This window comes from Triticum urartu, chromosome 2A (genome assembly GCF_056163025.1).
Source record: "Triticum urartu cultivar PI428250 chromosome 2A, HENAU_Tu73, whole genome shotgun sequence".
Taxonomy (NCBI): domain Eukaryota; kingdom Viridiplantae; phylum Streptophyta; class Magnoliopsida; order Poales; family Poaceae; genus Triticum; species Triticum urartu.
This window is the reverse complement of record NC_141874.1, coordinates 157821811-157893899: the sequence shown is the minus strand read 5'-3', so window position 1 is coordinate 157893899 and position 72089 is coordinate 157821811. Positions and strand designations below refer to the sequence as shown.

General features: G+C 46.2%; 2 protein-coding genes across 2 annotated transcripts; one reads left to right on the top strand and one right to left on the bottom strand.

Moving 5' to 3' along the window:
• Nucleotides 1-39368: 39368 nt before the first annotated feature.
• On the top strand, nt 39369-41124 carry LOC125536486 (uncharacterized). The gene has a single exon (XM_048699713.2). The coding sequence runs from the start codon at nt 39475-39477 to the stop codon at nt 40891-40893; it is 1419 nt and encodes a 472-aa protein (XP_048555670.2). The 5' UTR covers nt 39369-39474; the 3' UTR covers nt 40894-41124.
• A 234-nt stretch (nt 41125-41358) lies between these two features.
• FRO1 (NADH-ubiquinone oxidoreductase-like protein) lies at nt 41359-47716 on the bottom strand. Its single transcript, XM_048699715.2, has 5 exons — nt 47394-47716; nt 46552-46640; nt 44704-44833; nt 43637-43666; nt 41359-41631 (listed from the first exon to the last, which is right to left on the bottom strand). Exons 1-5 carry the CDS (start codon nt 47712-47714, stop codon nt 41569-41571), a joined length of 633 nt encoding a protein of 210 aa, XP_048555672.2. The 5' UTR covers nt 47715-47716; the 3' UTR covers nt 41359-41568.
• Between the last annotated feature and the right edge of the window lie 24373 nt (nt 47717-72089).

Genomic DNA, 72089 nt, shown 5'->3' with positions numbered 1-72089 from the left:
GGAATCTCAGATCAGGTAGCACTCTTCGGAGCCACAAAACTACATGCTATAGTACCTGAACGTGGCAAAGTAAAGCATGGCATGGAGCTACTCAAAGATCTTAACAAAAGTCCCTTAGTGACCTTGAGCCAAAAGGGATCAGAAAATACAATTGCAGGCATGTTTACGAGCTCGATGCACTCACTACGGAGCAAGTCATGATAAGCTCAGCATACATCCATCAAGAATACATAAAATTCAAGCTATACATGGCAAGAACAATAGCATGGCATGCACGGATCAACTACAACATCATCGGCAAAATTGCAAACAAGTTGACAATCTGCCCAGATTCACAAAGTAGCAAAAGTAGAGCTCGATTGACTCAAGCTAGGGTGCTCCATAAATGCAAACAAAGACATGGATGGATAGAGCACTACAAGATTAACAAAACATCCTTACTGATCATCCTCAAAAGAGGCACGGATCACTAGGAAACAACATGAACATATGGCAATATGAGATAAACAGCTCAAGGACTTAGTAGAATTGCTAATCCCTGAAATCAGAATTAACAAGTGCACCACTTTGCAAGCTTGTGTGAGTCACCAAAAAATACATGGGTTTCACCTCTGGAAAGATGACAAAACCCTTAACAAAACATATGTAGAGCACATGGGCATAGCATGCACACATTAATCATGGCAAAAATGACAAAAACCTAAATGGAGCAGCAGATCTGACAATTATCTCAAGTAGCCCTCTTCTAACAGCATTTCGGGCATCAAGATGAACTCAAATGAAAATTATGCAATGGAATGAAATAATGTACTCTCTGAGATGAACATTTTGATATGCTATATGCATGAATCGGAGCTACGGATGCAAAGATACGATGCTATGAACATGGGCACTTGGATCTGGGATTTCGGGACTTAAGAAAATTCGACCTAGGGTTTACTGTTCATGGCACGCGAACCGAGGTCGGATCCGAGCTCGCCGGAGATGCACTGTTCGCCGGAGTTCGAGGTCGCCCGCGATGGCGTCGTGGTGGACGGACTCGGCGGGATCTCGCCGGAGTCGAGGGAGAGGAGGAGGCCGGCGCCGGGAGGCGGCGGGCGGCGGACGGCGGCGGTCGGTGGCGGCGGCGCGGAAGCGGCGAGGAGGCCCGGTCGAGGCGGCGGTGGCCGGCGATGGGGCGCGGCGTCGCCGGCCGGCGAAGGGCGGCGCGCGGCGTCGCGGGCGTGGAAGAGGCGAAGGCGTGCGGCGGCGGAGGGAGTGGGCCGCGGGGGCCGGCCTTGGGCTCCCGGGCCGCGCGGTGGGAGGCGGCGGTGTGGACACTTGGCGGCGTCTGATTGGCGGCGGTGGGATCCCGACGTTGTCCAGCTCCGTCCGGACAAGTCCGGCGGCGGTGGAGACGGATTTTTTTAGGGTTTCGGGGAGGGGGATCCGAGATTTTCGAGGAGGATCTATTTATAGGCATAGAGGGAGCTAGGAGAGTCCAAATGAGGAGCGGTTTTCGGCCACGCGATCATGATCGAACACTCTAGATGATGGAGAGGGCTTAGGTGGGTTTTGGGCCAAAATGAAGGGGTGTTGGGCTGCAACACACACGAGGCCTTTTCGGTCCCTCGGTTAACCGTTGGAGTATCAAACGAAGTCCAAATGGTACGAAACTTGACAGCCGGTCTACAGGTAGTAAACCAAGGCCGCTTGGCAAGTCTCGGTCCAATCCCGAAATGTTTAATCCCCACACACGAAAGAAAGGTAGAAGTGACCACCGAAGGAGAACGAAGCGCCGGAATGCAAAACGGACAACGGGGAAAATGCTCGAATGCATGAGACAAACACATATGCAAATGCAATGCACATGATGACATGATATGAGATGCATGACAACGACAACAACACACGGAGACAAAAACCCGAACCCGAGAAAATAAAATAACTTAACGCCGGAAACGGCAAGTGTTGGAGTACAAATTGGGAAAGTTACATCCGGGGTGTTACATTGGGACAATTCTTCAGGGAACTCTGCAGTAGGAATATCAGGATAGATGCTTTGGAGCGTCTTAGAGACAAGATACCAACTATCCTATGCGACCTTGAGAAGATATATCCTCCAGCCTTCTTTGATGTGATGGTGCATTTGGCTGTTCATCTACCTGATGAGGCACTACTTAGAGGTCCAGTACAGTATGGCTGGATGTACCCTATTGAAAGGCGGCTAGGCACTTTCAAGGGCTATGTTAGGAACAGAGCTAGACCCGAGGGTTCCATTGCAGAGGCCTACATTGCTACAGAACCGTTGACATTCTGCTCAAAATACATTGAAATAGCTGATCAGCTTAGCAAAGAGGTGGGTGAATACAATCCCGGGCTCAATGTTTTCGATTATTCTGTTCGAGTTACAGGGAAGAGTCAACAAGAGGACAAACCTAAAGATTTGGACAAAATGGTTTGGTATGTGTTGAATAACTGTCCTGAGATACTACCTTATATCAAGTAAGTGCAGTACTGCAGCTTATACATCGTAATCTACTAAACTTGCAGCACATTCTTATATATTTAGATGTTTGACGCGATCACTATGTTGTGCAGCATCTACAAAGAGGAGTTACTGCCGCAAAATCCAAGAAACATTGACAAACTGGTTATGGCAGGATTTGCGAAATGGTTCAAGAACCATGTAAGCTTTTGAAGTGCACTGTCAGTTTTTGTAATATATTGAGTACATAAGATGATCAGCTTGTCTATTTTCTAACCATAGGTTAAGAAGATGCGAGAGGATGGGCAGGCGGTTGATGATGCCCTTTACTCACTAGCAATGGGTCCTGATACTCGGGTAAGACATTATGAATCTTGCGTTGTTGGAGATGTGCGCTACAACACCCTTGCACGATACGAAGGCAGGAAAACACAAAACAGTGCCATCATGAGCACGATACGTATGAAAAAGAGACAACTGAAATGTATGCTAACATAACAGACATTATTCATTTGCAGTATATCTCCAGTTTCGAGGATCATCGGTGTGTGGTTCTGTTGTGCTGTCGTTGGTATAACCTGTTTTCCAGGATCGCAAAACCCAGAGCTGATGATTATTTCAAATCCATCAATGTCAAGGCGGCGTGCCAGACCAATGAGCCTTTTATTTTGGCAAATCAAGCAACACAGATATTTTTCTTGGAAGACACATTTGCACATAGCGATGACTGGAGAGTATTGCAAAGGTTTGAGCAAAGGAATTCGTTTAATAAAGTTGCACAACAAGATGATGCTTACACTGCTCCTGATGTACAAGATAACACAGATGTTTCTAATATCTTTGAGAACCATCACGTCAATGACGCCGGCGAAAAGATTGCCTGTCCTACTGTGGACATACAAGAGTTGATCAAGAAGAAGCCAACGTTCGAGGACGTTGAGGACGAAGAAGAAGATGACACCGTGGGGAATTACGATTCAGACTGATACACATGGCGAAAATGTTGATGCTGCTGCTGCGGATGATGATTACATTGCTTTTGTCATATTTTCCTGTCAGAAGACGTTTTTTTATCTACAATGTGAAATTGTGTTTGCTATGACAACTGAAACCTGATGAACATGTTGTTTAGTATTTTTCTGTGAGAACATCACTTGTTATGTATGTTGATTTGTGTTTGGTGATTGTATGACAACTAAAACATGATGACATTGTTGTTTAGTTGTACTCATATTTGGCTGTGAAACTTGAATTTGATGACATAGTTTGTTGTTGGACTGCAATTTGCTCGACGTCTTCGAATGAGAACAAAGCTGACCCGACAAGGCCTCTGCTATTTATTTATTTATATGAGCAAAAGGGGATACCCCCTGATTTCCGTTAATATAAATCATTAGATGTTCACAACACTACACCCAGCCTGCTACATAGGTTTCATTCATTACTAGTTTCAGCAAAGTGCTCATGTCGTAGCCACTGAATACATCATGAGTGCTACATACACTGCAAATAAAGATACAATCATCCTATAGAGCACATCGATTTTGCCCATTATCTTCACAAGCTCTTTCATCTCCTCATTGTTGTCAAGGTCATTCAGCAGCTGTTGCTTGGCCATGATCAGAGGAACTGCATCTTTAAGCTTCTACTCTGCATCTTCCTCTTCTGTCATTCCTTCAGTTACTTGTCCAACACCCCAACCTGCTGGTATTGGGATTTCTCGACTAACCAAATAATCAGCGTAGTTGCATTCCCCCACATCTCAGAAATACAAATCACACGAATCTTCCCTTTTCTGCACGAATCAAATTGGTAGATCATCAACCAAACTATTAAAAAAATCGGCAACTGAAAGCAGCAGAACAACACTTAAACATATTATTACCCCATGATTCGGGCATTTGTAGAAGACTCAGCCAGGGTTGCGGATTGTGGTTGAGACGCGACGGATGACTCTGTGTGATTTGCAGCAGTGGCACCACACCAACGGTAGCAGGTTGCGATGAGCAATCGGCTGCGGTGCGCGTGCCGGCGAGGGTGTGATGAGACCCACAGGCGATGGTACAGGTTGCGACTTGGCGCATATCTGGTTGTTGCCTGCTGAAGAGCAAGTGGACGAGCAGCCAGCGGACATGGTTGCTGCGGCCAGAGCTTCTGATGCTAGGGAGAGTAAGTAGAGAAGAGGAGAAGCGAACGTTGGATATGTCAGTTTCATTACTTGCAGAGTAGCATAGCACCATATATAGTCATAGTCTAGGTTTGGATTCGAACCATCTACAGGAGCACGTCTTTCTTTTTTCTAAAACTCGGCAATGTCTCATTACTAGTACACTAGCTTGTTCTTTACGCCTTCCCAAGTCTTTGATTTTCTTTCCCTTTTTGCGAGGAAGGAAGGAGGACAAAATTGAGAGTTCCTAGGACTCGAACCCAAGACCTCTCGGTTGAAAACAAAGGGTGCTAGTCACTTATGTGGCAAACGTTCCCTGTGAGGAGGACGGCAGACGAACGCATTTTCCTCGCAGTTTTCTTCCTATATATAAAAAAGTATGCTACTTGGTGTCCGCTTAGTCAACAAAACGATTGTGCCAACCTTGACCGTTGGATTGACATTCAACGTCTGTCGCGTTTCTTCAGTCTCTTCTTCCTCGAACCGCCAAAGCCAAACCAGCGCCGGCGGGACCGCCTGCTCCCGCCTCCCACGGCTGGCTGTGTTCTGCCCCGGCTCCTGTTTGTTCCCATCCGAGGCCTCACCATCGTCCTCCGCCTTGGTTCGCTCGCCGCGGCGCCGCCCTCCGGTGTTGTCAATATGGTCAACAACCGAGAGGAATAAGGAGATGATTGTACATGCTGAGGATGACAATAGGGACCCAGCAGCGCGCGCAGTAATTTAGTTTTTTCGGGACGGAGAAGGGTATCAACTAGGTTGTGCAGGACCCATGGCCCGTCTAGCCTAGGCTTTTATTTCATATGTTTAGCACATGGCCAGCCCAGTTTGTTTTTTTCCTTTCTGAAAATTGCTAGCCAGCTATTTTGTTTTTTGTAGAATAACCAACGTAGGCCTACTTGTTTTTCTACGCCCTGCTGGGCCAGAAATCTTTCAAGACGAGAAGGGATGCATTTTGCCTAGAAAATGGGCTATAAGTAATAATAAATGGGCTGTAAAATGAAAAAATACACCATACAGACAATTAGTTCCAAAATACTATTTTCTTTCGGATTTTGATATTTTAAATTTCATCGTTTTTGTGCGGGTAAAATTTCATTGAATTTAAATTAAGGTATATTTAGATTTAAAATTAATTTGAATCTGGCTAGAAATTTCGGGTTGTATGCTGTTTGGGACAAATTTGGAGGCTGACTTGTGGGTCTACTAGGTTGACGTGTACTTTGGCTTTGTCAACTTAGTCCACAAATGATTCTAGCAGCAGTGACCATTGGATGTTAATCCAACGGCCGTGCTGCTTCTTCAATATCCGATCTTCTTGCTCCATCCGCCCAAACCAGCTCCGGTGGGACTGCCTGCTCCCGCCTCCCGTGGCCGGCTGTGCTGCCGCACAGGCCGCACCGCCCCACCCTACTTCATTGCTGGCCAGGCCATTCCTCTACTCACCCACACCTCCTGTTATTTTCCGGCGATGGCAGCCGGACCAGTAAACCCTCGTACTCCCCACCGCGTGGGCAACCATTGTCGGGTCTTCCCCGGCTCCGTGTCGTTCCCTTCCTAGGCCTCGCTGTCGTCCACCGCCATGGTGCTCTCGGCGTGTCCTGGTCAACTTGGTCAACGAACGACATCCATCGGCCATGGACTGTACGCGCAAAATAATGATTCCTCCACCTGATAGCTGGGACCCACCGGAAGGGCCTCTGTATTTCGTGAAAAAAATGTTCCCCCGCTAACATGTCGGACCCACCAGCTATATCTTCGCATGCAAGGAAGTGCCTCCTTATTACGCACAAAAAAATGAATACCCACCTGCTAGCTGGGGCCCACCATAGTGGGAGGATGACTTGTGGGCCAACAAAGTTGACGGGGACGGAGGGCTTTGTCAACTTAGTCAATATGAACGATTGTAGCTCTAGTGACCGTACGATGTCCATCCAACGGCCGTAGTGCTTCTTCAACCTCTGGTCTTCTTGCTCCAGCCGCCCAAAGCAGCGCCGGTCGTGCCACATGCTCCTGCCTCCCGTGGCCGGCTGTGCTGCCGTGGAGGCCTCACCGCCCCCTACTATTCCCACCGCTGGCCAGGCCCTGCGGCGACGGCAGCCTCACACCGCAGCCGAACCAGTGAACCCTCGAACTCCTATCCGCGCGGGCTTCCACTGTCGCGTCTTCCCCGGCTCCGCGTCGTCCCCTTCCTAGGCCTCACCGTCATCCACCGCCATGGTGCTCTCCGCGCGGCGTGGTCAACATGGTCAAGGAACGACTTCCATCGGAAGAGTACTGTACGTGGAGAGGCTGACAGCTAGGTCCACGGCCACATCCCAGTTTTTTTATGATTTGCCAAGTAAGTCGCTTTGTCAGGCCTGTTGGGCTGCAAATCTTTCAAGACGAGGAGAGACTTCATTCGGCTGGCCGAGAAAATGGCCCATCAGTAATGAGAAATGGGTTGTACATTTTTAAAACACATCAAACCGGCAATTAGCTTCAAATATCTTTTTTTCATTTCAAGATTTTAAATTACATTAATTTTTATGCGTGGAGAATTTGTTGGATTTTATATTGATATACATTTATTTTTAAAATCAGTTTGAATGTGAGTCGAAATTTCGGGATTAAAAACAGTTCGGACCGCACCGAAATATGCAAAATTTCGTATTGGCCATAATTTGGGCTGTAATGCTAACAAAAAGAATATGGGCTCCAAAAAACCTTAAGAATTAGCAAATGGGCTGAAAATTATTAGAAATAATGGCAGATGGGATGTATGCTGTTTTCCACAGATTTGAGGCTTTCCTAAAAAAAGGTTGACGCACAAGCAGTGACTGTTGGATGTCCATCCAACGGCCGTCGTGCTTCTTCAATCTCTGCTCTTCCTACTCCAGCCGCTCAAACAAGCGTCGGCGGGACTGCCTGCTCCCTCCTCCCTGCGGCCGGCTGTGCTGCTGCGTAGGCCTCACCGCCCCACCGTACTCCCATCGCTGGCCTAGCCATCCCTCTACTCACCCACACCTGATGTTATTCTCCGGCGACGGCAGACGAACCAGTAAACCCTCATACAGTCGTACTCCCCTCCGCGTGGGAAACAACTGCCGAGTCTTCCCTGCCTCCGTGCCGTTCCCTTCCTAGGCCTCGCCGTCGTCCACCGCCCTGGTGCTCTCGGCGCGGCCTGGTCAACATGGTCAACGACTGACATGCATCTGAAGTGGACTGTACATGGAGAGGCCGACAGCTGGGTCCACGGCCGCACGCAAGGAAATGCCTCCTTATTACGCGCAAAATAATGATTCCTCCACCTGACATCAGGGACCCACCGAAAGGGCCTCTGTATTTCGTGAAAAAAACGTTACCGCCGCTGACAGCTCGGACCCACCAGCTATATCTTCGCACGCAAGGAAGTGCCTCCTTATTACGCACAAAAAATTGAATACTCCCCTATTAGCTGGGACCCAGTATAGTGGCAGGCTGACTTGTGGGCCTACTAAGTTGACGGGGATGGAGGGCTTTGTCAACTTAGTCAATATGCACAATTCTAGCTCCAGTGACCGTACGATGTCCATCCAACGGCCATAGTGCTTCTTCAACCTCTGGTCTTCTTGCTCCAGCTGCCCAAACCAGCGCTGGTCGTGCCTCGTGCTCCTGCCTCTCGTGGCCGGCTGTGATGCGGCGGAGGCCTCACCGCACCCTACTACTCCCACCGCTGGCCAGGCCATCCCTCTACTCACCCACACCCCCTGTTACTCTGCGGCGATGGCAACCTCACACCGCAGTGAACCAGTGCCCTCGTACTCCTCTACGCGTGGGCATCCACTGTCGCGTCTTCCCCGGCTCCTCGTCATCCCCTTCCTAGGCCTCGCCGTCGTCCACCGCCCTGGTGCTCTCGGCATGGCGTGGTCAATGTGGTCATGGAACGGCTTCCATCGGACGTGGATTGTACGTGGAGAGGCTGACAGCTGGGTCCACGGCCGCAGCAAGGAAGTGCCTCCTTATTACGTGCAAAATAATTATTCCTCCACCTGACAGCGGGGACCCACCGGACGGGCCACCGTATTTCGCCCCCCTGACTGCTGGGAGCCACCAGCTACATCTTCGCACGCAAGGAAGTGCCTGACAATCGGGACCCACCTGGTCGAAGCGTACGTAGCGTTGTCGTTCTGGTCGCGAACGTGTACGTACATATATACTGGTGGATGTAGAGGCGCGCACATGTCGTAGTAGACGCGGCCAGGGTGCAAGAAAGAAAATACGGCCACGTATGTGTACATACGGGCGGGGTCTCGAACGCCTACTCGCGCATACGTACGGCGAGGGCTCATTGACATGGCTGGGTCGGAACGGAGAAACAGCGTCATCGTCGTGTTCATGTGGAGGCAACGAAATGCGTCGTGTTCATGGGGAGGCAACGGAATGCGTCGTGTTCATCGGGAGGCAACAGAACGCGTGGGAGCCAACCGGCTGGGTCAGAACGGAATGTGTGGTCGTGTTCATCGGGAGGGCTTGGACGGAACAGGCGATGGAAACGAGGCCTGGCATACCGCACAACGGAGGAAACGGACCTCCTACGTTCGGAACGGGGTCCTGTTGATCGGGAGGGGTCTGGCGTACCGCAAAACGGAGGAAACGGACCTCCTACGGTCGAAACGGGGGTCCTGTTCATCGGGAGGGGTGTGGCATACCGCAAAATGAAGGAAACGGACTTGTGTTGGAGCGCTACGGTCAAAACGGGGGTCCTGTTCATCGGGAGGGGTGTGGCATACCGCAAACCGGGACTCCACGGGATACTGTTCATCTCCACCGTTGACCCCCTCCAGCCTCCACAAGCTACTGTTCATCCATCGTCGACCTCCTCCAGCCTCCACCTGTGACTGTTCATCCACGGGCTCCTGTTCATCCAGCCTCCACCGCACGCTACTCCACCGGCTACTGTTCAACCAGCCCTCTCCACGGGCTCCTGTTCAACCACCCCTCCACGGGCTATTGTTCATCCTGCCCTCCACCGTCTACTGTTCATCCTGCCCTCCACGGGGTGGTCCTGTTCATCCAGCCCTCCACGGGGTCCTGTTCATCCAGCCCCAACCGGCTCGATCGATCAGGGTCCTGTTCATCCAGAGGCAACACCACGGGGTCCTCTTCATCCACCCCCACCGAGAACTGTTCATCCAACCCCCCCCCCCCTGCAACGCTCACTGTTCATCCAGAGGCAGCATCGATCGGCTTCAGTTAGCAGCAGTAGCGAAGGAATTGCTCGATCGGGTTCAGTTAACAGCCATCGATCGATCGATCGGGTTCAGTAACGCGTAGCCTACAGTGCAATCACGCGGGTTCAGTTAGAGCCAACGCCTCGCACACACGCGCGTACGTGTACGAGAGAAACGCGCATTGCTCGGCCCCCGACCTCCCACCGTAACCGGGAACTCCCCCAAATTTTCCTCCCCCTCGGTTCTACCATGGTTTTTCCGTCATGGACGGCCCAAAGAATGTCATGCAGCTGCGTCTCTGGCCCGCCCAGGATGAAAAGCCCATTTTCTATCATGATTTTCTGTCATAGAAGTAGGAGCCCACCACATCTATGATGATACCGGGTTTTGTCACAATTATCGTCATAGAAGTGTCATATGTATGACAGAAAAAAATTCGTTCGGCCCAAAATGTCACGGATGTGTCTTTTTTTGTAGTGCAAGTACCACTATCGCCGAGTACGACTACTTCCACGATGATACGAGAACAACTACCGTCGACCCTCGAAGCCTCCATGGACGTCAAGTCCCTCGCCGTGATCCCGAACATCTACGGAAAATTGTGCAACTAAGAACGTGAACGACTACCGCCGCCAAGATCACGAGTACCTCTACCGTCGTCATGTACCCCTACTTCCACTACCGAATGTCCCGAGAACGTCTACTTCCCCTACACCGCATCGAACTTGAACCCCTCCGATAACGCACGCTTTGAAGGTATAACCATCGAGACGACGCCCATGGATGAATGCTTGCGATGTATGAGTTGCACCCTATGTTTGCACCGTGTCCGAGTTGTCACTTGCTCGGTCCTCCTCGTTGCCATGCCGTCCATCCATGGGAACCCAGAATCCGGGATCACCCCACCATCTTTTGCATGCTCCCGTCACTTTTCCTTTTGCACCGGTATTTCCATGATCTACCGGAATCATTATCGTTGCCGTGGCACTCCCTTTCTTTCCACCATGGTGACAAATGCTTCTTAATGCTCTTGTCAACTTTTAATAAAAATTGCATAAACTTGAACATGTCATCCACATCATGTTAACAACTTTAACATGTTTAAAATTGTCGTTTGCTTTAAATTGCTAATGCACATGAGGATTTACCGGAATTGTTGTTTGATGTTTCCGGCCTCATTTAAAATGCCTAACTGTGTATTTTACTCACGTTTCACCTTTTGCCATGTTTAACAACATTTAATATTGTTGGGTACATAAACGAGAGAGAACTAAATAATTGATGTGGTGTTCCGTCAATATGCAACTCATTGCATATTGATCTCCACTTAATTTGCAGTGTTGTTTGTTGCACTTTGCCATGCCATGCTTCATTAAACCGGACATGCATCATACTTGGTTGTGCATCATGCCATGTTTATGTGATGGTTGTTTACTATGTTGTGTGCTTCTTTCCGGTGTTGCTTCTTCGGGTTGATTCCGATAACGTCGCGTTTATGAGGATTCGTTCGACTTCGTCCGTTTGTCTTCTTCATGGACACGTTCTTCTTCCATGCGGGATCTCAGGCAAGATGACCATACCCTCGAAATCACTTCTATCTTTGTTTGCTAGTTGCTCGCTCTTTTGCTATGCTGCGATACCTACCACTTGCTATATCATGCCCCCCATATTGCCATGTCAAGCCTCTAACCCACCTTTCCTAGCAAACCATTGTTTGGCTACGTTACTGCTTTGCTCAGCCCCTGTTATAGCGTTGCTAGTTGCAGGTGAAGATTGGGGTTTGTTCCTTTTTGGAACATGATTATTGTTGGGATATCACAATATCTCTTATTTAATTAATGCATCTATATACTTGGTAAAGGGTGGAAGGCTCGGCCTTATGCCTGGTGTTTTGTTCCACTCTTGCCGCCCTAGTTTCCGTCATACCAGTGTTATGTTCCTTGTTTTGCGTTCCTTACGCGGTTGGGTTATAATGGGAACCCCTTGACAGTTCGCCTTGAACAAAACTCCTCCAGCAAGGCCCAACCTTGGTTTTATGGGTTCTGCAGACTCAAGGGTCATCTTTATTTAAACCCCCGGGCCAGTGCTCCTCTGAGTGTTGGTCCAAACTAGAGCACTGTGCAGGGCCATCCCTTGGCAACTTGGGTTACGTCGGCTCATGTACGCTTAGCTTATCCGGTGTGCCCTAAGAACAAGATATGTGCAGCTCCTATCGGGATTTGTCGGCACAGCGGGTGGTCTTGCTGGTCTTGTTTTACCATTGTCGAAATGTCTTGTAACCGGGATTCCGAGTCTGATCGGGTCTTCCTGGGAGAAGGAATATCCTTTGTTGACCGTGAGAGCTTGTGATGGGCTAAGTTGGGACACCCCTGCAGGGTTTTGAACTTTCGAAAGCCGTGTCCGCGGTTATGGGCAGATGGGAATTTGTTAATGTCCGGTTGTAGAAAACCTGAAACTTAACTTAATTAAAATGCATCAACCGCGTGTGTAGCCGTGATGGTCTCTTCTTGGCAGTGTCCGGGAAGTGAACACGGTGTTGGAGTTATGATTGAACGTAAGTAGTTTCAGGATCACTTCTTGATCACTTCTAGTTTCACGAACGTGCTTTGCCTTCTCTTCTCGCTCTCTTTTGCGTAAGTTAGCCACCATATATGCTAGTGCTTGCTGCAGCTCCACCTCATACCTTTTACCTACCCATAAGCTTAAATAGTCTTGATCGCGAGGGTGTGAGATTGCTGAGTCCCCGTGACTCACAGATTACTTCCAAAACCAGTTTGCAGGTGTCGGTGAAACCGTGCACGTGACGCAACCGAGCTCAAGGAGGAGCTCGATGAAGATCGTGTTCGTTGTGTTGTTCCGTTTCCAGTTGATCAGTAGTGGAGCCCAGTCGGGGCGATCGGGGATCTTTTGCATTAGGGGTGGTCTTCTTTTATTTTGGTTCCGTAGTCGTACCTTGATTGTATCTGGTTGATGTAATGCTATTTTGATGTATTGTGTGAAGTGGCGATTGTAAGCCAACTCTGTACCTCTTTCTTATTCAGTACATGGGATGTGTAAAGATTACCCCTCTTGCGACATGCCTACAATGCGGTTATGCCTCTAAGTCGTGCTCCGACACGTGGGAGATATAGTTGCATCGTGGGTGTTATAAGTTGGTATCAGAGCCTTCGCCGACTTAGGAGCCCCCTGCTTGATCGAATCACTGGCGTTGTCGAGTCTAGAAAAATGTTTTGAGTCTTATAGGATTATATATATCGGAGAGTAGGATTCTTTTTACTCCTCAGTCCCTTCGTCGCTCTGGTGAGGCCTCCTGACGTAGAGTTTTGACTCTTCTCTTGTCAAATTTCACTAAAAAAAATTTAGGATCACGCGGGTATCTTGGAATCGTTCCGATGGTTTTGTGACGAGAACATTGTTCTTGGTGCCTTCTGACATTTAGGGGTTGTGGCAGTGTCCCGGGGAGTTGAGCTCCGAGGTGTTGTCGTCACAATTTTATCGTTGCAGTTCTGGAATACCTGAGTTTCGCCGACATCAAAAATCTCTTTTATGCAGTTGTTGGTGAGATAACCTCGATGCCACCCAGTACTGGGGCGGGAGTTCGGGAGTATTGCCATAACTCGTATAACAGATGCTTTTCGAAGGTTGAGGTAAATGATTTCCGAAGGTTTATTGGTTATGTGATGAAGGATGGATACAGCTGGATGTAGGAATTGTTAGTTTTGGGTGAGTTATTATGCTTCCCTGTATCCCCAACACCTGATTGCATAACCGGAAAGTTTCGGGAGTTTATAAGTGGGAATTCAAGTAGCTCCTAGGATATGTTTCCGACAGATGTATGATATGAGATTGGGGTTCGACGTCTAGTGGTCCGCCCATCCACGGTTGGTTTTACAGTGGTCTCGTTGTGTCTTAAAGAGTCCTTGGCTATGCTGACTCGGGGATGCTTTGTATGTCATGTGCACTTCCTTGTACATGATGGTGCTGTACGATCGAGCCCGTGTGGGCCCCACCACAAAAACTTCGGACGAAATCTCTATCATATGTTTGTTCCGGCTTATTCTGCAAGCCAATCCTTGTTTTGTTTTGTTTGTGGTATTCGAGTTGCTTCGAAGTCAACTGTTGATTCCATACCTTTCCTAAGCGGTGTTCTCATGTTCCTATGTGAATACTAATCCTTCTCGATCATCAAGTTTGTCATTTAAATTTCTTTTCAACCGGTGTGCTTCTCCTCTAGTGGATCCGATCTTTTTCAACATCCGCAAGATCAACTTAGTTTTCGTCAACGATGTTTGTTTCATCCGTCCCCAAGTTGCCTTTGTTTTTCCCACCCTCCCACCCTTTTCTTCAAGGACTCGAATTTCTTTATCAAGTAGCCATCTTACGGATGTGAAGCCTCTTTACTCCTCTCTTTCAATATTCTTATCCGGTGATTCTCAGGAAGATACTAACGGAGCTTAAGTTCATCATTTTTCGTTCTCTTTCTTCTCCGGTGGATTCAATTCAAGCTTTTGGTGTTGATCATGTCCCTTTCCCTCTTCTCAAATGCTTTCTCGTGTTGGAGGTTTTATCCAACCATCTCTGGATCATTAGCATTGCGAGTCAATTTTTCCGGAGTGTTGAAGATATCTCAGAAGATTCGTGTTTCCACTCTGCTTTCGTTCAAGCTCTTTCGAGGATGTTATCACATTCAAGCCATTTATTCAACCGGCGCAATCTATCTTTTAAATCGTTCAATGGTGTTTCTTTTGAGTGGGCCCTAACCCACAGGTCTTTTTCCCAGGATCTTACCTGACTCTTCTAATTTTCCCGGAGCTTCTCAAATTCTTTTCCAAGTTTGACATAAGAATGAGTTATCATCAGTCAAATGCCTTCTCCAAGATCTGTCACATTCTTTTCATCATTAGTTCAACCTTTCTAATTTTTATTCCGGAGTATCTCAACAATTCATGGTGGTGTTTCTCGTCGTCATTCTCGGATTTTGAAGACCGAAGAAGATTTTCCTCTCAATCTTGCTCCATTCTCTTCAAGATTCATGGTTCTAGCCTAATGCCATCCTCTCATAATTGTTTTCAATTGTGAGAATTCATTTCACCTATCCGGAGAAATTCAAGATTCTTTTCGATTTGATTCTCCGAAGGCCACCATTTCGGGTATTCATCCTCAGCTTTCAGCTATTGTTCTCCAAATCATACCGGTGCATCGATCAAATATTCTCTAATCAGCTCGTGATCTCTTCGTTTCAGTTGTATCTAAATTCCCTCAAGTATCTTCATTTGTTCTCTAATTCTTCCCGGTGTTTCGTTATCTTTTCTTCGTTCGTATTCAATTCTTACGGTGGTTCATTCAAGATTCCTTTTCTCTTGGTATCATATCAATTTATTCGTTCTTTCCAATCTTACCGGTGGTTCGTTGAAGTCTTTTCTCTTGTTTTGCGCTATATCTATCTTAATCCTTTTCAACGAGAATAAGTAGTATGTTGAATCCATTGCTTGTCATCAATCTAAATTGGTGAAAGATGCGCATAACGCAATTCTTATTATTGTTTTCATCCAAGTGATCTAATTTCCTGCTTTCCGGAGTGGTTCATCATATCACATTCTCGGTTCGAGATGCTTCATCTTTTCTTTTTAGAAGTTGTTCATGATGAATAAACTCTTGTTTTCGGTTGTTCTTCTTTCTTTTCTCGGAGTTCCAATCTCTCGCAATTATATCACCACGGAGATCCATCTAAATCATTGCAAGGATTCACCTTGTGTTTTCAACTTCTCTTGCTTTTCGTTTGATCTTTCTTTTACCGGAGTTCTTCATGGAGGCTCTACATTATGGTTCATCAAGGATTCAATTTCTTCTTGAAGTGTTCATTGAGATTCTTTTTAGAGGATTTCAAGCACTCTTCATCTTGCAATCTGGAGTGTAGTTCTTCCTATCTAATCTTTTGAGGTGGTGTTATGTCATTCTTGTCAATTTGATTTCGTGTTTCATGATTCACATCTTGTCAAGAATGTGATATTTTAAATCCATCAATCTCTTCATTGGAATTATCTTGGGTTATATTTCACCAAAGCCTTCCCTAAGGATTGTTGCTATTTATGGTGCTTATAAATGACCCAAGTTCTTCAATTATCCTCCCGGCGAAATAAGTTTCTCGTCTCCTTGTTCATATCAATCCAATCTATTGTTTCCGTTAGTGGCAGAATTGCATCTCATAGTTTTGAGAAGTTTGTTTTCATAAGCCCACTATAATCTTATTCGTTTCGTTGTTGGTTTTCCCACAATTCCGTTATAACCTTCTTGGAAGGGTGCTCTCCAAGCTCATTGGCGGCAGAAGTTGGTATTTTCTTCTACATTCTTTTATTCCAATGAGTTATCTTCTATTCTTTCTTCTTCCGGAGGAATTGTGATGTTTCTCTCTTCTCTCATCATCTCAAGTTGTGAAGATCATGTTCTTTCCTTTTGCTAATCCATTTAACTAGAGTGTTGTGTCCTCTGCTCAAGTCCTTTTCATCCTATCAAGTCTTGCATCTCTTTTCAACCGGTGTGCTACCCGAATTTGTTCTTCCTTGTTCCTCTTTTCTAACGGAGTGTTTTCAACTTTGTTCATCTCAGTTGTATTTCCTTTCACGAAATTGGTTAACCTCACAAGGTTCATGGTTTCACTCGTTTGTCAAAGAAGCAACTTAGTTTCTACCTCTTCTCTTTCTCTTCTGTTTTCCCTCCGGTGCCATCCTAGATCTCGGTACGAGATCCTCTCGTAGTGATGGAGTGTTGTGACGCCCCAAGACCAGAGCTTCAGATGCCTTCCAGGGTTTCCGGGTTTCATCGTGTGTTTTGTTTGGTTCATTGCATTCATCATTGCATCATGTCATCATGCCTTTATTATTGCAACCATTTCAAAACTCTTTTAAATAAATCGTATGGATCTCCGGTCCATTTAAATCGAGGGAAGGGTGACTTCTCTTTATAACATATCCTCCCGATAGTAGGGAGCTATATTCAATATTTCTTTAATTTCTAATTCACCATAACACACTTGCAAAAATCCCAATGCTTTAGTTATCACAACTCTTGGCCTCTAACTTTGCCATATGTCCTTTCATCATTTTCCGGAGCTCTTCCTAATTTTCCCAACATTTTTGGACACCTCTAATTCCTAGTCCTTGTTCAAACCATTTGAATTATATTCAAATGACTTTGAATTAAATTCTTGCAATCATGCCTCTCCTATTTTTCGTGGACTGTGCACATTTTTACGAGTCCGTGAAAATTATCTACATGTCCAACTTTTTCCCCTAACCTCTCTTCCTTTTTCTTTCATATCTCTATTTTGTTTTTCTTTTGTTCTTTAGAGTGAGAGAGAGAGAGCCAGCCCAGCCGGCCTATAGGCCATTCACAGCCAGGCCCTTTAGGCCCAGCCGACCCCCTAGGCCTTCCTTCCCCTACAGGCCAGCCCGCACCTAAACCTAACCCTCTCTGATGGGCCGGCCTCCCTGGCCCAAGGAGTCCCGCAGCCCCACTGCTAACCCTAGCCGATCGCTACCTCTCCCTCTTGATCCCTCCTCCTCGTTCCCTCGCACCGCCAAAGACCCTTCGTCCTGATCCCCTCGCTCTCTCCCTCGATGGCCCCTCCAGCGCCGCCAGGAGCCCCGATCCCCATCTCCCTTCGCCCGATCTCCACCTCTCCTCTTGCTTCTCCTCGCGGAGCCCCCATCGCCAGCTCCTCCCTCGAACGCCGACGAGCCTGCTCCGCCGCCTCCTCACCTCCCATGTCGTTGTTGTGCCGTCCAGCGACCGCCACTGCCGGAGCTGCTCCTTCTGCCGCGCGCCACCCCGAGCCGTCGAGCCTCGTCCTCGACCAGCCAGTGCCTCCACCGTCGCTGCCCCGCGCCGACGTGCGCCACCGGAGCATCAGGACCACTTCCCCGCGAGCACCACCAACCTCCGCCGCCGCTCAAGTCCGAGGGCTCCGTGTCCGCGCGTCTCCTTCCTCACGCCCGACCAGCGAGGCCCCGCATCCGCACCGACCACCTTTCCTCTGCTTCGTTTGCGGCTCCAGCCGCCCTTTCACGCACCCCTGTGCTATAGCCGACGCCTCTGCTCGTGGAGCCACTATACCATGGCAAAGTCCCGTGGCCGTCGCCCCTGCATCGCGCCAAGTCCCTGCGACGTGCCCCTGTTGTTGTTGACGCCAAGTCCAACGGTTCCCGAACAGGGAATATGCCGAGTACCAGGTCAATGAAATCGCCAAGTTCATCTTTCGATGTCTCCGAAATCGCCAAGTACCACGATGTCAAGTACCTCTACGCACGGATAACGCTAAGTACATGGATACGCCGAGCTTCTCTCCGAATGTGTGTACGACTACCGTAGCGCCGAAGACCTTGGATGCTCGAATGAGTACCAAACGAAACGCCAAGTACCACTATCGCGGAGTACGACTACTTCCATAATGATACGAGAACAACTACCGTCGACCCTCAAAGCCTCCGTTGACGTCAAGTCCCTCGCCGTGATCCCGAACATCTACGGAAAATTGTGCAACTAAGAACGTGAACGACTACCGCCGCCCAGATCACGAGTACCTCTACCGTCGTCATGTACCCCTACTTCCACTACCTAACGTCCCGAGAACGTCTACTTCCCCTACACCGCATCGAACATGAACCCCTCCGATAACGCATGCTTCGAAGGTATAACCATCAAGACGACGCCCATGGATGAATGCTTGCAGTGCATGAGTTGCACCCTATGTTTGCATCGTGTCCGAGTTGTCACTTGCTCGGTCCTCCTCGTTGCCATGTCGTCCATCCGTGGGAACCCGGAATCCGGGATCACCCCACCATCTTTTGCATGCTCCCGTCACTTTTCCTTTTGCACTGGTATTTCCATGAGCTACCGGAACCGTTATCGTTGCCGTGGCACTCCCTTTCTTTCCACCACGGTGACCAATGTTTCTTAATGCTCTTGTCAAATTTTAATAAAAATTGCATAAACTTGAACATGTCATCCGCATCATGTTAACAACTTTAAGATGTTTAAAATTGTTGTTTGCTTTAAATTGCTAATGCACATGAGGATTTGCCGGAATTGTTGTTTGATGTTTCCGGCCTCATTTAAAATGCCTAACTATGTATTTTAATCATGTTTCACCTTTTGCCATGTTTAACAACATTTAATATTGTTGGGTACATAAACGAGAGAGAACTAAATAATTGATGTGGTGTTCCGTCAATATGCAACTCGTTGCATATTGATCTCCACTTAATTTGTAGTGTTGTTTGTTGCACTTTGCCATGGCATGCTTCATTAAATCGGACATGCATCATACTTGGTTGTGCATCATGCCATGTTTATGGGATGGTTGTTTACTATGTTGTGTGCTTCTTTCCGGTGTTGCTTCTTCGGGTTGATTCCGATAACGTCGCATTTATGAAGATTCTTCGACTTCGTTCGTTTGTCTTCTTCATGGACTCGTTCTTCTTCCATGCGGGATCTCAGGCAAGATGACCATACCCTCGAAATCACTTCTATCTTTGTTTGCTAGTTGCTTGCTCTTTTGCTATGCTGCGATACCTACCACTTGCTATATCATGCCCCCCATATTGACATGTCAAGCCTCTAACCCACCTTTCCTAGCAAACCGTTGTTTGGCTATGTTACCGCTTTGCTCAGCCCCTCTTATAGCATTGCTAGTTGCAGGTGAAGATTGGGGTTTGTTCCTTGTTGGAACATGATTATTGTTGGGATATCACAATATCTCTTATTTAATTAATGCATCTATATACTTGGTAAAGGGTGGAAGGCTCGGCCTTATGCCTGGTGTTTTGTTCCACTCTTGCCGCCCTAGTTTCCGTCATACCGGTGTTATGTTCCTTGATTTTGTGTTCCTTACGCAGTTGGGTTATAATGGGAACCCCTTGACAATTCGCCTTGAATAAAACTCCTCCAGCAAGTCCCAACCTTGGTTTTACCATTTGTCACCTAAGCCTTTTTCCCTTGGGTTCTGCAGACTCAAGGGTCATCTTTATTTAAACCCCCGGGCCAGTGCTCCTCTGAGTGTTGGTCCAAACTAGAGCACCGTGCAGGGCCATCCCTTGGCACCTTGGGTTACGTCGGCTCCTGTACGCTTAGCTTATCCGGTGTGCCCTAAGAACAAGATATGTGCAGCTCCTATCGGGATTTGTCGGCACAGCGGGTGGTCTTGCTGGTCTTGTTTTACCATTGTCGAAATGTCTTGTAACCGAGATTTCGAGTCTGATCGGGTCTTCCTGGGAGAAGGAATATCCTTTGTTGACCGTGAGAGCTTGTGATGGGCTAAGTTGGGACACCCTTGCAGGGTTTTGAACTTTCGAAAGCCATGCCCGCGGTTATGGGCAGATGGGAATTTGTTAATGTCCGGTTGTAGAAAACCTGAAACTTAACTTAATTAAAATGCATCAACCGCGTGTGTAGCCGTGATGGTCTCTTCTCGGCGGGGTCCGGGAAGTGAACACGGTGTTGGAGTTATGATTGAACGTAAGTAGTTTCAGGATCACTTCTTGATCACTTCTAGTTTCAGGAATGTGCTTTGCCTTCTCTTCTCGCTCTCTTTTGCGTAAGTTAGCCACCACATATGCTAGTGCTTGCTGCAGCTCCACCTCATACCTTTTACCTACCCATAAGCTTAAATAGTCTTGATTGCGAGGGTGTGAGATTGTTGAGTCCCCATGACTCACAGATTACTTCCAAAACCAGTTTGCAGGTGTCGATGAAACTGTGCAGGTGACGCAACCGAGCTCAAGGAGGAGCTCGATGAAGATCGTGTTCGTTGTGTTGTTCCGTTTCTAGTTGATCAGTAGTGGAGCCCAGTCGGGGCGATCGGGGATCTTTTGCACTAGGGGTGGTCTTCTTTTATTTTGGTTCCGTAGTCGGACCTTGACTGTATCTAGTTGATGTAATGCTATTTTGATGTATTGTGTGAAGTGGCGATTGTAAGCCAACTCTGTACCTCTTTCTTATTCAGTACATGGGATGTGTAAAGATTACCCCTCTTGCGACATGCCTACAATGGGGTTATGCCTCTAAGTCGTGCTCCGACACGTGGGAGATATAGCTGCATCGTGGGTGTTATACTTCCTATTTAGGGCCTTTCGGAAAGGAGGCTACCAGACAACCTGTGTTCCATCTAACCAAACACCACACACTCAGCATATGCCTAGACAAGCCCGCAACCAAGTAGTGTGATTTGCATTTCTTCGCGGCTAGGCCGAGGAGGATGCAGGCTAATACACAATGTGCACAACATGATTGTTAGTCTGCATCTACTCAGAAAGGCCCAACTGAGTCACAGACACAAGGAGGCAAGATGTAGGTAACTAACCATGCTCCTAGTGTTTTGGCTCTCCTCTTGGGTGGGTTCCCCTGTATTTTTCTTTTGTGCCTCGATGCGCTTAACTTGTATTTGTATTGACTGGCAAGTCATGTTTGAGTTGGAGTACAACAAATGGTGGGGTTCTTCGCCTCACCCACACCCCTTAGTGTCAAAATAAATGTTCATGCAAAATATTTCCACACCTCGACCAGAGAGATCCCTGGGAACTAGTACTTCCTTCGATTCTTTTTACTCCGCATGTAAGATTTGCCTGTAAAATTTGACAACTATTGTCCAACTTCATATAAATATGGTAAATTTTGATAAAGTTTGACTTCAAACAAATCTTACTATGGGAAGTATAAAATGGACGGAGGAAGTATTATTTAGTCGCATAAAGTCGCTAGAGCAAAGATTGAATTAAAAAATGGACTGGGGGAGTATTATTCAGCCTTGATTGATGATTTTTGCAACGAAACATTAGATATAGCTAGACTTAACTATAGTACCATCACACTTGTTCCTAAAAACTGTTGATGTCAAACAAATTCAGAAGTTCAGGGCCATATGTCTTCTGAATGTCAGCTTTAAAATAATTACTAAGGTGCTAATGAACAAATTGAGTAAATGTGTGTCTCAAGTGATATGTACTACCCAAACAACATTTGTTAGAGGAAGGTTCATTATGGAAGGAGTGGTTGTCCTTCATGAGGCACTCAATTCCATCCATGCTAAAAAAACAAAATGTTTTGGTTTTTAAAGTGAACTTTGAGAAAGCATATGACAAAATAAAATGGCATTTTGTTATTCAGATGCTAAAACTCAAAGGGTTTCCTGATAAATGGTGTGATTGGAATTTTTTTAACAAAGGGGGTAGCATATCTTAAGAAAAAACTAGAGGACGGGGGTAACACCAGGTCTTGGGAGGATATTTGGGTAGATGATAGAGCACTTAAGGATGAATATCCTAGACTTTATGCCTTTTGTTTTGATCATAACATAAATGTGGCTGGAACTATTTAGAGAGGGGTGGAGGGGCTTCAAATTTAGAAGAACCCTTCATGGGGAATCCCTGGACTTGTGGAATAATTTAAAGGGTAGATGTGATGAGGTGGAAATGGGAAATGGCAAAGATAGGGTTGAATGGACCCTGAGTGCTGGCAAGAAGTTCTATGTGAAATCTTTATATAGGAAAGTGAAAACTGAGGATTGCAAATTTCCACACACACAAAATGTGGAAGGTAAGAGTTCCTGCTAAAAGCAAAGTTTTGTTGTGGTTGGTGAAAAAAAAAGAACTTTAACTAGGGACTCTCACCTTAAAAGAGGATGGAAAGGTAGTAAAACTTGTGAGTTTTGTGGTAAAGATGAAACTACTAATCATCTAATGTTTTCTTGTTCTGCTGCTTCCCTGATATGGAGTTTACTTAAATACACTTTCGGGCTGAGATCCACTCCCTCTTTAATTGAAGAATGTTTTGGGAGCTGGATTAAAACCTTTCGAAAAGATGATAAAAATTAGTCCTGATTGGGATCTCTTCCCTCTTCTGGATCATTTGGAAATGCAGAAATGATGTAATTTTTTAGAATAAGAACTATAATGATGCCATGACTTTGGTCAAAGTAATATGCCACTGGATTGTGGGATGGTCTATCTTGCACGCGAAGGAACAAAACAAAGAGGTGCTGAAGCTGGGAACAAAACTGCTAGAACGTGTAGCAAATGATGTCTACAAAGCTTCGCAAGGGTGGAGATACAATATGCTACGCCTAGAGGGATGAAGATTGCTGGTGGACATTTGAGGCTGCTCGAGGCTGCTCGTTTTGGGAGTGGCTTGGTCCTCTTCTTCGGTAGTTCTTTCTAGATGTTTTCGTTTTAAGCTTTTGTGGATGTAAGAAGTGTTGATCGTCTGAGACTATGGTTGTGTTTGTGTCTGTGGTTTTTCCTCATCAAACTTGACGCCTGTACTGGTTGGTTGAGATGGTCTGTTGGTTGCTCTTGTTTAGATCGTGACGCTGGTGACATTCTTAGAGATGTCCAAGAATGCGCTTTGATCGCTTCCTTTTGTGTTATCTTCCTTAGTAATAGTGCGTGTGTGATTAGTTGTAGGTCGTGGGGTTGTGCTCACTGGTAGAAAAAGGGCATGTTGTCCCGGTTCATAAGGGCCTTTTGTCCCGGTTCTGGAACCGGGACTAAAGGGTCGGTACTAATGCCCAGTCCCTTTAGTCCCGGTTCAATCCAGAACTGGGACAGATGGGCCTCCACGTGGCCTGTGCGCGGAGCCCAGGCAGGAAACCCTTTGGTCCCGGTTGGTGGCACCAACCAGGACCAATAGGCATCCACGCGTCAGCATTTCTGTGGTTGGGGTTTTTGTTTTTTTTGAAAGGGGGGTGTTTGGGGGTTTTGGGGGGTTAATTTAGGTGTTTCATATAGTGTGTTAGCTAGCTATAATTAATAGAGAGAAGTGTCCTCTCTTATGTCCGTGCTTGGTCGATGCTACGTACTATACATATGTATAGAGAGGACTAGACACGCTAGCTAGCTAGTAAGCAAACGAAGGAAATAGAAGATCGTCATGAACATATATGCATACAGAGAGAAGTGATATCGACCACCTCTCCTTCTCTGAGAGATTGGTCGAACAACAAGTTCTCGTATATCTATCCGACACTACCGGCTACATATATACAATAATTATCTCTTACAAATATAATCATACGGACTCAGGGTCCACATAGAATTCTCCGTCTTCAGGGATCACGTGGTCAAGAAAGAATGCCGCCAATTCCTCTTGAATTGCTCGCATGCGAGCTGGTGCTAGGAGTTCATCCCGCTTCCGAAACATCTAATTTAAAGAAGGGGGTCAATACATATATATATATATATGAATGAATGAAACTCAACACAAATGATGGTAATAAAATAAAATTGTGAATGTTGTTATTTACGTACTTCATATTGTTCGTCAGTGTAGCCCCGCTCACAGGTCGTGTGGCGGATGGACTCGCAAACATAGTATCCACAGAAATCATTCCCTTGTTCCTGCCACAACCACTTTACAAGAAATAGAGGTAAATCAAACTGATAAGCAAGAATGCCAAATGGTATTGATGAAACTAGCGCTTGAATGACTAGTAGATGCGCGGAACATGCTACTATAGTACTTACTTTCGGGTGTCTAAATTGCAGCTCCTTCGGCAGTCCCGGAGCTTTTCTGGTGAATTTTCTCCAAACCCTGTCAGACAAAGAAAACAATTACTTGATATATCAGGAAATGAACAAAGTTGTTGATATGGTGGATAATGATCGATTTAACTTACTTCTCGAGTATTTGAGTCATGTCTGCATAGTCCTGGGGATCTTTTCGTCTTGAGTCTAAGACGGTTACTAGTCCCTGCTCAAGCTTAATCTCTAGGAGAATATAGTGGAAACTGCACACACATGCATAACTCATCAATTACATTACTATAACCTTGACTAATATACAAGGGAAACCGAATACGCACAAGACAGTAACACTCACTTGAAGCTGTAAGGAAAGAGTATTATATCTTTGTTTTCATTTATTACGAACGATCGTAGCAAGTTGGCCTCGGTAGCTGCGGCATGAAATTTAACCTGAGTTGCATCTATGAGATATGTGTTAATGAACCCAATATCACCGACTTGTCTTTTCTTCAATTCGGCGATCTTCAATCTGCATAATATAGTGAGGATGATTATAAATACATGCAATGAAAGAGCTGAGCTATATAGAGAGACTTAATGACAGAAGTAGTACTACTTAAAGATAGTAGCAGGCGACCGTTGTTTTATCGAGGGCCAATTGATTGAAAAACTGATAGAACTCCTCAAATGGAACAGGCAACAGTTCAATTCCAATGAGGTCATGCTCCTTTTTAACTTTCACATACAAAGTACTCCTCCCCCCAGAGTCCCTGCAGATTTTCAAGTACCAATCATGCAATCTTCACATCATCATTGATAGAGATCTTTCATCTTTGACGAGAGGCTTCCCGTACTCGTATCTTTGTATCTGCATGTCCATGGGTTCATAATGTACATCGTCGGGCAGGTAATCTGCAAGATTGCTATAACCGGGCACCATCCTCGGATCATTAGCGACGTTGTGGCTAGGCACCTTGAGCGGGGGGCACGATTGCTTCGCTTGTTCTCCGAGCTGGGCAATTTGTTTCCTAGCTCGTCGTTCTTTCAGCCTTTGATCACTGACAGTACTTCCCGACCGCTCCGCTTCGGCAAATTCCTTTCCAATAATGCGCTCATAGTTTCCTTTCGGCGGAGACTTCGGTGGTTTTGTCAGGGCAGCCAGAGTGTGCTTCGCTTTCACCGGATCTACCTTCTTCTTCGGAAGTGGATGTCTCTTTGCTTTCAACCCTTGAAACCAGTCATCCACTTCGGTTCGTGCAATCTCGGCGTTCTCCTCCGGAGTCCTCTCGTATGGTAACTTCTCTGGAGTCTTCAGAGAAGGACCGAATCTGTATGTCCTCCCGCCTCTGGCTGTACTGCTAGACGCCGGCCGAGCAGACGGAGCGGTTGTCTTCTTTACTTGCTTACGAGGCGGAGGAGAAGGACTACGACGCGCCGGAGCAGCTGGAGCGGTGGCAGGTCTCTTCCGCCCTTGCTGATGAGGTGGAGAAGGAGGAGGCTGGCTGCTCGGGCGCGCCGGCGCAGGCGGAGAAGGAGGCGGAGTGCCGCCACGCGCTGGAGAAGGAGCCGGTCGAGTGCCATGATCTTCACTCGCCGGAGGAGGAGGCGGTGGAGGAGGCGGAGTGCCCTGACTCGCCGGAGGAGGAGGAGAAGGCGGATGCGTCCAGTTCGGAAGGTTGATGAGCTCCTTCCGCCATAGGCATGGAGTCTTTAGAGGAGACCCCAGCCAAGTCTCCCCTTCACTGGTAGGGTGGTCAAGCTGGAGGTCCTCAAATCCCTCCGTTATTTCATCCACCATCACCCTAGCATATCCTTCTGGAATCGGCCGGCAGTGAAAAGTTGCGCCGGGTTCAGTAGGATAAACAGAGCCAACAGCCGCCTTGACCTTCAAATTCATCCATTGCGTCATAAGGTGGCAATTTTGAGACTCCGTGATAGCATCCACGGGATAGCTGGCAGGAGCCGTCAAGGCATGCTCCGGCTGAAGCAGCTCGGTGGAAGCCACGCTGCTTCTGCGCTGAGATGGCGGGGTAGCTTCGGGGGAAGCTTCGGCAGTACGTTTGCTGCGATTTGCTTCTCGTTCCTCTATCGTGTCTACCCTTGCTTGCACCGCCTGCATTTGGGTCTGCTGCACTTTTTTCCTCCTCTCATGGGATTTGTAACCGCCTGCGTCCGGAAACCCAACCTTCCACGGAATGGAGCCTGGTGTGCCTCGTGTCCGTCCAGGGTGCTCAGGATTCCCGAGGGCCATTGTGAGCTCGTCGTTCTCTCTGTCTGGAAAGAATGTCCCTTGCTGCGCTGCTTCGATATACTGCTTAAGCTTCCTGACTGGTATGTCCATTTGATCGTTCGTCCAAATGCACTTCCCGGTTACAGGGTCCAAGGTTCCACCAGCCCCGAAGAACCAAGTCCGGCAACGGTCTGGCCAGTTAATTGTCTCTGGTTCGATCCCTTTATCAACTAGATCATTCTCAGTCTTGGCCCACTTAGGCCGGGCTACGAGGTAGCCACCTGACCTCGTGCGATGGTGAAGCTTCTTCTTCACAGCATTTTGCTTGTTTGTCGCCGACATCTTCTTACTCTTTTCCGATGTCTTGTGGGCCACAAATGCGGGCCAGTGATCTCTGATCTTCTCATATCTGCCCTTGAATTCTGGTGTCTCATTATTTTCGACAAACTTATTCAGCTCTTTCTTCCACCTCCTGAATAGTTCTGCCATCCTCTTAAGAGCAAAAGACTTGATTAATTGCTCTTTAACTGGGTTCTCTGGATTATCCTCTGGCGGTAGGGTGAAATTTGACTTCAGCTCAGTCCAAAGATCATTTTTCTGCATATCATTGACATAAGACACCTCAGGGTCTTCTGTAGCCGGCTTAAACCATTGCTGGATGCTTATCGGGATCTTGTCCCTAACCAGAACCCCGCAGTGAGCAACAAATGCGTTCTTTGTTCGGATGGGTTCAATCAGTTGGCCGTCGGGCGCGATTGCTATGATCTCAAACTTTTCATCCGAGCTCAACTTTTTCTTCGGGCCTCGTCTCTTTATCGAAGTTGTGCTCGATCCGGAGGGCTAGAAAAAAGAACAAAGACTTAATTAATATGTGTACATACCAAAACAATGAATGCATCAATCAGCTAGTCAGCACAGGCTTAACTAATATATATACCTGGCCGGACTCGGTTCGGTCACCGGAGCCGTCATCACGGTCTCCTTCTTGCACCGGCATTGGGTCACCGGAGCCGTCCTCATGTTCTTCTTCTTGCACCGGCATTAGGTCACCGTAGCCAGCTTCTTCACCCTCTCCTTCCAGAACATTGGTGTCATTGAGAAACAACGAGACGGCATCACTTCCTTCTGCGATTATGTCCCTCAACAACGCTTCTTTTGCTTCGTCTCGGGCGGTGTCCATAGTTTCTACAAATATTTACAACATGGCAATTATTATTCAAACATGACAGATGGATATATTAGTGGCAAACGTAGAACTAGCTACCTAATCATAGTAAGGAATCATATATATTAATTAGTGGCCTCGACGCTGTTTCTCTAGGGTTTGGGGTGGCCTCGACAACGCTTCAAGGGTTTGGGGTGGCCTCGAGAACGCTTCAAGGAGGGGTTAATATCGACCCCCCCCCACGTGTTGAAGCTATCGGGAGGGGGTATATATCGACAACGATGACACTACATCTATGTCCCTCGACGACCCTCGTTCCCGATAAAAAAAGAGGAAGAAGAAGAAAAAAAAGAGGAGAAGAAAGAATAGAGGAGAAGAACTCCTCTATTCTTTCTTCTCCTCTTTTTTTTTCTTCCTCTTCTTTCTTTATCCTCTTCTTCCTCTCATGTTCGAGAGGATCGCCGAGGGGTCGGGAGGTTGCCTAGTGTCAAAGGATTCAACAAAACCATGTCTTCATCATTAGGCGAAAGTAATAAGTGCATGATGGTACGAAGCTCTCCAAAGTTATTTTGGAACGGAGTCCTAGATAGGATAATTTGCTTTTTGGTACAAAGTTCAGCAAGAACCTTCCAAATATCGTTATTTGGAAGGCCTTTGCTGAAATTCATACAAAAAGGCAAATTATCCTATCCGGGACACCATTCCAAAATAACTTTGGAGGACTTCGTCATGACCTGGTTACTTCTGGCTAATGATGAAGCCATGGATTTCTTCAATACTTTGACACTAGGAAATCTCTCTCTTGACCCCTCGGCGATCCTCGACCCCTCGAACCCTCGACGACCCTGGAACCCTCGACCCCTCGGCGATCCTCTTCTTCCTCTCATGTTCGAGAGGATCGCCGAGGGGTCGGGAGGTTGCCTAGTGTCAAAAGATTCAACAAAACCATGTCTTCATCATTAGGCGAAAGTAACAGGTGCATGATGGTACGAAGCTCTCCAAAGTTATTTTGGACGGAGTCCTAGATAGGATAATTCGCTTTTTGGTATAAAGTTCAGCAAGAACCTTCCAAATATCGTTATTTGGAAGGCCTTTGCTGAAATTCATACAAAAAGGCAAATTATCCTATCCGGGACACCATTCCAAAATAACTTTGGAGGACTTCGTCATGCCCTGGTTACTTCTGGCTAATGATGAAGCCATGGATTTATTCAATACTTTGACACCAGGAAATCTCTCTCTCGACCCCTCGAACCCTCGACGACCCTGGAACCCTCGACCCCTCGGAGATCCTCTTCTTCCTCTCATGTTCGAGAGGATCGCCAAGGGGTCGGGAGGTTGCCTAGTGTCAAAGGATTCAACAAAACCATGTCTTCATCATTAGGCGAAAGTAATAGGTGCATGATGGTACGAAGCTCTCCAAAGTTATTTTGGAACGGAGTCCTAGATAGGATAATTCGCTTTTTGGTACAAAGTTCAGCAAGAACCTTCCAAATATTGTTATTTGGAAGGCCTTTGCTGAAATTCATACAAAAAGGCAAATTATCCTATCTGGGACACCATTCCAAAATAACTTTGGAGGACTTCGTCATGCCCTGGTTACTTCTGGCTAATGATGAAGCCATGGATTTCTTCAATACTTTGACACTAGGAAATCTCTCTCTCGACCCCTCGGTGATCCTCGACCCCTCGAACCCTCGACGACCCTGGAACCCTCGACCCCTCAGCGATCCTCTTCTTCCTCTCATGTTCGAGAGGATCGCCGAGGGGTCGGGAGGTTGCCTAGTGTCAAAGGATTCAACAAAACCATGTCTTCATCATTAGGTAAAAGTAACAGGTGCATGATGGTACGAAGCTCTCCAAAGTTATTTTGGAACGGAGTCCTAGATAGGATAATTCGCTTTTTGGTACAAAGTTCAGCAAGAACCTTCCAAATATCGTTATTTGGAAGGCCTTTGCTGAAATTCATACAAAAAGGCAAATTATCCTATCCAGGACACCATTCCAAAATAACTTTGGAGGACTTCGTCATGCCCTGGTTACTTCTGGCTAATGATGAAGCCATGGATTTCTTCAATACTTTGACACTAGGAAATCTCTCTCTCGACCACTCGGCGATCCTCGACCCCTCGAACCCTCGATGACCCTGGAACCCTCGACCCCTCGGCGATCCTCTTCTTCCTCTCATGTTCGAGAGGATCGCCGAGGGGTCAGGAGGTTGCCTAGTGTCAAAGGATTCAACAAAACCATGTCTTCATCATTAGGCGAAAGTAACAGGTGCATGATGGTACGAAGCTCTCCAAAGTTATTTTGGAACGGAGTCCTAGATAGGATAATTCGCTTTTTGGTACAAAGTTCAGCAAGAACCTTCCAAATATCGTTATTTGGAAGGCCTTTGCTGAAATTCATACAAAAAGGCAAATTATCCTATCCAGGACACCATTCCAAAATAACTTTGGAGGACTTCGTCATGCCCTGGTTACTTCTGGCTAATGATGAAGCGATGGATTTCTTCAATACTTTGACACTAGGAAATCTCTCTCTCGACCCCTCGGCGATCCTCGACCCCTCAAACCCTCGACGAACCTGGAACCCTCGACCCCTCGGCGATCCTCTTCTTCCTCTCATGTTCGAGAGGATCGCCGAGGGGTCGGGAGGTTGCCTAGTGTCAAAGGATTCAACAAAACCATGTCTTCATCATTAGGCGAAAGTAACAGGTGCATGATGGTACGAAGCTCTCCAAAGTTATTTTGGAACGGAGTCCTAGATAGGATAATTCGCTTTTTGGTACAAAGTTCAGCAAGAACCTTTCAAACATCGTTATTTGGAAGGCCTTTGCTGAAATTCATACAAAAAGGCAAATTATCCTATCCGGGACACCATTCCAAAATAACTTTGGAGGACTTCGTCATGCCCTGGTTACTTCCGGCTAATGATGAAGCCATGGATTTCTTCAATACGTTGACACTAGGAAACCTCTCTCGACCCCTCGGCGACCCTCGACCCCTCGAACCCTCGACGACCCTGGAACCCTCGACCCCTAGACGACCCTGGAACCCTCGACCCTCGATCCCTCGACCCTATAGAACCCTCGAACCCTCGACCCTGAAACCCTCGACCCTTGACCCCCTAACGACCCTCGACCCTCTACCCTAGTTCCCGACCCTCGACCCCGCGGCGATCCTTGACACCCTCGTTCCCGATAAAAATTAAGAAGAAGAAGAAGAAGAAGAAGAAGAAGAAGAAGAAGAAGAAGAAGAAGAAAAGAGGAGAAGAAGAAAGGAATAGCTAGAGGAGAAGATCGAAGAAAAAAAGAAGAAAAAAAGAGGAGAAGAAGAAAGGAATAGTGGAGAAGAAGAAAAAATAGAATATATTCTATTTTCTCTTCTTCTTCACTATTCCTTTCTTCTTCTCCTCTTATTTTTCTTCTTTTTTCTTATTTTTATTTATTTCTCCTCTTCTTCCTCTCCTCTTCTTCTTTCGACCCCTCGTCCCTCTCTCGACCCCTCGACGACCCTCGTCCCTGATAACATTTTTTTCTCCCCTCGACCCCTCTCGACCTCTCGTCCCCCTCTCGACCCCTCATCATCATCTATCACCCCCCTCGTTTTCTTTAGCATATATCCATGAACAAAAAAATAATTCATATATAGAAAAAAATGCTATATGAACATACATACATATGAGCATATATAGAGAGCATATACATAGCCAAATCCATATACAGAGAGCATATACATACATACATACATATGAGCATATACATACATACATAGCCAAATCCAAATACATATGAGCATATACATATACACATATGAAAAAATTTATCACACACAGAGAGCGGCGGCGGCGGCGATGGTCAGAGCGACAGGGATCGATGGGAAGGGGGGAGCTCACTGGGGACGCGACGGGGAGGAGGCCGGGGACGGGGAAGGAGGCCAGCGACGGCGCGGGGGAGGCCGGCGACGCGGCGCGGGGTGACGGGGAGGGGGCCGGAGATGGCGCACGCAGCGACGAGGAGGAGGCCGGCGACGGCGCACGCAGCGACGGGGAGAAGGCCTGCGGCGGCGCGGGGCGACGGCGACGGGGAGCGGGCGACGACGGGCTCGGGGCGGCGACGACGACGACGAACGGCCTGGCAGCGTCGGGGGGGAATGGGAGCGGTTGGCGAAATTTTCACAAGTGCTACCTTATATACCCAGAGCAATGGTCCTGGTTCGTGGCATGAACCGGGACGAATGCCTACCTATGGTCCCGGTTGGAGCCACCAACCGGAACCAAAGGTCTCTTTTCAGCAGCCGAAAGGGCGGGAAGCAGAGGCCTCTGGTCCCGGTTGGTGGCTCGAACCGGGACCATAGGGGGGGGCAATCGTCCTGGTTGGTGCCACGAACCGGTACCAATGCCCCCCCTATGGTCCCGGTTGGTGCCTCCAACCGGGACCAATGGCCTTGTGCTGGCGCTGGCGCGGCTGAAAGTTTAGTCCCACCTCGCTAGCTAAAGGGCGCTGGCACTTGTTTATAAGCGCTGGTGTGCCTCCCCATTCGAGCTCCTCTCTTATGCAGGCTTTCGGGCCTAAACTTGCTACTGCCTGTGGGCCTATTGGGCCTTCTGCGGGCCTGAATCCTGGCCCATGTAGGGTTTCTAGACGTATTCAGGCCATGGAGGCCCAGTAGGTGGCATTTTTTTGGTTTTTTCTTTTTTATTTCTACATTTTTTTGTTTTTTATTTTTTTATTTCTACTTAAAACTAAATACTTACAGTTTTTTAGTGATTTCTTTTTGCTTTTAGGTCACAAAAATTATAAACTTTCTGTTAGTGCCATTAGTTTTAAATTTTGAATAGTTTAAATTTGAATTTTTAAAAATTTGTGTGAATCACTAGTTTATGAATAACTTTACTATAAAAATAGAAAAAAAATTCTATTTATTTTTTATTTATACTTACAACTAAATACTTATAGTTTTTTAGTGATTTCTTTTTGATTTTAGGTCACAAAAATTATAAACTTTCTGTTAGTGCCATTAGTTTTAAAATTTTGAATAGTTTAAATTTGTATTTTTAAAATTTGTGTGAATCACTAGTTTATGAATAACTTTACTATAAAAATAGAATTTTTTTTTCTTTTTTTCTATTTATTTTTTATTTATACTTACAATTAAATACTTATAGTTTGATTTTAGGTCACAAAAATTATATTCTTTTTGCTATTGAAGAATATTATAGTTTTATTTTAGTTGATCATAACATAATATTTTAATTGATTGTTTTTATTTTCATAAAAGTTTTGTAGTTCATTCTGTTTGCTATTAATTCATTCTTTGAGCTAAATGACCCTGAAATTGAAAAGCATTTAAAATGAACTCTGAAAAGGTTGAAAGTTGGCATGGTATCATCATTTCACCCACATAGCATGTTCCAAAAAGTAGAGAGGGTTACGACAAAAACTTGGTGCACTTCGTGTACAAAATGGACAATCACTTTCGAAGTATCAAAGTTTCGGACAATAATTGCGCCACATCATTGGCTAGGACGAATGGTTCGTCTGTGTACCCAAGATTGTTTAGATCCACTGTTGTCATACCGTACTGTGGGTCTACATGTACCCCGCCTCCTGACATATTGATCCATTTGCCTCAACACATAAAACCTTGAACCATAAGACATGAAAGCATTTCAAATGAACTCTGAAAAAGTTGAAAGTTGGGATGGTATCATAATTTCACCCACATAGCATGTGCATGTACAAAACGGACAATGGTAGCATGTTCGTGTGTTACAAAGTTGGCATGGTATCATCATAATAGTTGCGGAAGAAAGTCTTCACTTTTTCTTCGCTTGTGTCATTTGCTTATTGCACCGTAACCATGGATAGTCTTCATTGTTTATCAGGATGCTTGGGTCAGCCTTGACATTGAAGGGAGGAATTTCATGAAACTTTTCATAATCTTCAGACATGTCTGTCTTGCCGTCCACTCCCAGGATGTCCCTTTTTCCTGAAAGAACTATGTGGCGCTTTGGCTCATCGTATGATGTATTCGCTTCCTTATCTTTTATTTTTGTCGGTTTGGTAGACATGTCCTTCACATAGATAACCTGTGCCACATCATTGGCTAGGACGAACGGTTCGTCAGTGTACCCAAGATTTTTCAGATCCACTGTTGTCATTCCGTACTGTGGGTCTACCTGTACCCCGCCGCCTAACAGATTTACCCATTTGCACTTAAACAAAGGGACCTTAAAATCAGGTCCGTAGTCAAGTTCCCATATGTCCACTATGTAACCATAATATGTGTCCTTTCCGCTCTCTGTTTTGGTTGGTGCTCTTTTGATCTTGGGCGATCGTGTAAAATGTATTCCCATTTATCTCGTATCCTTTGTAAGTCAATACAGTCAAAGATGGTCCCCTGGACAACAAGTACAACTCATCACAAACAGTGTTGTCACCTCTGAGACGTGTTTCCAACCAACTGCTGAAAGTCCTGATGTGTTCACATGTAATCCAGTCGTCGCACTGCTCCGGGTGTTTGGAGCGCAGACTGTTCTTGTGTTCATCGACATACGGGGTCACCAAGGTAGAGTTCTGTAGAACTGTGTAGTGTGCTTGAGACCAAGAATATCCGTCCCTGCATATTATTGAGTCTCTTCCAAGAGTGCCTTTTCCAGTCAGTCTCCCCTCATACCGCGATTTAGGGAGACCTATCTTCTTAAGGCCAGGAATGAAGTCAACACAAAATCCGATAACATCCTCTGTTTGATGGCCCATGGAGATTCTTCCTTCTGGCCTAGCGCGGTTACGGACATATTTCTTTAGGACTCCCATGAACCTCTCAAAGGGGAACATATTGTGTAGAAATACGGGCCCAGGATGACAATCTCGTTGACTAGATGAACTAGGACGTGCGTCATGATATTGAAGAAGGATGGTGGGAACACCAGCTCGAAACTGACAAGACATTGCGCCACATCACTCCTTAGCCTTGGTACGATTTTTGGATCGATCACCTTCTGAGAGATTGCATTGAGGAAAGCACATAGCTTCACAATGGCTAATCGGGCGTTTTCCGGTAGAAGCCCCCTCAATGCAACCGGAAGCAGTTGCGTCATAATCACGTGGCAGTCATGAGACTTTAGGTTCTGAAACTTTTTCTCTGACATATTTATTATTCCCTTTATATTCGACGAGAAGCCAGTCGTGACCTTCATACTGAGCAGGCATTCAAAGAAGATTTCTTTCTCTTCTTTCGTAAGAGCGTAGCTGGCAGGACCTTTATACTGCTTTGGAGGCATGCCGTCTTTTTCGTGCAAACGTTGCAGGTCCTCCCGTGCCTGAGGTGTATCTTTTGTCCTCCCATACACGCCCAAGAAGCCTAGCAGGTTCACGCAAAGGTTCTTCGTCACGTGCATCACGTCGATTGAGGAGCGGACCTCTAGGTCTTTCCAGTAGGGTAGGTCCCAAAATATAGATTTCTTCTTCCACATGGGTGCGTGTCCCTCATCGTCATTCGGAACAGCTAGTCCACCGGGACCCTTTCCAAAGATTACGTAGTGTAAATCATTGACCATAGCAAGCACGTGATCACCGGTGCGCATGGCGGGCTTGTTCCGGTGATCTGCCTCGCCTTTGAAATGCTTGCCTTTCTTTCGACATTGATGGTTGGTCGGAAGAAATCGACGATGGCCCAGGTACACATTCTTCCTGCATTTGTCTAGGTATATACTTTCAGTGTCATCTAAACAGTGCGTGCATGCGTGGTATCCTTTGTTTGTCTGTCCTGAAAGGTTACTGAGAGCGGGCCAATCGTTTATGGTCATGAACAGCAACGCCTTAAGGTTAAATTCCTCCTGTCTGTGCTCATCCCACGTACGTACACTGTTTCCATTCCACAGCTGTAAAAGTTCTTCAACTAATGGCCTTAGGTACACATCAATTTCGTTGCCAGGTTGCTTAGGGCCTTGAATGAGAACTGGCATCATAATGAACTTCCGCTTCATGCACATCCAAGGAGGAAGGTTATACATACATAGAGTCACGGGCCAGGTGCTGTGATTGCTGCTCTGCTCCTCAAAAGGATTAATGTCATCCGCGCTTAAAGCAAATCATACATTCCTTGGGTCCTTTGCAAACTCATCCCAGTACTTTCTCTCGATTTTTCTCCACTGCGACCCGTCAGCGGGTGCTCTCAACTTCCCATCTTTCTTTCGGTTCTCACTGTGCCATCACATCAACTTGGCATGCTCTTCGTTTCTGAACAGACGTTTCAACCGTGGTATTATAGGAGCATACCACATCACCTTCGCAGGAACCCTCTTCCTGGGGGGCTCGCCTCAAGATCACCAGGGTCGTCTCGTCTGATCTTATACCGCAATGCACCGTATACCGGGCATGCGTTCAGATCCTTGTATGCACCGCGGTAGAGGATGCAGTCATTAGGGCATGCATGTATCTTCTCCACCTCCAATCCTAGAGGGCATACGACATTCTTTGCTGCGTATGTACTGTCAGGCAATTCGTTATCCTTTGGAAGCTTCTTCTTCAATATTTTCAGTAGCTTCTCAAATCCTTTGTCAGCCACAGCATTCTCTGCCTTTCACTGCAGCAATTCCAGTACGGTACCGAGCTTTGTGTTGCCATCTTCGCAATTGGGGTATAACCCTTTTTTGTGATCCTCTAACATGCGATCGAACTTCAGCTTCTCCTTTTGACTTTCGCATTGCGTCCTTGCATCGACAATGACCCGGTGGAGATCATCATCATCGGGCACATCGTATGGTTCCTCTTGATCTTCAGTAGCTTCACCCGTTGCAGCATCATTGGGCACATCGTCTGGTTCCTCTTGATCTTCACCAGCTCCCCCCGTTGCAGCATCACCGTATTCAGGGGGCACATAGTTGTCATCGTACTCTTCTTCTTCGCCGTCTTCCATCATAACCCCTATTTCTCCGTGCCTCGTCCAAACATTATAGTGTGACATGAAACCCTTGTAAAGCAGGTGGGAGTGAAGGATTTTCCGGTTAGAGTAAGACCTCGTATTCCCACATTCAGTGCATGGACAACACATAAAACCATTCTGCTTGTTTGCCTCAGCCGCATCGAGAAACTCATGCACGCCCTTAATGTACTCGCGGGTGTGTCTGTCACCGTACATCCATTGCCGGTTCATCTGCGTGCATTATATATAATTAAGTGTCCAAATTAATAGAAGTTCATCATCACATTAAAACCAAAGTGCATACATAGTTCTCATCTAACAACATATAGCTCTCCAGAGCATCTAATTAATTAAACCATACATTGAAACTATGTAAAACATTTCAATGCGAAAACAAATACGATCATAATCGCAACCAAGGTAACAATTGATCCAACGGCATAATGATACCAAGCCTCGGTATGAATGGCATATTTTCTAATCTTTCTAATCTTCAAGCGCATTGCATCCATCTTGATCTTGTGATCATCGACGACATCCGCAACATGCAACTCCAATATCATCTTCTCCTCCTCAATTTTTTTTATTTTTTCCTTCAACAAATTGTTTTCTTCTTCAACTAAATTTAACCTCTCGACAATAGGGTCGGTTGGCATTTCCGATTCATATACATCCTACATAAATAAAATCTATGTCACGTTGGTCGGCATAATTTTCATAAATAATAAATGAACCAATAGTTATAAAGATAATATATATACCACATCCGAATCATAGACAGGACGAGGGCCGACGGGGGCGGATACCAAAACCATCGCACTATATAAGATGCAATAATAAAAGTAAGAAAATAATACAGGTATCTATGTAAACATACAGGTAAGAATATTTTTCCTTTCAGAAAGAAGATAAGAACAAGAGGATCACTACGGTGGTGCCGGTGATGAGCTCGGCGCGGGTGATCGACGGCGATGAAGACGGGGACGGGGCGTGACGGACCGCTAAACCTAGACAAATATTATGAAAAATGGAGCTTGGAGGTCGAGCTTGGAGAGGAGAAAGCTTAAGTAGTGTGGCTCGGGCATTCCATCGAACACCTTATGTGCATAGGAGGTGAGCTAGAGCACCACCAAGCCCTCTCCCCATCGGCCAGAGAAAAACAGAGCACTGGGGTGCTCTGCTCGCGAGCAAGGGGTATATATAGGCATCTCATTGGTCCCGGTTGGTGACATGAGCCGGGACTAAAGGGGAGCCTTTGGTCCCGGTTCAGGCAACCAACCGGGACCAATGGTGGTGGGCCAGGAGCGAGGCCCATTGGTCCCGGTTCATCCCACCAACCGGGACCAAAAAGTCTAGATGAACCGGGACCAATGGCCCACGTGGCCCGGCCGGCCCCCTGGGCTCACGAATCGGGACCAATGCCCACATTGGTCCCGGTTCTGGACTGAACCGGGACTAATGGGCTGACCCGGTCTGGACCAAAGCCCTATTTTCTACTAGTGCCTTTGTGGTCGAACCAGTTAGTTTCTTTAATAGAAATCAGAAGGGGGTCCTTCTTTCATCAATAAATAAATAAAATGGACCGGAGGAGTATTATTCAGTCACATGAGGTCGCTAGAGCAAAGATTAAATGCGTTGCACGCAGCAGCAAGCATCATAACGGTGGAGTCATGACTTGCAGCTGCACCAGACCCCAGCTGCACCGCACCGCAGCGCACAGGCAGCACCGCCACCGAGCCGAACCATGCATGCCGCGCCTCGCGAGGCACGCTCGCCACTCGCCGGGCGGGAGCGCCTGCCTGCCTCCCTCCCTCCCTCCCCTGCATGCGCTAGCTAGCTAGGGCTGCGCAGCGCAGCGCCGCGCCCGCCAATCGCCGCGCCGCCACTCGTCGCGCCACCTTCCTGTCCGCTCGACACGGCACGCAGCACATGCCGCGCATGCATGCATGCATGCAGAACCGGGGGTTAAATTAAAGTATTCCTACTAGTAGCGTCCAAAGTTTCGGTTCTCGAGTGGGGCCGGCCGGAGGAGAGGACCAAACAGTAGGACATGCGTGTCCCACGTGTAGATCTTTGGCCACTGAGGTTTCATGTGCAAAGGAATACGTAACTACGGACCGTATATGTAGGAGTACGTGCCATGCACTCAAGGTTACCGGTACCAGCTGAAAATAATCCGACAGTTACCGTATGCTAGCACAGAGAGTAGCACTGCACTGTATCTATGGGCCTGTCTAGATTATCTGGACTTGAGTTTGGCTAGGAAACGGACGAGCCATCGGACGTACGCATGGTAGCGTCGTAGGTACGTAATGCGGTGCTGCTGTGCGCCACGTGCTGAGAGTGTTTCGTCACCAGCTTTGATTTCTTTGGACGATAGGGTTAGATCATCATGGATTACTCTCACAAATTTGTACGTATATGTAAAGTCTATGCCTTATGCTCGCCAACACGTGTGGAGATACGCGTACGCTAGGCGGTTTTGGCGTTGGTTGTTGGTGAGCAATGTTACTATTATATATATAACGTATACCATACCTAATACCCCTAGCATTTATATATAAAGATTGGAAAAAGTACTCCCAAGCTATTATCTCAAAGGAACATATATGTGCATAAGCATGTACGTAAGTACATTGCACCTGAACAACAGGATGATACAGGGGACGGGAAAGCAAGCAGTTCCTTAGCACGAAACATCGAGCTAGTCGTGGAAGGAAAAAACGTGAAGGGCTTTTTGGTGGAGTACCAGCACCCGGTTGGCGGCTAATGCCGCAGCATCTGCCAGCGTGACCCCACCCCACGCCCCATGAATGGAGCGGCAGCCAGCCAGCCAGCCAGCCAGTGACCGCGGCGGGACGCGCCACGGGGGACGAGGCGACACGAAGCTTGGAGGCACGCACGGTGCGGCGAACGCGATCGCGCCGCGCATGCAACGGGCCTGCCCGCGCGGTGCCTCCCCCCACTCCGTCACACGCCTGACGCCCCTCTCACTGGACGCCACTGGAATCCACAGCCCCTCCCTCCAAAGCAGCGCGCCCCGCGACTCGCCTCCGCCTACGTGTCGGCCGCGTCCCCGCCCGCTCGCCCACGTACCCCGCGCCTCCCTCCCACGTGCCCCTCCCTCTGCGCGCATCCGATTGGCCGCCCACGCCTTCTTAAGCCGGCACGGCACCGGGACCCAACGCCGTGCCCTCCGTCCACCCCCGTCGGCAGACATCGACTCCTGCGTGCACGCAATGGCCATGGTGCAGCCGGTGGACATGGCCGTCAAGGCCAACGAGATCCTCGCGCGGTTCCGGCCCATCGCGCCCAAGCCCGCCCTGCCGGCGTCGCCGGCGCAGGCGCAGGCGATCGACGGCGCCGCCGACCGCGTGCTCTGCCACCTGCAGAGCAGGCCGTGCCGCGCAAGGAAGCGCGGGCGCCCGAGCGCCGTGCCGGTGTCCGCGCCGGCCGCTGCCGCCAAGAGGAAGAGGGCGGCGTACCCGGTGCCGCTCCGATGCGCGGCGGCGGCGGCCACCGACGCGGTGGTGTCCACCGCGACGAGGGCCTATGTGTCCGTGCCGGGCAGTGCATGCATGCCGTTTGCGTCGCTGCCGCCGGCGACCGCGAGTACCGGCGGGAATCTGACGATGCTCTCGACCATGGTGGCGGGCGATGAGGAGGAGGAGGAGGAGGAGAGGGATATCCCCGTGGAGCGCGACCTGCTGCGGAAGCTGCTGGAGCCCAAGGTGATCTCGCCGCGGGCGATGCGCCCCGTGGGATCCACCATCCACGTCGAATCCATCGTCCACGGCGCCGTCGACGCGGCCAGCAGCACGGCCGCCTCGAAGACGGCGGAGGAGGTGGAGGCGGAGGTGGAGACCGACGCGCTGCCGGCGGTCGTCACGGACTCGAGCAACCGCGTCCGGCTGGTGAACGACGCGTACAAGGAGATGGTGGGCGCGCCCGAGTGCCTGTGGCTCGGCGCGGTGGCCGCGTCGAGGAGGATCAGCGGGGAGGTGGCGCTGGTGGTGGCCGAGCAGGCGACGCTGCCGGAGTCCCCAGGGGGGTTCTCGTGCACGGCGAAGATCGAGTGGGAGTGCGGCGGCGGCGAGCGGGCTTCCATCCATGCAGCGTGCGACGTCAGCCGGCTGCAGTGCGAGTACAGGCACTACCTCTTCGCCTGGAGGTTTCGCGCCGCCGATGCATCATCGCCCGCCGACAGCCACCGCGCCGGCGGCGAAGCATGAGACACTCAGGATCCGAGCTGCGTGCGAAACCAAGTGCACAGGTCATAGATTAAGGTGCATGTTTTGTTACTGTTAAACCACTAGGTTAAGGTGCATGTTTAGTGGTACTGGTAAACCTAGGTGAACTGTTTCCTCTTTTGGGAAGCCTGCATGGTGCATGCCCGGGTTCTAAAGTACATATGATGTTGACCGGACAATGCAAGGGAAAAATATGACGTGTGCTTTGGTGAATTGCACTTCTCCTGGCGTGTTCTGAGCTAGTGAGCTTCTTGTACTCCATTTGATAATGACTGGTGATTGCCTACGCATGTAGGGACAGGGCAGGATGTATAAAAGCCTAGCCACAGACTGGCCGCAGTCACGATCTGCCTGGCCTTCTTTGCGTGCACTAAGTTGACAAATATAGTAGCCAAGAAATTCTAAGTTGACAAATATAGTAGCCAAGAAATTCTGTGTGAACGGGAATGAACATTTTACCCTGTAAAAAAGGGAGTTAACAAACATTTTGATGAGATGAGCGACAGGTTCAGTTGCAATGCGTGCTTATTACACGTTTGATGGAGACATGTTCTAGCTCATATTGCACGACAGGTATTGAACAAAGTGAAATCAGCACGAGCGGCAGAGGAAAACAACATCTTATGAAAATCTCCAGACAACATACAAATCCACAGCTTAGGCTGCTTCCTCCGTCTTCGGGGGGCCCTTCCACTTGAAGTTCTCTGCGTACGTTTTGGGCTGCATGATTAAATATCAACCGTTAATTACAAAGTATAACAACCAATCCAATCCTGTAAATACACAACTATACAAAGAGATGGCAAAATTATATTATACACCCTTCATCCGGAAATACTTGTAATCAAAATGAATAAAAGGGGATATATCTAGATGTATTTTAGTTCTAGATACATTTCTTTTTATCCATTTTGATGACAACTATTTTCGGACCAAGGGAGTACCAAAGTATCATGTTAGTTCCATGAATGAAAAGACGATCTATTTTTGCCATTTCAAAGCAGGGTAAACAAACTATAATTAAGCAGATTCTAGAACATGTAAATATTTAGTGTAGAGTTGTAATCCCATATATTCTTTAGGGCCTGTTTGGACTGGAGGTATCCGTACGAGCTTCGGTACTTGGTTCAAATTTAAACTAAATACTGAAAGTATACTCTTCTTCCAAACTGGCCCTTAATCTTTCTGTACGAATCCGATGTCTTTTGTTGAAGTAGCTCACTTGTATGTGACTGACTCTAGAGAACCATATAACAGAATTGCTATCATAAACCTCAAATCCCTGGTAATATAGTTGCGTTAGTTGCGATAGCTAAGTCAAATCCTTTGCCAGGGGATATGACGAGTGCACACACGGTGATAGAACTGCCAAAACAGTAGTCTCCTTGCATCAGTGGGAACATCGGTTCAAACAGTATGGCAGCCAGTACTGACTAGCTTACCCTCATCGAGTTGCTAGTAACAAAAAGATAAGGGTCAAGTACTCTGTCTCTGGTCAAGTGCACATTCGATGTACTCCTAAAGTTGATGTCAGTTTTGGCTTCTCTCTACGACCTTTGACTTCTAAGTCCTGAGAACTAATGGAGAACCCGAACCAATGTCTGGCTAGTTTTCATGGATGAGATGAGCGCCTTCAGTTCAGAGTGCCCGTCTGCCGGAGACACGAATAATGTGAAGGTCAACAAATTTGGTCAGGCGCTGTGACAAAGAAGCAACGGGCTACCCATTAAGTCCAGTGTCCTCCGTCATGGGGTATTCGCAGACTCCCGGTGCTCAAGGACAGAAAACCGAATCTTAAAAATCGCACAAAGTTCCGAAAACAGGTCATGGCATTGACTTTATTAAGACGTAAATTTTCAAATCCAAATCTAAAACAGTTTAAAAACACAAAAAGAACAAATACAGTGTTTATAGTGTACTGATAATGTGCCGAATTCAAAACCCAGTTTGAACTAGCTACTATTCAGAGGTGGATTAGTCTCTTGTTTTTGGAGTAACTGGTCAAATTTGGATCAAATTTTGTGAGACACTAGATGCTCTTACATGGGGTGTCTCAACAGCGTGTTGTTTCTCAGAATTTTTGGCGGTTTCTAGAAAGGAAAAAACACTTGGGTGCACAGGGAGTACGTAAATTCTCCCGTCCTGCCTTGTCCACACATTTCCGTCCTTTATTGACCCCAAGTTGGTCTTCACCCATTACCATGACATTTCATTCTCCCTTACCTCTAATATCCCAAGATGCCCCTGGCACCATTGCCCTCCACCCCGTAGGTGGCAATACCCAAGACACCGCCCTCACATCCACCTTCCATATATGCCATAATTCCATCTCCACATCATTTCCCATAGTATAATGGACTGACATACTAATTTATCGCATCTAACATGGATTGCATTACTTGCGGAGTTACGCGCACTAAGTGCTTACCATCAAAATCATCTCCAATGTTTTCCTTTACCAGCAGATTTTACTCGCTTTCTTGCTTACAACTCAATGTTAAATACTTCCTATGACGATATGTCCATGTTGTATTGGGAAAACAACTCAAAAGTGTGCAAGCACACATTGAAAGCGATGATACATGTAAACACAAACAGATTTAAAAGACATGTAGGATATACAGAAAGGTGTATTCAGTTTTTTTTAAGATGCAAGATATGAACTGTGTAAAGCAGGAAGATGCATTAACCAAGTCAAAACAAAGGATATGTAGGATATACAGACCTTCAGAAGAGGTGTATGGCGCTTCCTAACCTGCAAAAGGATAGATATAAATGTAAGTATACAATTCTCATTTTCAAAGAAATATAAAAGGCGCATTCCAAGAAGAATGTGTTATCAAATAATACTACACAACAGCGCAAGGAGATTCAACTCAACATACATTTTACTCCAGAAATAGACTTGAAAAATGTTTATGACAGCTTCAGCTAAAAAATGTCCTTGCAAAGTACTCCCTCCGTTCCGAATTACTTGTCTTAGATTTGTCTAGATACGGATGTATCTAGCACTAAAATGAGTCTAGATACATCCGTATCTAGACAAATCCAAGACAAGTAATTTAGAACGGAGGGAGTAACACCAAAACCCTCGGTGTCGCTAAAGTTGGAAAGAATACACTGAGCCCATAGATGACAACCTCTAGCTCTAATGGGTTTCAGAGATAAGGAAGATATAAAAGTTTGACTTCTAGTAGACATAATTTATAGCATATCTCCCAAGACATATAAACGATATATCAAAACATTTAATAGCAATCTAATCAAACAACTGACCTTTAAGGCATGTGGCATAAATGATAAATTTCAATGCAGAACAGATGAGAGGTAACTTGCGGAGAAAAGAATTTCAGCTAAATTAATTGAGCAAAATGACCAAGATAAGAACTATTCAGTAAAAATTTCGAGGAGGCATCAACAGGCAGCAGCTGAGACATACTTAAATGCCTATTTATCAAGAACAAGGACTTCACAGTTACTGGAAAATAAACTTCATACGGAGTATATGACTAGCATAAAATCTATCTCTATATGTACTTCATCAGATAGGCCTAGCCCAGTTTGGAAATGCACCTATGGGATGATGGGAACCCTTTACGACCTGCCCAGCTTGAACATTTTAATTAGAAGAAGAATCAAGAATTGAATTATCCTAGATGTTCAAAAGTGTAACAATCATTGTTTGATCTTCCAAATATTCCTGAAATTCCAGTCCTGAATAGAACATCTTATTTGCCAAGTCAACTTATCTACCAGAATACCAGTGAGGGGGGACAAGAGTCAAAGACCCACCACATATTCCCATCCGTGTTTTTCAGCAAATGCCTTCGCTGATTCGGCACTGTCAAACGTAAGTCCAGCTTCACCAACATTAGCATACGGATCACCAGTCGATGTCCATCCCATCAATGGGTTCTCCCACCTATCACGAATTCAAATGTTAGAACCAGTTTCTCAAAAGAAAAAGAAGATATTTTAAAAGGAATAGTATCTGATAGTATTAGTTTGCTAACCAAACCCTAATCCACAGAAACGAGTGATGAACATGCCAAACGGAATAACTGCATGAGCCGTGACATGAGCCACACAAAAAAGGACACGCTAACACCTCAACAAAGAGACCTGCTCAATCGGAGGTAAAAAAAATCAGCTGTGGGCTTTAATGCTGTCACGGTATAATAATCAGTGGAACCTCTAAACACCCAGCACAAATAGGTACAGGATGCATTCTCCATGGTTTACAGTTAGCACTTAGCAACAATCACAAAGAAAAAGAGGGAGAAAATAAACTGTAGCAGTGTCCAGATTATTTCCTTAGTTTCTGAGTGCAGATTCTAAATGAACTTTCAAGTACATTCCAATCAGGCTACTGAAAGTCTGAAACATAAATGACCTGCAGCAGCAGTGACAGAGCAGTCTTTTCATGTTCTTATCCTCAATCAAGGTAATACACCAGAGGTTTCAAATATTAATTGTGAGACATAACAAGTAAAAGAGTGCAGATATGGCATCCAGTGCCCCTGGTAGAACCAAAACCCATTACATAATTTTATGGTACTACTACACATGTAGAGCACTTCCATAATACATATAATAAATATAGAAGGAACTCCTCACATGTCATTCTCGTTTAAGTTCAACAAATAAGAACCAATAACCCTGGGCCTCATCAATTCTTCATAAACATTACTCCCTCTGGTCCAAAATAAGTGTCGCAGTTTTGAACTAGGCGTTAGTTCAAAATTCCAACACTTATTATGGATCGGAGGTAATCAGTGAGATATGGTATAGTCACAGGTATAATCACATCTTTCATCAAGTTGATTGTTCATTCAAACTTACCAAAAGTGAGGTGATTGCAAAGAACAATTGTTCAATAGATATACTCATTCTGATAATATCTATGATACGGATTTGTGCTTGCATAGGTGGACTCCCACCATTTCAACCATTGAATGGGCCTGGAGATCTGGCATATTCACTAACTGCACACTCATAGCCATAGCAATGAGAGAATGTGCACAGAACTCAAGGCAAATTCAGTGGTTGAGAAGTGGTAGTATTATATATGAGTGCCTCGATAAATACCAATACCTACCACTGAGCTAAGATTATACTCCCTCCGTTCCTAAATATTTGTCTTTTTAGGGATTTCAAATGAACTACCACATACGGATGTATATAGACATATTTTAGAGTGTAGATTCACTCATTTTGCTCCGTATGTAGTCACTTGTTGAAATCTCTAGAAAGACAAATATTTAGGAACAGAGGGAGTAGTAACCCAAAGCAAAACTGCACAGGCATGATGTATAAGAACATTCGTTAGTTAGCTAGAACTGCAGTCTAGCTGCACAAGCAGGCAAGTAGTAGCCTAGTACCTCGGTCACTGATAGTTTGAACTATTAACTGCCTCATGTGAGTGCTAGTTTGTTATTGACAGAAGCACATTTGTAGTTTTGATCTGCTTGAAAGCTAGGTTTTGAATTTAAAATTTTAAATCTAGGTTAAATTTACATGAGGCTTATTTTAATTTCGTTTTATTTTGAGGTAGCCCTTCTGACAGCATCACAGGCTTTTGGGATGTATGACCCGTGAGAAAGAACAAGATTAACGAACAAAGTACAACAAGAAACATACTTTTGGGTTGACACGAAATTGATTTTCCACCTCCCGACTTTGCCAGAACCTTGCTGAGATGCAGTCCTAGCTGGTGAATAGATCAGAACCTGCTTGATCACAAGGATAAGGTGACCATTTGAGAAGGGGCAAAAAGGATGAAATAAAAACAACTTGGGCTTTAGCACCAATCCTCTGAAAGTGAAATCGTGAAATAAAATCAGGTATTTAGGCTTTACAGTTTAGGACCTATCCTTCTGAAAGTTTGATAACTAGCATATAACCCATCATACCGCAAACACCGAAGATACAGTTTCTGACCCAAAACTGTCAACTCCCATTCAAATATTCTTGGAGGCAAACATATAACTGACGACTGTGGACAATGCACAAATCTTTTCCAAGGTCTAAACTACGGCAGAATACAAAGCAAACTAGGATCATTTATCCAAAGTCACAGAGCGCAAGGAGAATTGCTGCCCTTGACCTCTCTCTCTCTCTACCCATTTTTCATTTTCCCAGATATAAGTCTCTCATCCGAATCCCCCAAGATGGTCAAACACACTTTGCCTCATATCATCATTGGGTTGGAAATTCGGTATAATCTATGAGGGGGAACCCAAACTCCCACACATTCCTCCTCACCACAGCTGTGACCAATTGAAAGATACCTACTACCGATAAATTCGCATTTCGATCAAATCCAAACTCCAACCACAACTAACGCATAGACACATCGCCTCGATGCCTATAACAACCTAAAATGCTTGAAGCCCGAACATTTCGAAAGATGCCCACACAGATCCACCTGATATAAACCTATCGCAACGAAAGTGAAGCAGGGAAGGTCGAGGGAACGTTACCTTGCGGCGGAGGTGCTCCTCGGGGATCCCGGAGACCATGCCGATCTCCCCGGGCTTGATCTCCACGAGGGCATCGGAGGCCTCCGCGGAGAGCATCCGTGCCGGCGTAGGCGAGAGCAGGGCCCGGCCGAGGGAGGGGAAGACCCGCCGGAGTGGGGCGGCCATCGCGTCGGAGCCGTGCGCCGGAGAGAGGTGGGGGCGAAAGGAGAGAGATGCGGGGGAGGAGCTTCGGAGCAGACGGCCTGCAAATGTGCGATCAGGCCGCACCGAGATTATGATGAGCCCAGAGTAGGGTGTCCATTGCTCTCTGGGCTCGGCCATTGGGCCCTGTAGAGCGTTATCGTACAGGCCTACGCCATCAAAAAATGTTAATCCCCTAAAAAAATCAAAAAATGTTAATACCCCTAAAAAATCAAAAAAAATACCCCTAAAAAAATCAATAGTTACTTTTGAAGGTAGAGCTACGAATACATAAGGAGGCCAGATGCCGGGCAAGAATCACCCCACTTCGCCGCTCCCCATCTCTTCCTTCCACCATTTTCTCCACCCTTTCAATGATGTCCGACGATCAGAAAGAGCAGTTCTCCGGTATAAAAGTCGGCTGGGTGGCCAACCGAGTCAGCCGGATATGAGTGAGGTAGCTCGTTGCTCCACCTCCCTCGCCAAGCCCGATGGAGCAAGTTGTTGTCCCAAGCTGGCGCGTGCTTCAGCAACTCGCTACTCCAGGCCAGGTCGCGGTACCGCGCCTCCCGTCCCAGGCCAGCTCACGGTACCACGCCTCCCGTGTGTGCGACCACGCCATCCGCCGACAACGCATGTGTAGCGGCGTGCTGTCGGTTGCTAGGACATCGACGAGGTGACGGCCAACACATCCGCACCGGCTGCCATCATCGAGGAGAAGTAGAATGATGCGTCTCCAATGTATCTATAATTTTTTATTGTTCCATGCTATTGTATTATCAACCTTGAATGTTTTATATGCATTTATATGCTATTTTATATAATTTTTGGGACTAACCTATTAACCTAGAGCCCAATGCCAGTTTCTGTTTTTCCTTGTTTTTTAGTACACGGAAAAGGAAAACCAAAAGGAGTCCAATTGACCTGAAATTTCATGGAGATTATTCTTGGACCAGAAGAAGCCCACGGAGTACCGGAGATGGGCCAGAAGAATCCTGAGGCACCCACGAGGGTGGGTGCACGCCCCCCTACCTCATGGCCGCCTCGGGGACCCCCCTGCCTTGTTCCCGACTCCAACACCTCTTATATATATACCCAAACTTCCAGAAGGAAACCTAGATCGGGAGTTCCGCCGCCGCAAGCTTGTGTAGCCACCGAAAACCAATCTAGACTTGTTCCGGCACCCTGTCGGATGGGGGAATCCCTCTCCGGTGGCCATCTTCATCATCCCGACGCTCTCCATGATGAGGAGGGAGTACTTCACCCTTGGGGCTGAGGGTATGTACTAGTAGCTATGTGTTTGATCTCTCTCTCTCTCTCTATCTCGTGTTCTTAATTTGGCATAATCTTGATGTATCGCGAGCTTTGCTATTATAGTTGGATCTTATAATGTTTCTCCCCCTCTACTCTCTTGTAATGGATTGAGTTTTCCCTTTGAAGTTATCTTATCGGATTGAGTCTTTAAGGATTTGAGAACACTTGATGTATGTTTTGCGTGGGATACCCGTGGTGACAATGGGGTATTCTATTGATCCACTTGATGTATGTTTTGGTGATCAACTTGCAGGTTCCGTGACCTTGGGAATCTATGCATAGGGGTTGGCACGCGTTTTCGTCTTGACTCTTCGGTAGAAACTTTGGGGCACTCTTTGAAGTTCTTTGTGTTGGATGAATAGATGAATCTGAGATTGTGTGATACATATCGTATAATCATACCCACGGATACTTGAGGTGACATTGGAGTATCTAGATGACATTAGGGTTTTGGTTGATTTGTGTCTTAAGGTGTTATTCTAATACGAACTCTATGATAGATTGAATGGAAAGAATAGCTTCGTGTTATTTTACTACGGACTCTTGAATAGATCGATCAGAAAGGATAACTTTGAGGTGGTTTCGTACCCTAAAATAATCTCTTTGTTTGTTCTTCGCTATTAGTTACTTTGGAGTGACTCTTTGTTGCATGTTGAGGAATAGTTATATGATCCAATTATGTTATTATTGTTGAGAAAACTTGCACTAATGAAAGTATAAACCCTAGGCCTTGTTTTCTAGCATTGCAAAACCGTTTTCGCTCACTTTTATCATTAGTTACCTTGCTGTTTTTATATTTTCAGATTACAAAAACCTATATCTACCATCCATATTGCATTTGTATCACCATCTCTTCGCCGAACTAGTGCACCTATACAATTTACCATTGTACTGGATGTGTTGGGGACACAAGAGACTCTTTATTATTTGGTTGCAGGGTTGTTTGAGAGAGACCATCTTCATCCTACGCCTCCCACGGATTGATAAACCTTAGGTCATCCACTTGAGGCAAATTTGCTACTGTCCTACAAACCTCTGCACTTGGAGGCCCAACAACGTCTACAAGAAAGAAGGTTGTTTAGTAGACATCATGCTCTTTTCTGGCGCCGTTGCCGGGGAGGTGAGTGCTTGACGGTATATCTTTAGATCTTGCAATCAAATCTTTTAGTTTCTTGTCCTATCACTAGTTTAGTTTATAAAATAAACTACAAAAAATGGAATTGAGGGTATCTCAAATGCTTCATCTTTTTAATATCTTTCATGAAAATAAGGGTTTTGATAATTGTGCCAAAATGCTAGAAGAATACAATCAAGGTCCGACTACGAAACCAACATAAATAAAGACAACCCCAAATGCTAGATCCTCGATCGACCCGACTGGGCTCCACTACTGATCAATAGGAAACGAAACAACACAACGAACAAGATCTTCAATGAGCTCCCACTTGAGCTCGGTTGCATCATCTGCACTGGTATCATCGGCACCTGCAACTGTTTGGAAGTATCTGTGAGTCACAAGGACTCAGCAATCTCACACCCGCGAGATCAAGACTATTTAAGCTTATGGGTAGGAAAAGGTAGTGAGGTGGAGCTGCAGCAAGCACTAGCATATATGGTGGCTAACATACGCAAGTAAGAGCGACAAGAGAAGCAAGGCAACGGTCGTGAACTAGAAGTGATCAAGAAGTGATTCTAAAACTACTTACGTTCAAGCATAACACAAGAACCGTGTTCACTTCCCGGACTCCGTCGAAAAGAGACCATCACGGCTACACACGCGGTTGATGCATTTTAATTAAGTTAAGTTTCAAGTTCTCTACAACCGGACATTAACAAATTCCCATCTGCCCATAACCGCGGGCACGACTTTCGAAAGTTCAAACCCTACAGGGGTGTCCCAACTTAGCCCATCACAAGCTCTCACGGTCAACGAAGGATATTCCTTCTCCCAGGAAGACCCGATCAGACTCGGAATCCCGGTTACAAGACATTTCGACAATGGTAAAACAAGACCAGCAAAGCCGCCCGATGTGCCGACAATCGTGATAGGAGCTGCACATATCTCGTTCTCAGGGCAACACCGGATGAGACATCCTACGAGTAAAACCAAACCTCAAGTTTCCCCGAGGTGGCCCCGCAGTCTACTCGGTTCGGACCAACACTTAGACAAGCACTGGCCCGGGGGGGTTAAAATAAAGATGACCCTCGGGCTCCGGAAACCCAAGGGAAAAAGGCTAGGTGAGGCAAATGTAAAACCAAGGTTGGGCCTTGCTGGAGGAGTTTTATTCAAAGCGAACTGTCAAGGGGTCCCCATAACACCCAACCGCGTAAGGAACACAAAATTAAGGAACATAACACCGGTATGATGGAAACTAGGGCAGCAAGAGTGGAACAAAACACCAGGCATAAGACCGAGCCTTCCACCCTTTACCAAGTATATAGATGCATTAATTAAAATAAGAGATATGTGTAACGCCCTCGATGTGGCTATATCTCCCACGTGTCGAAGCACGACTTAGAGGCATAACCGCATTGAAAGCAATGTCGCAAGTGAGGTAATCTTCACACAACCCATGTAATACATAAGGGAAAGAGATACATAGTTGGCTTACAATTGCCACTTCACACAATACATGAATAAAGCATTACATCATCCAGTTACACACAAGGTCCGACTATGGAACCAAAATAAAAGAAGACTACCCCAAATGCTACACAGATCCCCGATCATCCCAACTGGGCTCCACTACTGATCAACTGGAACGAAACAAAACAAAGGACATGATCTTCATCGAGCTCCTCCTGAGCTCGGTTGCGTCACCTGCACGGTATCATCGGCACCTGCAAACTGGGTTTGGAAGTATCTGTGAGTCACGGGGACTCGGCAATCTCACACCCTCGCGATCAAGACTATTTAATCTTATAGGTAGGGTAAAAGGTATGAGGTGGAGCTGCATCAAGCGACTAGCATATATGGTGGCTAAACATACGCAAATGAGAGCGAGAAGAGAAGGCAAAAGCACGGTCGAGAAACTATGATCAAGAAGTGATCCTAGAACAACATACGTCAAGCATAACTCCAACACCGTGTTCACTTCCCGGACTCCGCCGAGAAGAGACCATCACGGTTACACACGTGGTTGATGTATTTTAATTAAGATCAACTTCATGGTTTCCTACAACCGGACATTAACAAATTCGCATCTGCCCATAACTGCGGGCACGGCTTTCAAAAGTTCAAAACCCTGCAGGGGTGTCCCAACTTAGCTCATCACAAGCTCTCACGGTCAACGAAGGATATTCCTTCTCCCAAGACAATCCGATCAGACTCGGCATCCCGGTTATAAGACATCCTCGACAATGGTAAAACAAGTCCAGCAAGACCACCCGCTGTGCCGACAAATCCTGATAGGAGCTGCACATACCTCGTTCTCAGGGCACACCGGATAAGCTAAGCGTATGGGAGCCAACGTAACCCAAGTTGCCAAGGGACGGCCCCGCACGGTGCTCTGGGTTGGACCAACACTTAGAGAAGCACTGGCCCGGGGGTTTTTATAAAGATGACCCTTGGGCTGGCCGACCCAAGGGAAAGAAAAAGGCTAGGTGGCGAATGGTAAAACCAATGTTGGGCCTTGCTGGAGGAGTTTTATTCAAAGCGAATTGTCAAGGGGTTCCCATTATAACCCAACCGTGTAAGGAACGCAAAATCCGGGAACATAACACCGATATGTCGGAAACTAGGGCGGCAAGAGTGGAACAAAACACCAGTCATAAGGCCGAGCCTTCCACCCTTTACCAAGTATATAGATGCATTAATTAAATAAGAGATATTGTGATATCCAAACAAAATATCCATGTTCCAACATGGAACAAACTCCAATCTTCACCTGCAACTAACAACGCTATAAGAGGGGCTGAGCAAAGCGGTAACATAGCCAAACAACAGTTTGCTAGGACAAGGTGGGTTAGAGGCTTGGTTTAACAATATGTGGGGCATGATAAGCAAGTGGTAGGTATCGCAGCATAGGCATAGCAAAAAAGCGAGCAACTAGCAAGCAAAGATAGAAGTGATTTCGAGGGTATGGTCATCTTGCCTGAAATCCTGCAAGGAAGGAGAACGAGTCCATGAAGAACACAAACAGACGTAGTCGAACGGGTCCTCACAAACGCGACATTATCGGAACCAACCCGAAGAAGCAACACCGGAAAGAAGCACACAACATAGTAAACAACCAACACATGAACATGGTATGATATGCGGGATGCGGTATGTGGTGCATATGCATGATTTGGAAAGGAATGATTGAACCTGGCCTCAACATGGAAATCCAAGAGTGCCACTGGAAAGGTGAGTTGATTTCGGTCGAAATCGATATAAAGATCACCGGAATCGGATGCACGGTTTGGAAATGGCAAGCAAAACAAATAAGGCACCGGTCTGCGATAATCAGCAAGTAGCCATCTAAATGCATCAAGATAAATATGCTACGACACTCAAACATGGCAACAAAATACATGGCAGTGATACACTCAAGATGCTTGACAAAAGATTAACACTGAGCTACGGCTAATTCATCCATTATCAGGTTCAAACAAGCATGGCAAAAATGCAAAAGATAACAGGTTTCAGACTTAGTGAAGTTAACAGCATGTCAGGAATTTATCATCAGGAAGCAATGTTTAGAGCATGATAACTATATGCTACAGGAATATATCATGGCAAAGCAAGGCATGGCATGAAGCTACTCTAAGCATATAACAAAAGTCCCTTAGTAACCATGAGCCAAAAGGGATCAGAAAATACAATTGCAAGCATGTGAACATAGCAAAAACATAAACAGATTAAGGCTTAGTGAAAAATTGGAGCATGCAAAACAGATTAACGAGTAGGCATGTTTACGAGCTCGATGCACTCACTACGAGGCATTGCATGACAAAATAAGCATACACCCAGCAAAAAGACATGGCATAGGAGCTAAACATGGTAAGAACAATAACATAGCATGTACGGATCAATAGCAACATCCTCGGCAAAATCGCTGAACATGTCAATAATCTGCCAGGATCATTTTATAGCAAAAGTAGAGCTCGATTGACTCAAGTTAGGGTGCTCCATAAATGCAAACAAAGACATGGATGGATAGAGCACCACAATACTAACAAAACATCCTTACTGATCATCCTCAAAAGAGGCACGTATCACTAGGAAACAACATGAACATATGGCATAAAAATTAATGACAGGGCAAGGACTTAGTGAAATTCTAAGTCCCTGAAATCAGCATCATTGAGTAAGCTACTTTGCATGCTTGTGCTAGTCACCACAAAGATCACAAAAATACATGGCATACACCCCTGTAAAGATGGCATGGCATATAACAAAACACATGTAGAGCTCAGGATCATAGCATGCACACATTAATCATGGCAAAAATGACAAAATGCCATTTGCTGAAACAGATCTGACACAATCCTCACATAGCCCTCTTCCAACAACATTTCGGGCACCAAGATGAGCTCAAATGAAAATGATGCAATGAGATGAAATGATGTACTCGTCGAGATGAACATTTTGATATGCTACACGCTCAAAACGGAGCCATGGATGATGAGTTATGATGCTATGAAAATGCCCAAAAATACTGGGGACTTAGCAGATTTCGAGGGGGGTGGAAAGTCAACCTCTGGTTTTTCAGATCTGGGCGCGGAGAACGAGGATCGCCGGAGGAAGACCGTGCGGTTGCCGGAGATTAAGAGGGAGGTCGCCGGCGAGGGGCTAGGGGCCGGAGGAGGCTGGATCCATGGGCTCCCAGCCAGATCGGGCCGGAGCCGTGGTCGGCGCGGCGATGCGGGACGGTGGACGCGCGGACGGCGAAGCTTGCCGGCGGTTGGGCTCCGGCGACCTTGGAGGAGCTCCGACCGACAAGGCACAGCAGGACGGCGACCATGCGCGCGGGGCGGCGCGGTGCACAGGCGGCGGAGATGACGTGCGAGGCGATGGGGAGGTCCGGCGGGCGGTGGTCCGAGGCGCTCCGGCAAGCTTCTTGCCGGCGGCAACCGGAGACGAAGACGGCGTGAGGTCTAGGCGGATTGGGTGGTTCGGGCCCGCCGTGGCCCAGAGCGGGCCGGAGATGGGCTCGCGGGCCCGCGAGGTGGAGGGGAACGGCGGCGACACTTGGCGATGCACGGTTGGGCGAGGGCGGCGGCTGGCTGACGTGGCAGCGCACTATTGGCTGGGGCGACGTGGCTGGAGGCGGTGGACGCGTTCGGCGGCGGAGTGGACATGTCCGGCGGCGCCGAGGGAGGAGTTTTAGGGTTTCGGGGAAAGATCCGAAAACGAAAATGAAGGGGTCTATTTATAGAGGTAGAGGGAGTTAGGAAACTCCAAATGAGGTGCGGTTTGCGGCCACGCGATCGTGATCGAACGACCGAGATGATAGAGGGGGTTTAGGTGGGTTTTGGGCCACTTTGGAGGGGTGTTGGGCTGCAACACACACACGAGGCCTTTTCGGTCCCTCGGTTAACCGTTGGAGTATCAAACGAAGTCCAAATGGCACGAAACTTGACAGGCGGTCTACCTGTAGTAAACCAAGGCTGCATGGCAAGTCTCGGTCCAATCCGAAAAAATTTAGCACCCGCACATGAAAAAAGGTAGACAGGAACACCGGATGACATAGGAGCGCCGGATTGCAAAACAGACAATGGGGAAATGCTTGAATGCATGAGACGAACATGTATGCAAATGAAATGCACATGATGACATGATATGAGATGCATGACACGCAAGCAATGACAAGGCAACAACAGCGAATAACTGGAGGAAACCTGGCACATCGGTCTCGAGGAGTTACAACACTCCACCACTATGAGAGGATCTCGTCCCGAGATCTAGAATGGCACCGGAGGGAAAACGGAAGAGAAAGAGAAGAGGTAAAACTAAGTTGCTTCTTTGACCAATGAGTGAAACCAAAGAACCTTGAAAAGGTTAAGCCAATATGAGCAAGAATACAACGGAGATGAACTAAGTTGAAAGCACTCTGTTAAGAAGGAGGAAAGGAAAAAACCGATTCGAGTAGCACTCCGGTTTAGAAGGGATAAGCAAGGAAAAGAATATGAACTTGGCAAATCAAGAAGATGGGTTGAAAGGAACAACATCACAAAGCCTCCGGAACAAAAGAATAGAAGTTGGATCGTTGGAAAGGAAAGAATTGAGAGGAAAAAGACATCTTCTACCACACTAGAATTTGAAAAGCATCCTTAAAAGAAGGATTGAACAGAGTTGTTGGGAAACCAACAACGAAAAAGAGTAAGCTTGTAGTGGGCTTATGGAGAACATCTCAAAAACTATGAGGTGAAAATTCTGCCACTAACGGAAAACAATGGATTTGAATTGATATTAACAAGAAGACAAGAAACTATTTTCACCGGGAGGATAAGGAAGAACTTGGGTCCTTTATAAGCACCATAAATAGCAACAATCCTTAGGGAAAGCTTTAGGTGAAATATAATCCAAGATAACTTCAACGAAAAGGTAGATGGATTTAAAATATCTCATTCTTAACAACATGTGAATCATGAAACATGAACTCAAATTATCAAGAATGACATAATACCACCTCCAATAATATGGTAGAAAGAATTACACTCCGGATTGCAAGATGAAGAATGCTTGAGCTCCTTTAGAAAAGAATGTTGATGATCACTTAGAGAAGGAAATTAAATCCTTGATGAAACCATCATGTAGAACATCCATGAAGAACTCCGGTAAACAAAAGAATGATCAAACGGAAAGAAACAGAAGTTGAAAACAGAAGGTGAAACCTTGTAATGATTTAGATGGATCTCCGTGATGAGATAAAGCGGAAAACTGGAACTCCGGAAAAAAGAACAAATGAGATCAAGAATTTGATGAACCTCCGGAATAAGGATTATTCACTTGGATGAAGCAAGAATAAGAATTACGTTATGCGTATCCTTCACAAATTTAAATTGATGACAAGCAGCGGATTTGACATACTACTTATTCTCGTAGAGAGCATTAAGATAGATTTAGCGCCAACTTGAAGAGGCCTTCAATGAATCATCGGTAGGATTGAAAACAACGAAAGAATCGATATGATAACCAAGGAAGAGAATTCTTGAACAAACCACCGTTAGAATTAAAATAAATGAAGTAAAGGGATGAATCACCGGTAAGAATTAGAGAATGAATGACGATACTTGAGGGGATTTAGATACATAAGAACGAAGAGGTCACGAGCTGACAAGAGAATAATTGAATGATGCATCGGTAAGATTTGGAGAACAATAGCTGAAAACTTGAATGAATAATATTTGAAAAGATGGCATCCGGATAATCAAACTGAAAAGACTCCTGAATTGCTCCGGATGGGTGAAAAGAATTCTCACAATCAAAACAAATTATGAGAGGATGGCAACAAGCTAGAATCACGAATCTTGAAGAGAAAAGAACAAGATTGAGAGAAAAATCTTCTTCGGTCTTCAAATGATGAGAGTGACAACGAGAAACACCACCAAGAATTTTTTAGACGCTCCGGAAGAATCAAAAGCGAAGAGGTTGAGCCAACGATGAAAAGAATTTGAAAGATCTTGGAGAAAAAGTATTTGATTGATGGTAAATCATTCTTACGTCAAACTTCGAAAATAAATTTAAGGATAGCTCCAGGAAAATAAGAAGAGTCAGGTAAGATCCTGGGAAAAGACCTGTGGGTTAGGGCCCATTCAAAAGAAAACACCGTTGAACGATTTAAAAGAGAGAATGCACCGGTTGAATCTAAATGAGTAGAATGAGATAACATCCTCGAAAGAGCTGGAACGAAGGCAGAGTGGAAACACGAATCTTCGAGATATCTTGAGCACTCCGGAACAAATGAATAGTGAGAGGTGAAAGATAAAGGAGGTGCAACGACATGGGAAAGCATTTGAACTAAGGAGAAGAATATGATTGACAAGGCTTGACTAGAATCCACCGGAAAATAAATAGAACGAAGAATGATGAACTTAAGCTCCGTTAGAATCTTCATGAGAACCACCGGGTAAGAATATGAAAGAATGGAGAGACTTCCACCAATAAAATGGATAGTGATAAAGAACTCTGAGTCCTTGAAGAAAAAGGGAGTGGGTGGGTGGGAAAAACAAAGGCAACTTGGAGGCGGATGGAACCAACACCGTTGAGAAGACTTGAGTTGATCTTGCGGATGTTGAAATGATTGGATCCACTTGAAGAGAAACACGCCGGTTGAGAAGGATTGGCATGACAAACTCGATTATCATGAAGGATTAGTATTCACATAGGAGTATGAGAACACCGTTTAGAGAAGGTATGGAATCAACATTTGACTTCGAAGCAACTCGAATACCACAACTCAAAACAAACAAAGGATTGGCTTGCAGAATAAACCGGAACAAACATATGATGGAGATTTCATCCGAAGTTTTCGTGGTGGGGCCTACACGGGCTCGATCGTACAACACCATCATGTACAAGGCAGTGCACATGACATATGAAGCATCCCCGAGTCGGCATAGCCAATGACTCTTTAAGACGCAACGAGACCACTGTAAAACCAACCGTGGATAGGCGGACCACTAGACGTCGAACCCCAATTTCATATCATACATCTGTCGGAAAGATATCCTAAGAGCTACTTGAATTCCCACTTATAAACTCTCAAAACTTTCCAGTTATGCAATCAGGTGTTGGGGATACAGGGGAAGCATAATATCTCACCCAAACTAGCAAATCCTACATCCAGCTGTATCCATCCTTCAACACATAACCAAGAAACCTTCGGAAATCGTTTACCTCAACCTTCGAAAAGCATCCGTTATACGAGTTATGGCGATACTCCCGAACTCCCGCCACAGCACTGGGTGGCATCGAGGTTATCTCACCAACAACTGCATAAAAGAGATTTTCGATGTCGGCGAACCCAGGTATTCCAGAACTGCAACGATAAAATTGTGATGACAACACCTCGGAGCTCAACTCCCCGGGACACTGCCACAACCCCTAAATGTCAGGAGGCACCAAGAACAATGTTCTCGTCACAAAACCATCGGAACGATTCCAAGATACCCGCGTGATCCTAAATTTTTTTTAGTGAAATTTGAGAAGAAAAGAGTCAAAACTCTACGTCAGGATGCCTCACCAGAACGACGAAGGGACCGAGGAGTAAAAAGAAGTCCTACTCTCCGATATATAATTCCTAAATGACTCAGAACATTTTTCTAGACTCAACAACGCCAGCGATTCGATCAAGCAGGGGGCTCCTAAGGTCGGGGAAGGCTCTGATTATCAACTTGTAACGCCCTCGATGCGGCTATATCTCCCACGTGTCGAAGCACGACTTAGAGGCATAACCGCATTGAAAGCAATGTCGCAAGTGAGGTAATCTTCACACAACCCATGTAATACATAAGGGAAAGAGATACATAGTTGGCTTACAATCGCCACTTCACACAATACATGAATAAAGCATTACATCATCCAGTTACACACAAGGTCCGACTACGGAACCAAAATAAAAGAAGACTACCCCAAATGCTACACAGATCCCCAATCGTCCCAACTGGGCTCCACTACTGATCAACTGGAACGAAACAACACAAAGGACAAGATCTTCATCGAGCTCCTCCCGAGCTCGGTTGCGTCACCTGCACGGTATCATCGGCACCTGCAAACTGGTTTTGGAAGTATCTGTGAGTCACGGGGACTCAGCAATCTCACACCCTCGCGATCAAGACTATTTAAGCTTATAGGTAGGGTAAAAGGTATGAGGTGGAGCTACAGCAAGCGACTAGCATATATGGTGGCTAAACATACGCAAATGAGAGCGAGAAGAGAAGGCAAAAGCACGATCGAGAAACTATGATCAAGAAGTGATCCTAGAACAACCTACGTCAAGCATAACTCCAACACCGTGTTCACTTCCCGGACTCCGCCGAGAAGAGACCATCATGGTTACACACGTGATTGATGTATTTTAATTAAGATCAACTTCATGGTTTTCTACAATTGGACATTAACAAATTCCCATCTGCCCATAACCGCGGGCACGGCTTTCAAAAGTTCAAAACCCTGCAGGGGTGTCCCAACTTAGCCCATCACAAGCTCTCACGGTCAACGAAGGATATTCCTTCTCCCAAGACAATCCGATCAGACTTGGCATCCCGGTTACAAGACATCCTCGACAATGGTAAAACAAGTCCAGCAAGACCACCCGCTGTGCCGACAAATCCCGATAGGAGCTGCACATAGCTCGTTCTCAGGGCACACCAGATAAGCTAAGCGTACGGGAGCCAACGTAACCCAAGTTGCCAAGGGACGGCCCCACACGGTGCTCTGGGTTGGACCAACACTTAGAGAAGCACTGGCCCGGGGGGTTTAATAAAGATGACCCTTGGGCTGGCCGACCCAAGGGAAAGAAAAAGGCTAGGTGGCGAATGGTAAAACCAATGTTGGGCCTTACTAGAGGAGTTTTATTCAAAGCGAACTGTCAAGGGGTTCCCATTATAACCCAACCGTGTAAGGAACGCAAAATCCGGGAACATAACACCGATATGACAGAAACTAGGGCGGCAAGAGTGGAACAAAACACCAGGCATAAGGCCGAGCCTTCCACCCTTTACCAAGTATATAGATGCATTAATTAAATAAGAGATATTGTGATATCCCAACAAAATATCCATGTTCCAACATGGAACAAACTCCAATCTTCACCTACAACTAACAACGCTATAAGAGGGGCTGAGCAAAGCGGTAACATAGCCAAACAACAGTTTGCTAGGACAAGGTGGGTTAGAGGCTTGACATGGCAATATGGGAGGCATGATATAGCAAGTGGTAGGCAGCACGACATAGCAACAGAGCGATCAACTAGCAAGCAAAGATAGAAGTGATTTCGAGGGTATGGTCATCTTGCCTGAGATCCCGCAAGGAAGAAGAACGAGTCCATGAAGAAGACAAACGGACGAAGTCAAACGAATCCTCACAAACACGACGTTATCGGAACTAACCCGAAGAAGTGAAGGAAATATGCCCTAGAGGCAATAATAAAGTTATTATTTATTTCCTTATATCATGATAAATGTTTATTATTCATGCTAGACTTGTATTAACCGGAAACATAATACATGTGTGAATCCATAGACAAACAGAGTGTCACTAGTATGCCTCTACTTGACTAGCTCGTTGATCAAAGATGGTTATGTTTCCTAACCATAGACTTGAGTTGTCATTTGATTAATGGGATCACATCATTAGGATAATGATGTGATTGACTTGACCCATTCCGTTAGCTTAGCACTTGATCGTTTAGTTTGTTGCTATTGCTTTCTTCATGACTTATACATGTTCCTATGGCTATGAGATTATGCAACTCCCGTTTACCGGAGGAACACTTTGTGTGCTACCAAACGTCACAACGTAACTGGGTGATTATAAAGGTGCTCTACAGGTGTCTCCGAAGGTACTTGTTGGGTTAGCGTATTTTCGAGATTAGGATTTGTCACTCCGATTGTCGGAGAGGTATCTCTGGGCCCACTCGGTAATGCACATCACTCTATGCCTTGCAAGCATTGCAACTAACGAGTTAGTTGCGGGATGATGTATTACGGAACGAGTAAAGAGACTTGCCGGTATCGAGATTGAACTAGGTCTTGAGATACCGACGATCGAATCTTGGGCAAGTAACATACCGATGACAAAGGGAACAACGTATGTTGTTATGCGGTTTAACCGATAAAGATCTTGGTAGAATATGTAGGAGCCAATATGAGCATCCAGGTTCCGCTATTGGTTATTGACCGGAGACGTGTCTCGGTCATGTCTACATAGTTCTTGAACCCGTAGGGTCCGCACGCTTAAAGTTTGATGACGAGTATATTATGAGTTTATGTGTTTTGATGTACTGAAGGAGTTCGGAGTCCCGGATGAGATCGGGGACATGACGAGGAGTCTCGAAATGGTCGAGACGTAAAGATCGATATATTGGATGACTACATTCGGACATCGGAAAGGTTCCGAGTGATTCGGGTATTTTCGGGAGTACCGGGGAGTTACGGGAATTCATATTGGGCCTTAATGGGCCATACGGGAAAGGAGAGAAAGGCCTCAAAGGGTGGCCGCACCCCTCCCCATGGGCTGGTCCGAATTGGACTAGGGAGGGGGGGCGCCCCCTTCCTTCCTTCTCCTTTTCCCTTCCCTTTCCTTCCCTCCTACTCCTACTACTTGGAAGGGCTCCTAGTTCTACTAGGAAAGGGGGAATCCTACTCCCGGTGGGAGTAGGACTCCCCTAGGGCGCGCCATAGAGAGGGCCGTCCCTCCCCCTCCTCCACTCCTTTATATACGGGGGTAGGGGCACCCCAAAGACACAACAATTGATCTTTTGATCTCTTAGCCGTGTGCGGTGCCCCCTCCATCATAATCCACCTTGATCATATCGTAGCGGTGCTTAGGCGAAGCCCTGCATCGGTAGAACATCATCATCGTCACCATGCCGTCGTGCTGACGAAACTCTCCCTCAACACTCGGTTGGATCGGAATTCGAGGGACATCATCGAGTTGAACGTGTGCAGAACTCAGAGGTGTCGTGCGTTCGGTACTTGATCGGTCGGATCGTGAAGACATACGACTACATCAACCGCGTTGTGCTAACGCTTCCGCTTTCGGTCTACGAGGGTACGTGGACAACACTCTGTCTACGAGGGTATGTGGACAACACTCTCCCCTCTTGTTGCTATGCATCACCATGATCTTGCGTGTGTGTAGGAATTTTTTTGAAATCACTACATTCCCCAACAAGAAGCAACACCGGAAAGAAGCAAACAACATTGTAAACAACCATCACATAACATGGCATGATGCACAACCAAGTATGATGCATGTTCGGTTTAATGAAAGCATGGCATGGCAAAGTGCACAAACAATCCTACAAATTAAGTGGAGCTCAATATGCAACAAGTTGCATATTGCCGGACACCACATTTGATTATTAGTTCGATCTCGTTTATGTACCCATCAATATTAAATGTTCTTAAACATGGCAAGGGTTGGAGCAAATGAAAACTACCTATCTAGGCAAGTTTAAATGAGGCCGGAACAACAAGCAACAAGTCTGGAAAATCCTCATAAGCATATTTATGGATTTGGTACTGTTCTACCCTAAACATAATTTTAGAGTTGTTAAACATGCTAGATGAGTGCACCATGTTAAACTAGGCATTTTTCTACCCCCTTTACATATAAAGTTTATTAAATTTGGAGCTACGGTTATTTAGTTATGAATTAAAGCATTTTAACATGGCAATATGGCAAAATATATGCAAACATAATTTTGAACATTTTAAACATAGATGAAAGTGGCATATTATGAAACTAGACAAAATTCTAAGCATTTTTCATATATAGTTTATTTAAATCTGATGCGCGGTTTATTAGTTATTAAATGCATGATGTGCAAGGGTTTTTCTACAAAACAGACGTTCTCTGGATAAATAGCAAATCGTCCAGAACTGGAAAAAAAACGTGTCGGGCCGAATCTGCTAGCCCAACAGAAGGGAAAAGAGGCGCTGGGGGTGGCCTCACCATGGGCTTGGCCCATCTGCAGAGGAGGGCGTTGGGCCTTTCGGACGCAGGGGAGCAGTTGGCCAAAACAAAGGAGGCCTAGGCGCGTGGACGAAGCATGGGCGCGGTCGAGCGAAGCAGGCAGCAGCCGATCGAGCAGGGAAGCAGGGGAACGGCTGCAACGGGACTTGGCGGCGCCGGCGGCAGGGGAGGCATGGACCCATCCGGATCCAGGCAATGCAGAGGGTTGGGGAGGTGCGTCGACAGCTCGGCGTCCTTCGGGCGCTGCATTGGGAAGCCAAGAGAGAGGGAGACGTGAGACAGAGAAGGTGTAAGGGAAAAACACAGGAGCGGCGACAGGCCGTCTCACCGGGCAAGTAGGAGCTCCGGCGGCGGACATCGCAGGAGGTCCGGGACGGGGCACCGTCGTCCAGATCCGGCTGGACCTCAGCACAGGCGGTTCCGTGGCCGGTCGAAGAAGAAGCAGGCGACAGGAACTTGGAGTGTAGGCGATGGAATGGAGCAGAGCTTGGGGCAGTCGATGCAGACGAGGGAAGCGGCGGCACTTCGGCGCGGCAGGGAGCTCGGCGGACGGGGTTGAGCTGGAGGAGCTCGGGGCCTCAGGTGCGGCAGGCGCGAACAACGACGAGGATGTAGGGGAGGCTCGGGCAACGCGCGGGGCTGCTGCTGCTGGCCGGTGGCCACCGGTGCGAGGACGAGTGCCCTCGGCGCTTGGGCAGAGGAAAGGTTGGATCGATGGATTTGGAAGTCTCGGTGGTGGCTGGTTGGTGCGAAGGGGATCTCGAGGGGGATTTGGTGGAGTGGCGGCGCGAGATGGGATGGATGGGACAAACCTCCTAGGTTTTAGGGTTAGACTAGATTAGGTATATAAATAGGGGAAATGAGGGGAATTTGGATCACTCGATCGAGATCGGACGGTCGAGAAAGAATAGCCTAGGGGAGTCCAAAAAGAAAAACGGAGGTGTTTTACAGATGTTAGGGGATGATCCAGACCCAACGGTGACGAAAGTCTGGGTCGGGTCCGGGACAACTTTCGGACGCGCGCGAGGAGAGCCTTGGGCTGACGAGGGAAGTTAGGTTGGGCCTGGCGGTAGGTGGTGGACTGTGCAGAAGGCCTCAGGCTGAGAGAAGAGAGAGAGAGAGAGAGAGAGAGAGAGAGAGAGAGAGAGACCCGGCAGCAGTTTCCGGAGACCGAAAACGTCCGATGATTTGGCCGACTATAATGTCGCTATAGTTATCCATTGGGGCAACAAACGATCTCCGAATGTGACGAAACTTGGCAGGCGACCTACTAACAACATAACAACACCGCATGCCAACTTTCAACCCATTCCGAGAACATTTTCTCGGTCACATATAAAATAATATTTCGGACATGCCGCGGGCGCATGCGATTGTGTCTCGGCTCAGAACAGACAACAGAGAGAACGAGGAGACCGGGACGGATGCAAGTTTTGAAAACACGATGATGCAATGCACATGATGACATGGCAAGATGCGACACGCGAGCAAAAGACATGGCAACGACGTCGCATAACTAGAAGACACCTGGCGCAACGGTCTCAGGGCGTCACATCATGATGAAAATGTCTCTTATAAGCATGTCAATTTTTGTGGAGTGCATAGGGTTTGCAAGTACACATCAAATAGGGAAGATAGATTTTTCAAGAGGCATAAGTATTTAGAAACTAAATGGTTGCAAGAAAGGCTAGATGTTTGTGCTGAAAATTTAAATTCTCTTAGCCATCCTTGTGAACTTTGCAATGAACGTGGTCATTTAAATATCCAATGCCAATTATTTCATGATCGAATCTGTCACACCCTAGCTAGTTCAAGCATTAGAGTGTGCATCATGTTTAATTTTCTCTTAAATTTGAAATGGGGATGACAGAACCCCCAGCACCCCCCTGGAACAACTAGGGTTTACTAAAAACTTTTTCAATGAACCTGAAATGCCCTTCTAAAAAGCCCACCCTTTTTGTTTTGGGCTAAAACCTTTGACAAAAATGGTGCACTTTTTTCTAGGACATTTTAAGGTCATTGGATTAATCCTTTTAGTATTTGCATTTGGGCATTTAAATGCTATAAAATATTTTAAATGCTCAAATAATCATAAACTAAAATGTTTGCTGTTGGATATATCCTAAGCAGTAGCCATGAATAATTTTATGATTTATGGAAATGCCCTGGCATTTTTAATAAAGCCCTCAAGTTACAGAAATAATAGAATAAATAAAAACAGAAAAGGAGAGACAGAACAGAAACTTACCTGGCACAGCCCACCAGCCCACTGGCTCGGCCCAGTCCACTCGCTCTTGCCAGTCCTCCTCCTCCTCTCGCCAGGAGGATGAGAAGCGCGTGGCCGGCGCCCGCGGCCACACGCCGGCCACCTCCTGCTTCCACCGACGCCCTGGATGCGTCCACGAGTGCCACGCCGACCCCCACGTCCCCCTCTCTTCTCCCCACTCTCCTCGTGGCCCTCTCCCCCTCTCTGGCTCTCTTCCCATTTCCCTGCCGAGCGCAGCCGTCGCCGCTGACAAGCTCCATCGCAGCCACCGCCGTCCATTCGTTGCCTCGCCGTGCCAAGAAGCTCCGCCGTCGTCCACTCCTTCTCCTCGACCCATCCCTGAGCGCTCGCTCGCCCCGGAGACGCTGCACCGAGCTCGTCTTCAACCTCGGTCGCCGGAGATCCCCCTCGCCACCCCGCTCGCTCCAGCCCTTCCCCGAGCTCGCCGTTCGCTCCCCTGCAACCGTTGTGAGCTCCGCCACTGTTTCCCCCTCTCCCCGCGCTCGTCCGCGTCCTCTAACCACCACGGCCATCGAAGCCGAAGCTCGCCGCCGCCACCGCACGTCGCCGTCGTGGCCACAACCACGTTGGGTCGCAACCAAGCACGCCTTCGTCTTCCACACACTCGCAGGAGCCCGTAGCACCCCCGCACGCCCCTCGCCGTGCCTGCTAGCGATTAGTTCAACCTCGCCCGAACTCCGGCTGCCGTGGACGTGCTCGCCGCCGTCGTTTCCGGCCACCCCAGCTCCGGCTACTGCCACCACTCGACACGGCTCACTCCCTGCAACACGTAGATGGTCTCCGCCGTCCTTTTGGTCGCCGGAGTGCAAAACCCGAGCCCTCCGTTGCGTCTGGCCTCGCCGGCGGCTAAACGCCGGCGAGTTTGACTCTGTTTGACCCCGTGTGGGCCCAGGTTGACTTCCCCCTGAGTCTATGACAGGTGGGGCCGGCCTGCTAATTAGTTTAGGATTAGTTTTAACTAATTTTAATTAGTTTAGTCACTGACATGTGGGCCCAGGTCCCACTGACAGTTAATTAGCACTAACATAATTCTGTTAATTAGCTGAGACACTGACAGACAGGGCCCACCAGTCAGGTTTGATCTGGCCGACCCAGTTGACCCGCTGATGTCACACCTATGTCATGCTGATGCATTAATTCAATTACTGGAATTATTCTTATATAGGAAATTCCAGAAAATAGCCAAAACTTCTAAAAATCATAGAAAATCAACCATAGCTCCAAATCAAACAAGTTATATATGAAAAATGATCAGAAAAATTCAATCTATCCATATGTAATTGTTTCATGCATGACAAAACAAGTTAACCTTGATGTTTAAGCAGAATAAGATAATGCACTAATAAGGCTATGTTAAATGAGCTAACATTTGAATCTTTGATTCAAATGAGTTCATCCCCTTCTGTTTTAGCTTGCATTAGGCCAAGACACTTTCATCTTGCCATGTCATAGCATGCATCTTATTGTTGCATATTGTCATGTGTTGATTATGTTCGGTGTGCCTTTCGTGGTAGGTTCTGCCTCCAAGGATAACCCCGAGTATCCGTCTGAAGGGCAGTACCCTACTACCACTACATCAGGCAAGCAACCCATTGATCATTCCGATACAAACCCATGTTCTCGGTTCTGCTCTTGTTTACTGCATTAAGACAACGCGATTCAAACTGCTGTGTGCTACGGTAGTTGAACCCTTATCCTCTGCATGACCTGTCATTGCCACAGTAACTAGATGAAACCCACTAGCATGTGTAGGAGTTGATTGAGCCATGTATGTGTTTCCTACCTTGCTATGCCTGCTATGCTTAGAGTTGTGTCAGGTCTGGTCCATCTGGGTGATGGGCTAGAGTGAAATGATTATATCGGTAATGTGAGGGATGTGTTGAACATGATTTGGTAAAGGTATCGATGAGAGGCCATGTAGGAGTACATGGTGGGTTGTTTCATTGAGGCCGTCCATAAGAACTGAGATCTGTATGTGTGATTTAAGATGCAGTTACTACCATACATTGGGCCCGAAACCAATGGACCCTCTCGGCTTCTTAATCACCCTAGTACTCTATCCAGGAGTTGCAAATAGTTTCTGGTGTTTGTAGGTTATGTGTTGGCGACCGTGCGTAGCGCTGACCCTAGGGGTGGGCTATGTTGCGGTAGATACATCGTGGCACGGTGTACCGAGTCACCCGTTTGGTGTCTCGGGAACCCTATTCACATCGTTCGGGGCCGCATGTGGAAACCTCGGCCGGACTCCCTGCGGATGGAACCTGGATAGGCAATAAACCTGGACTAGAGGCTTGAGTGCTTAGGTAGGCCGTGGCCGACACCCTCGTTGGGCTTCCGCTTGAAGGTTGCCGAGTACATATCGTGTAAACGGCGGTAAGTGCTGAAAGCGTGTATGAAGAAGTACACCCCTGCAGGGTATAAAACTATTCGAATAGCCGCGTCCGCGGTAAAGGACTACTTGGTTGCCTATACAGTTCATAGACAAGTTAATGGATACTACTAAAAGACTCAAGATAAGTGTGAGTACTGAGGATAGCCCTCTCGCAGGATGACGAGGGAGGATCCCCGGTGGAGTATTGTGTTGGTGAGTAGTGGACTCGTGTGCGAAAACTATTTTTACTAGAGAAGTTCCGTAGGATAGCTTAGCCAAGAGTCAAAGCTGGCTTGCTGCAATAACCCCACCACCTTCTTGAGAATGAGCATGTATAGTAGGATCTGATGTAAGACTTGCTGAGTACCTTTGTACTCATGTTTGCTTAATTACTATTTTCAGATGACAACACCGCCCCCTCCGATGGGTTTTATGTAGACCTTGATGTCGACGAGTGACTAGCCACCCAGGTGGTGATCCTGGCCATGGAGGGCCCTATGTAGATAGACAGGCTTCGAGAAGCCTTCTTGCTTTCTAGTGTCTGTACTCAGACTATTTGCTTCCGCATGTGCTTGTATGCTTGTATGACTTGAGTGTCGGGTCATGTGACCCCTACCTTTATGAACATGTTATGTATGGCTCTCTGGAGCCTTTAAATAAAGTACTTGAGTTGTAGAGTTTTGTTGTGATGCCATGTTGTATGTACTCATATCGGGCATATTGTGCGTATGATTGAAATGCTTGGTATGAGTGGGATCCGACAATCTAGTTGTTTATCCTTGGCAGCCTTTCTTATGGGGAAATGTAGTCTAGTGTTCCTCGAGCCATAGTAGTCCGCTACAGCCCGGTTCACCGGAGTCCTGCTAGCCCAGCACTACTGCTCAGGACACTTGACTGGCCGGCATGTGTTTCACTTTGTTCCTATGTTTGTCCCTTCGGGGAAATGTCACGCGGTGACATCCGGAGTCCTGCCTAGCCTGCTACAGCCCGGGTTCCCCGGAGTCCTGTTAGCCCAGTGCTACAGCCCGGATTCACTCGCTGATGACCGACATGCTCGATGTGCTTCATGTATGCCTGTCTCCATAGGTCTGCGCCACTTTGGGTTCACGACTAGCCATGTCGGCCCGGGTTCTCTGTCATATGGATGCTAGCGACACTATCATATACGTGAGCCAAAAGGCGCAAACGGTCCTGGGCCATGGTAAGGCGACACCCGTGGGGATACCGTGCGTGAGGCCGCAATGTGATATGAGGTGTTACCGGCTAGATCGATGTGACTTGGAATCGGGGTCCTGATAGAATCGTGTCCAAAAATTGTGATGACTTGATTTCCCTTGCACGTCATAATGAACTTAGTTTGCTTGTGGGCAATGAAGGAATGAAACGTATATCTAAGGATCTTCTAGAATTTGTCCTTGGTAAAGTTCTTGATTTTGATTTAGAGGAAATTTATATGTATTGTGAGGTGAATTGCATTGAAAATCCTTATATTGCCAATTACATAAAGACAGGAAAACAAATAGAAGATGAAGAGAATACTAATGAAAGTGAAGAGACTTCCCAATATCCTCCTATTTTTTCTTATGATGAATCAGGTAACAAGGAGGGGCCTTCTATCCAACCAACCTCATTAATAAAGAGCTCCAAAAAGAGGGTTAAACCCACACATGATGCAAAGAAGAAAAAGAAAAGACGTAGAAGCAAAGGTAAAAATGTATCCCTCCCAAATGATGTTGCTCCTATTACTCATTGTAATGATGATAATTGTTATACTATTGGTGCTATCCATACTATTAATGATGAGAGTGATTATGCTTATGATATGAAAAGGCCCAAGCTTGGGGATGCTATTTTTGATGAGAATGACATGTTTGAGAATGTATTTGCTGCAATTAATGTTTGTCCCAAGCTTGAGGATGCTATGTTTAATGAAGATGATATTTTTAGTCTCCCAAGTTTTGATGTGCAAATTTATTATGACGATAGCATGCCTCCTATTTATGATGATTATTGTGATGACACTTATGCTATAAAAAGTAGTGATGATTATATTTATAAAACTTGTCATGATTATGATTACCCTTTTATTTACCATTACTCTTTTAATGTGGAAACAATTTATAGTATTCGAGTTTCTTATGATACTCCCACCATTCCAAATAAGAAGAATTTTGCTTTTGTGGAGAATAGTAAATTTTCTATGCTTGTAGATCATGAAAAGAATGCTTTATGTGATGGTTATATTGTTGAATTCATTCATTATGCTACTGAAAATTATTATGAGGGAGGAATATATAGTCGTAGGAATTGCAATAATATCAAGTTTCCTCTCTATGTGCTTAAAGTTTTGAAGTTATGCTTGTCTTGCCTTCCTATGCTAGTTGATTATTGTTCCCATAAGTTGTTTGCTCAGAAAACCCCTGTGCATAGGAAGTGGGTTAGGCTTAAATGTTCTAGTTATATTCTTCATGATGCTCTCTTTATGTTTCAATTCTTATCTTTTATGTGAGCATCATTGAAATCATCATGCCTAGCTAGGGGCGTTAAACGATAGCGCTTGTTGGGAGGCAACCCAATTTTATTTTTGTTCCTTGCTTTTTGTTCCTGTTTAGTAATAAATAAATCATATATCCTCTGTTATGGTTGTGTTTTTTATGTTTTAATTAGTGTTTGTGCCAAGTAAAGCCTTTAGGATCTTCTTGGGTGATTGTTATTTGATCTTGCTGTAAAAAAAGCATAAAGTATACGCTCACGAGAATAATTTTAATTTTTTACCAAAGAGCGATAAAATACCAATTCAAACTGCAGTAGATCATTATACAAATTATTTATGATGTCCTAATTTCTCAGGATTTTTGGAGTTATAGAAGTATTCAAAACCTACAGATTACTATAGACTGTTCTGTTTTTGACAGATTCTGTTTTCATTGTGTTGTTTGCTTATTTTGGTGAATCTATGAGTAGTATCGGAGGGTATGAACCATAGAGAAGTTGGAATACTGTAGATATTACACCAATATGAATTTATAATGAGTTCACAATAGTACCAAAAGTGGTGATTTATTTTCTTATACTAACAGAGCTTACGAGTTTTCTGTTAAGTTTTATGTTGTGAAGTTTTTAAGTTTTGGGTAAAGATTCGATGGACTATGGAATAAGGAGTGGCAATAGCCCAAGCTTGGGGATAACCAAGGCACCCCAAGGTAATATTTAAGGACAACCAAGAGCCTAAGCTTGGGGATGCCCTGGATGGCATCCCCACTTTCGTCTTCATTCATCGGTAACTTTACTTGGAGCTATATTTTTATTCATCACATGATATGTGTTTTGTTTGGAGTGTCATTTTATTTTATTTTATTTTGCTTGCTGCTTGAATAATATACCAAGATCTAAAATTCTTAAATATTAGAGAGTCTTCACATAGTTACATAATTATTCGACTACTCATTGATCTTCACTTATATCTTTTGGAGTAGCTTGTCGTTTGCTCTAGTGCTTCACTTATATCTTTTTAGAGCATGGCGGTAGTTTTATTTTGAAGAAATTGTTGAACTCTCAGGCTTCACTTATATCATTTTGAGAGTCTCTAAACAGCATGGTAGCTTGCTTTGGTTATGAAACTAGTCCTAATATGATGGACATCCAAGAGGGATATAATAAAAACTTTCATATAGAGTGCATTGAATATTATGAGAAGTTTGATACTTGATGATTGTTTTGAGATATGAAGATGGTGATATTAGAGTCATGCTAGTGGAGTATTTGTGAATTTGAGATATACTTGTGTTAAAGTTTGTGATTCCCGTAGCATGCACGTATGGTGAACCGTTATGTGATGAAGTCGTAGCATGATTTATTTATTGATTGTCTTCCTTATGAGTGGCGGTCGGGGACGAGCAATGGTCTTTTCCTACC

Excerpts from the sequence above, each read along its gene's own strand:
- LOC125536486 (XM_048699713.2), top strand. The coding sequence starts at position 39,475 with ATGGAGCGGCAGCCAGCCAGCCAGCCAGCCAGTGACCGCGGCGGGACG.
- FRO1 (XM_048699715.2), bottom strand. The coding sequence starts at position 47,714 with ATGGCCGAGCCCAGAGAGCAATGGACACCCTACTCTGGGCTCATCATA. Across the intron at positions 44,834-46,551 it reads AATTTCGTGTCAACCCAAAA|GTGGGAGAACCCATTGATGG; the intron begins GTATGTTTCTTG and ends AATTCGTGATAG. Across the intron at positions 41,632-43,636 it reads GCCATACACCTCTTCTGAAG|CCCAAAACGTACGCAGAGAA; the intron begins GTCTGTATATCC and ends TTAATCATGCAG.